The 72,089-nt window shown below is 46.1% G+C and overlaps 1 protein-coding gene across 1 annotated transcript; it reads left to right on the forward strand.

The window, feature by feature from the left end:
• The first annotated feature begins 2,731 nt into the window (after window positions 1-2,731).
• Window positions 2,732-40,778, forward strand: LOC139277042 (somatomedin-B and thrombospondin type-1 domain-containing protein). The gene is made up of 5 exons (XM_070895045.1): window positions 2,732-3,146; window positions 10,602-10,796; window positions 15,449-15,527; window positions 33,289-33,465; window positions 39,760-40,778. Exons 1-5 carry the CDS (start codon window positions 2,924-2,926, stop codon window positions 39,875-39,877), a joined length of 792 nt encoding a protein of 263 aa, XP_070751146.1. The 5' UTR covers window positions 2,732-2,923; the 3' UTR covers window positions 39,878-40,778.
• Window positions 40,779-72,089: the final 31,311 nt, after the last annotated feature.

Below are 72,089 nucleotides of genomic sequence, written 5' to 3' on the forward strand. Positions count from 1 at the left end.
GGGAGACTAGAACTAGGGAGCACAGCCTCAAAATACGGGGGAGCCAATTTAAAACCGAATTGAGAAGGAATTTCTTCTTCGAGGGTTGTGAATCTGTGGAATTCTCTGCCCAAGGAAGCAGTTGAGGCTAGCTCATTGAATGTATTCAAATCACAGATAGATAGATTTTTAACCAATAAGGGAATTAAGGGTTATGGGGAGCGGGCGGGTAAGTGGAGCTGAGTCCACGGCCAGATCAGCCATGATCTTGTTGAATGGCGGAGCAGGCTGGAGGGGCTAGATGGCCTACTCCTGTTCCTAATTCTTATGTTCTTATGCTCTCATTAAATTTGCCTGGTCTCTCTCATCAAGGAGGACCCATGGCTTCTCATCCCCTGAAGTTCCACCTCTTCCTGACTGTGACATCATATCTGTGGAAAAGGGGTTGTGCAGAGACTAGAAATCACTTCCTACAGCATTTTACAATTCTTAACTAAAATTAACTTTTTAAAATTGATTTTATGGTGATAATGAGCACAGGCCAAGCCTCACTGAGGTATGGCATCTGTTCTTAGCTTTGTATAGTGTTGTGTGGTAGGTCTGCGGAGGAAGCCATTGGCTGTGCCGCAAATGAGGTCCCAGATTCGTCATTGGACTTTCTGCGCTGTCGTCAATTTGATTTTCCAGGTGATTGTGGAGTAATTGTAGCGTGAGATCAGAGAGTGCACCTCCCTGACATACTGCTTCCGTTGAATATTGCGGCGTCCCTGGAGGTGTGGTATAGGAAGTTCCAGTCCTGAGAAGAAAGGAAGAGTTGGATTTATATGGCGCCTTTCACGACCACCGGACATCTCAAAGCACTTTACAGCCAATGAAATACTTTTGGAGTGTAGTCACTGTGGCAGCCAATTTGTGTACAACAAACTCCTACAAACAGCAATGTGATAATGATCAGATAATCTGGGATTTTTTAATTATGTTGATTTGAGGGATAAATGTTGGCCAGGACTCCGGGGATAACTCCCCTGCTCCTCTTCGCAATAATGCCTTGGGATCTTTTATATCCACTTGAGAGAGCAGACGGGACTTCGGTTTAACATCTCATCTGAAAGATGGCACCTCCAACAGTGCAGCACTCCCTCAGCACTGCACGCCTATACTTCTTTTGTGCTTGACCTTCTGACTCAGAGGCGAGAGCTGACAGATAACAATGTATCGTCTGACTTATCCGGAGCCATTCACTTGTACAATTAAAACGAATGAAAGGCAAAAAGTTAGAAATTAAAACTGCAATCTTTGCCTTATGTAGTAAAAAAAGAGAAAATAATGAGCAAAGGTGAATAGTTACAATATTTAAAAAAGGTAGGAAAGCGATCTTGCCCCCCCCCCCAATTCTCCAATACTATTAAATAGTTCAGAAGTTTCCATAGCTGAATGCATTTCCCCAATTGAACAATTGGTAAAACTCTGAACGAAATTACTTCTATACGGAGTGTCTATATGCAGTCTGTAGTTTGTTAAAAAGACTTATTTGCATTTGTAGAATTGAAATGTTAATCCTTTATACTATTCTGCAATTCTTCGGTATTTTCAAGTTCTTGGCAGCAGTCGCTAAAGTAAAATTTGTCCTACTGTCTTGTGTTAACACAGTGTCCTGTGCAAACAAGAGTGAAGGTTTTGTGGGCAGGAACAATACCCGCACAAATGTCCTTGAGAAACGACAAAACAGTCGCTTCCAACTACGATCCAGCCAGGATTGGTACCTGCCTCAAACTGCTGGGCTCTGTACGGGTAATGCTGTGAAGCGACGGGAACCGGTCTGCAGGATCCACACAGAGCAAAAGGAAATCCCAGCGCACAGATTTCTTTTGGTTTTTAAACACCTGTTCCACTTGGGCGTATTATCACTGCATTTACTCTCAGAAATGCAACTTGTCAATCGTCCCGTCACTTCTTGTTGATGTTATACAATATCCTACAGTCCCTCTCCCGGAGTATTAGCACAGTCTCTGGCTGGTCGCCTTATGAAAAATGACTTAAAGCGGCGCGGTCGCTGTAGACCATTTTAACACTCAGTGTATAATCGGTTATTGGTCCGAGTGCCTGTAACATAGAGATATGTGCATTCGTGAACTTAAATACAGTAACTTTGGGAAGGTTAATTTGTTGAATTAAACCAATTGGATGTTAGGAAAGGACCTGAATGGACCTTAGTTAAAGCAACACGTTATTGGACGGATTAAGTAGAATTAAGTACCGGGGGCTCTGGTGCGCAAGTTAATTATTGTCATCAGACAAGTATTGCCCCAAATCGCTTCAGATTCCGGATAGATTGACAGCGGAATCTCCCACACCTCAGACTAATTAACAAAGATCTGATTTAAAAAACAGTCGACAAACGTTCCAAAGTCTTAAAGCCAAAGGTCAATGAAATGTTTTAAAAATGTCTATTTATGGTCTACAACATAAAACATCCCGCATGAAACTCGGGCATAATTTCATGAGATCAACGAAGAACCGTTTGAAAATGTTAAGCACTTTGTATTGTTTAAAAAAAATGACATTTCTTATCTGTTGCCTGAATCTAGCGTGGATTGTAATGGGAAATATTTCTTCCATTCACACACAATACATTTAATAATTATTCATCAAAAAACATTATTCGGAGTGTGTGGGTCTCAGTCTGAAACACACCAGATTGATGTGACCAAAGTTGAGGCTAAAGGTCACCGAGACTGAAACTGACGAGCTGGGAGCGGGCCGATCTGATTGGGAAATGGAAGCGGCCGTGGATTTGACACTGGTCTTGCTGCCGATTTATTGCTGAAGTTAGGAAAGCAGTCTGTGAGCGCTGGAAACTGGGACAATTGCGGGGCGAGCAGGGAGGAAACAATTACAATAAACACGGATTGGGAAGATCCACTGATGATTTGGACCGATTGAAATGGAGTTGAGAGCCGTGATTTCGGTCCTTGGGTTGGGGTTAATCTTATTCGGAGCCGGTGCTGATGGTGGCTGTGTGGATCTGGGAAGTTGCTGTCAGGGCAGAGAGTCCGAATGTCGCACCACTGGCTGGCGGCCCGATCGCTCCCACGGAACCTGTTACTGTGACCAGGCTTGTAGACATACCTTGGATTGTTGCCACGATTACCAACTCGCCTGCCCAGGTATTCTCTCTTTATTTAAAACAAAAAAACTTTTGCCCAACTTTTAATTTTTTTCCTCTGTAATGTTGCGAAATCCCCGCCCCCCAAAGCCGAATAATCGGATCGGTTGTCAGTCCCAGTCTAAATATTAAAGAGCTTTTCACAAATGACTGATGCAGTGAAGCGCGCCTGTGGATTGAACGTTGAGCAGCTTTAAGGAAAATAACCTTAACCGTGGCAGTGCCAGTGTTCCAACTGATGATGGAAATATATAGCTGATACCAAATACCGAGTGTTACCAAATAGATTATATCACCTGTTTTTAATAAAAATACTTAAAAGATTACCAGTTCAACTATTATAGTTGTGCACTTTAAACTGGGGGCATTTGTTTAAAGTGCACAACTATACTAGTTGAACTGATAATGTGTAGTGTGATTGTTAAACCTTTTCTTATAAACCAACTAGTTCTAAATGTGTTGCTATGAATTCTTAAACAAAGAACCCATGAATCATATACATTACAGGTTTGTGAAGGTTTCTCCTTGGTAACTGCGAGTCATGGTATTTATTTGAGAAAAATCAACAGATTTTTAAAAATTTAAGCCACTCCAAAAAGTGATGGATGATTTTTTGTACATACAGATGTGTGACACGCACGTTATGGACATTACACTCAAGATAGAATTTAAAAAAAATCATGGACTAAGTACAGCAATAATAATGAACCTAAACACAAAAACACCCCCAACATAGTACATGGGATTACCCAATCACTAAATTTAGTTGAGTCCTACAAGTTGAAATATAAGCCTCAAGAACTTTAGTCTCAACTATGTTCAGAAAGAAGGAAACAAAGAGGCACATATATTAACACCTAAGCACCCTCAGGATATTGCATAGAGATTCACAGCAAACAAACCAGTAGGAAAAACACTAAAGTATAAAAGATTTTCAGTTAAATATTACAACGTGTAAATGTGCCAGCATCTGGGTATGAGAGCGGCGCCCTATTAAAGGAGTCAAAAACTTCCTCCACTCGGGTAAACAGTCCGACCGAAAGCCCCTGACGAATTGTGCACAGACCAATGTTTGTTATCTCCCTCGAACTGGAAAGGGAGTGTCGTGCATGGAGAAAGAGTCAGACTGAACACTGTGAGCTTAAAGTAAAGTGTGACCTTAATCTTTTATTGCAGGTCTCCAGAGTGCCTCTCCAACCTGCGAAGCCTCCTTAAATACCTGTGCTCCCAAGGGATTATGGGATCCCTTGGGACTCTGGGAAATGAGCCCTCTGGTGGCTGTACAGAGTAAATACAACTCTACATATATAACAACATTGCCCCCCAAAGTCAATAGTGTAACTATTTACAATGTGAGTCGATCTGGGGCCCTTCTTGCTCTGGTTGATCGTCTCGGTGTGAAGGCTGGTGTTGTTGAATCATTTGTTGGGCCCATGCTGGGCTGCTGTGCAGCTGGCCTTGCTGGGCTGCCTGATGTGTTGGGCCCTGTAGGGCTGCTGTGGATGATGGGTTCTGCTTCGTGGTCAACCGTGGTGCCGGTTGCCACTGGTGTGTGTGTTGGGGGAACAAAAAAGGTAGGGTCCAAGATGGGTTGCTCAGGGTAGTCCGAGAATCTGAGTTTGATTTGGTCCAAGTGTTTCCGGTGAATGAGTCCATTTGAAAGTTTGACCCAAACCACCCTGCTCCCCTCTTTGGCCACGGCAGTGCTGGGAAGCCACTTGGGACCTTGTCCATAATTTAATACAAATACAGGATCATCGACTTCAATCTCGCGTGACACATTTGCGCTATTATGGTATGAACTTTGTTGAAGCCGCCTGCTCTCTACCTGTTCATGTAGATCAGGGTGGACTAACGAGAGCCTTGTCTTAAGTGCTCTTTTCATGAGCAGTTCAGCAGGTGGGATCCCAGTAAGTGAGTGGGGTCTCATGCGGTAGCTAAGCAGGACTTGGGATAGGTGAGTCTGCAGTGAGCCTTCAGTTACCCACTTCAAGCCTTGCTTGATGGTTTGCACTGCTCTCTCTGCCTGACCATTGGCCGCTGGTTTAAACGGGGCAGATGTGACATGTTTGATCCCGTTACGTGGTCATGAATTCTTTGAACTTAGCACTGGTAAAACATGGCCCGTTGTCGCTCACCAGGACATCGGGTAAGCCGTGAGTGGCAAACATGGCCCGCAGGCTTTCAGTGGTGGCAGCGGACGTGCTAGCCAACATTATCTCACATTCAATCCACTTGGAGTATGCGTTTACAACCACAAGGAACATTTTACCCAAGACCGGGCCTGCATAGTCGACGTGTACCCTAGACCACAGTTTGGAGGGCCAAGACCATAAACTTAGCGGCGTCTCCCTGGGTACATTGCTTAACTGCGAGCATGTATTACATCTGTGAACGCAGGACTCTAAGTCCACATCGATACCGGGATCTGGCTATCGCTTTCATCATTATGATGCCTGGGTGGGTACTGTGGGGATCATTGATGAAGATGTCCCTGCCCTTCTTGGGGACCACTATTAAATTGCCCCACTGAAGGTAGTCTGCCTGTATAGACATTTCATCTTTGCGCTGCTGGAACGGCTTTATCTCGTCCTGCATTTCCAATGGGACACTGGATCAGCTCCTGTGAAGCACACAGCTTTTGACTGGAGATAATAAGGGGTCCTGGCTTGTCCAGGTTTTGATCTGCCAGGCAGTGATGGGTGATTGCTCACTCTGAAATGCTTCCATAATCATGGCTAGATCTGCGGGTTGCATCAATTCTATCCCCGTGGTGGGCAATGGAGGCCTATTGAGAGCATCGGCGCAGTTTTCTGTGCCTGGTCTGTGGCGGATGGCGTAGTTGTATGTGGACAACGTGAGTGACCATCTCTGGATGAGGGCCGATGCGATGGTATTTATCCCTTTACTCTCGGAAAACAGGGATATAAGTGGCTTATGGTCCATTTCCAATTCGAATTTTAGCCCAAACAGGTATTGATGCATTTTCTTTACCCCATAGACACACGCTAACGCTTCTTTATCAATCATGCTGTAGGCTCTCTCGACCTTAGACAGACTCCTGGATGCATAAGCAACTGGTTGCAGTTTCCCGAAATCAGTAGCTTGTTGCAATACACAGCCGACGCCATATGACGATGCATCACTTGCTAGTACCAAACGCTTACATGGATCATACAACCCAAGCAATTTGTTTGAGCATAACAATTTTCTCGCTTTTACAAAGGCATTTTCTTGGCTTTTGCCCCAAACCCATTCACCTCTTTTTCGTAGTAAGACATGTAGTGGTTCTAGCAAGGTGCTGAGACCCGGTAAGAAGTTACCAAAGTAGTTCAAGAGTCCCAGAAACAACCGCAGCTCCGTCACGTTCTGTGGCCTCGGTGCGTTCTCGATTGCCTCTGTCTTCGCGTTGGTGGGCCTAATGCCATCCACCGCAATCCTCCTTCCCAGGAACTCCACTTCAGGTGCCAGGAAAACGCACTTCGAGCATTTTAACCTGAACCCCATGCAGTTGAATCGACTAAGAACCTCCTCCAGGTGCTCGACTGCGTTCCGACCTGTGACCAAGATGTCGTCCTGGAAGACCACGGTCTGCAGAACCAACTGAAGTAAACTTTCCATGTTTCTCTGGAATATCGACGCCACTGATCGGATTCCAAACGGGCATCTGCTAAAAACAAAAAGACCTTTGTGCGTGTTGATGCAGGTGAGGGCCTTCGATGATTCCTCCAGTTCCTGCATCATGTAGGCTGAAGTCAGATCCAGCTTCGTGAATGTCTTTCCTCCCGCCAGCGTTGCAAAGAGGTCGTTGGCTTTTGGTAGTTTGTATTAGTCCTGCAGGGAGAACCGATTGATAGTTACTTTGTAATCGCCACAGATTCTGACGGTATCGCCTCCCTTGAGGACTGGGACAATAGGACTGGCCCACTCGCTGAACTCGATCGGTGAAATGATCCCTCTCGTTGCAGCCAGTCTAGCTCGATCTCTACCCTTACTCTCATCATGTATGGTACTGCTCTCGCCTTGTGATGGATGGCTCGCGCCCCCGGAATTAGGTGGATCTGCACTTTTGCTCCTTGGAATTTCCCGATGCCTGGTTCGAACAGCGAAGGAAATTTGTTTAAGACCTGGGCACACGAAGTGTCGTCAGCGGGTGATAGCGCTCGGACGTCGTTCCAGTTCCAGCGTATCTTTCCCGGCCAGCTCCTGCCGAGCAGCGTGGGACCATCGCCCGTTACCACCCAGAGTGGTAGCTTGTGCACTGCTCCATCGTAGGAGACCTTTACGGTAGCACTGCCGATTATAGGAATCAGTTCTTTCGTATAAGTTCTTAGTTTCGTGCGAACTGGAGTTAAGACTGGCCTTGAGGCCTTGTTGCATCACAACCTTTCGAAAGTCTTTTTGCCAATGATGGACTGGCTCGCGCCCATGTCCAGCTCCATTGACACCGGGAGTCCATTTAGTTCAACATTATTGGGGGACAATTCGTGGTGAATGTGTGCACCCCATGTACCTCTGCCTCCTCTATCTGAGGCTGTGGTTCGTAGTGATCCTCCATGGATCTGTCCTCCTCTGCAACGTGGTGGTTTGCAGGTTTAATAGGCTTTGCAGCTCGCCTGCACACTCATTGGAGGGGTCCCATTATTCTACAGCCCTTGCAAACGTATCCTTTGAATCAGCCTGAATGGAAATGATGATCACTCCCACTGCGCCAACAAAGTGTTAATGGCCTTGCATTCATCACCCTTCATGGTGGACTCTGAGGCATCTGCGGAGGTGTAGCTGCAGGTATGTGTGACCTGTCCTATGTTACAATTCGAAAACAACATCATTTTGTTCACAGTACTTGTAGCAACACTTGTGTGCTGGGAGATTTGCTTCGTATTGTCACTGGTGGCAATGAACACCTGGGCTATCGCTATGGCCTTACTCAAGGTTGGGATCTCTACAGTCAAAAGCTTGCGAAGTATGGTTTCGTGGCCAATGCCAAGTACGAAAAAATCTCTGAGCATGTGCTCCAAATGTCCTTCAAATTCGCAATGTCCTGCAAGGCATCTCAGCTCGGCGACATAACTCGCCACTTCCTGGCTTTCAGACCTTTTGTAGGAGTAGAACCGGTACCTCGCCATCAGAACGCTTTCCTTCGGGTTCAAATGCTCTCGGACCAGTGTGCACAAATCGTCTTACGATTTCTCTGTGGGTTTCGTTGGAGTGAGCAGATTCTACATGAGGCCATACGTTGGTGCCCCACAGACGGTGAGGAGGATCGCTCTATGTTTGGCAGCGCTCTCTTCCCCATCTAGCTCATTGGCCACGAAGCATTGGTTGAGTCGCTCCACAAAAGTTTCCCAATCATCTCCCTCCGAAAATCTCTCCAGGATGCCCACTGTTCTCTGCATCTTTGGGTTTGCTATCTGTATCTCATCGCCAGTTGTCATGTGTGGAGAAAGAGTCAGACTGAACACTGTGAGCTCAAAGTAAAGTGTGACCATAGCTTTTTATTGCAGGTCTCCAGAGTGCCTCTCCAACCTGTGAAGCCTTCTTAAATACCTGTGCTCCCAAGGGATTATGGGATCCCTTGGGACTCTGGGGAATGAGCCCTCTGGTGGATGTACAAGTCCACATATATAACAGGGAGGAATGCATGTATTTTTTTTTGAAGTGACACCAGATAAACTACAAACTGACAATATATAACCTGATGGAATAAAATATAAAATATAAACATTGTCAGTCTAGTTATTATTTCAGGTGTTGTACGTTTGGACAGTACTTTTTACATGGACTAGTTGTCGAAAGGTTATAATGAGTGACTCTTGGACAGGTTTACTGTTGGATTGGGGGGATGATGCATTAGATATTTTGCAACTCACTAGGAATGGATGCCAAGTGACAACATAATGAGGAACCGCCCTGTTCATTACTCAGCCAAAAAAAATATTGCAAAGTCATTTAAACTCATTTGGTAAACAATGTTGGTAGGATAATGACTTGGGAGGGTGTGGTGTGAAAAGATCAGCCATGCTTTTGGTTGCTATCTGATAACTCTGTTGGAAATGCACATACAGTAATAATTTGCACTTGTTTGGTCCCTAAAGTCGTTTCAGAGGGAAAAATACAAAGGAATGGCTGTGAAGCTGAATAATGAAAGTACAGAGGAGATCTAAAAAAATAAAATGGTCAAAGAGAGAGTATGAGAATAGATTAGTGGCTGACGTAAAAGGCAACCCAGAAGTCTATCATCATCATCATCATCATCATCACAGGCAGTCCCTCGGAATCGAGGAAGACTTGCTTCCACTCTTAGCATGAGTTCTTAGATGGCTGTACAGTCCAATATGAGAACCACAGTTTCTGTCACAGGTGGGACAGATAGTCGTTGAAGGAAAGGGTGGGTGGGGAGTCTGGTTTGCCGTACGCTCCTTCCACTGCCTGCGCTTGATTTCTGTATGCTCGCGGCGACAAGACTCAGAGCTCAGCACCCTCCCGGATGCACTTCCTCCACTTAGGGCAGTCTTTGGCCAGGGACTCTCAGGTGTCAGTGGGGATGCCGCACTTTATCAGGGAGGCTTTGAGGGTATCCTTGTAACGTTTCCTCTGCTCACCTTTGGCTCGCTTGCCGTGGACAAGTTCAGAGTAGAGTGCTTGCTTTGGGAGTCTCGTGTCTGGCACGCGAATCCCCAGCGGAGCTGATCAAGTGTGGTCAGTGCTTCAATGCTGGGGATGTTGTCTCTTATAAACAGGTGAAAAGGTAGTCAAAGGAAGGGTGGAACCGATTAAGGACCAAAACAGAGATCTTGTGGAAGCAGAGGGCATGGCTGAGATACAGAATAAGTACTTTGCACCTGTCTTTACTAGGGAAGACGATGCTGCCAATGTAGCAGTAAAGAAGAATGAAGTTGCGGTATTGGATAAAATAGAAGAAGAGGATGTACTTATAAGGTTGGCAGTCTTGAAAGTAGAAAAGCCACCTGCTCCAGATGGGATACATCCTAGGTTACTGAGGAAGTAAGGGTGGAAATTGCCACAATCTTTCAATCCTCCTTGTTATATTTTCAGTAACTCACAGAAACACACACAGCCTTAAGATGGCAGAACATACCGAAACTCACCAGAGTCAGGTGACCTGTTCCCTTTATTATAAACAGCACTGGCTGCAATGCCACAGGAGTCCACAGGTGGAGCTATATATATTACACTCCTGGATATGGGGGTGGTGCCAGAGGGTTGGAGGATTGCAAATGTTACATTTCTGTTTAAAGAAGGGGAAGCATGGCTTACTTGGGCAATGTACGAGAATGTTCTTGCTGCCTGTGAATCTATGTCCGGATAGGAATCCATTTTTAAGATGAAAAGGGTTGGGAAAAATACACTTTTGGGTTATTTTAAAAGCAGTTTCTGTTTCTCTTTACGTGTCATACCAATTACAGTATTTATCTTTCTATTGCTTTATTAGCTATTTCTTGCAAAGTGACTGAATGGAGTTTCTGGAGCGGCTGTGCAGAACAATGCAAGAATACTTATCGCGTTCGTCAGCGGTACATCACACAAGAGCCACAGAATAGTGGTGAGCCGTGTCCTCCCTTAGAGGAAAGAGCAGGCTGCGTGGAATATCACAGTGAGCAGGACAGAGTGTGCAGGCAGTCCTTTGGTATGTTGTGCAGTTTCATTTATCGGTAGGATCTATTTATACTATTATTTATTAGTGAAGAATATAAATGCTTAACTTTTATCAATAGCTGAAATCTATTTAACTAAAGCCCTTCTGTGCTGAAGAGAATTGAGTTTGACTGGGTGAATCCTGGATGATTTTGTGATATGATATTGAATTTATCCAAAAATAGTAGCAGTATGAGGAGGTTCTGTAAAATGACTATTTGATATGTAGATTTGTAAAAATAACTTGTACAGTAAACATCTTTTAAGGCACAACTTGTGGATCAGAATGATGTTGAGAGGTGAACAGACAATTATTTTGGTAACTTTAGGATTCTAAATTTTGTCCTTTGGAGAAAATTATCATATCATATTTTGCCATATATAAAAGTACAGTCTGTGGGTGTTGTAGAGTATGATGGTAAGACACTGGCTTTACAATGGACAGATCACAACTTCATATCACAGTGTAACCTGACATAACTCTATCAAAATAATTTGTGGTGAGTTCCGTTAGTTTTGCTACAGGCTGATGGATGGCCAAGATTATAATAATGAACAGATCTCAACCTGACATGGGCAAATTCAATTGGAGGAAGTTTAAGCTCAATTTAATTATTGTTGGAGATTCAATTTTTTTAAAACATTTTCTTTCTGTCTCTTATCATTGTCTCACTTAATCCCTTCGTTTTTCCCCTCTGTTTTTCATTCTGTACATGAGTTGACATTGAATTAGCTATTTTAACTTACACTTCCTGGTTCAAATTCCGCAACCCCAATAGTTACTGGGACGGGATTTCGGAGTGAGGGAGGAGTTACTGTAGGGCAATCCGGAAGTCTGGTTTCCCCGAATGGTGGCGTGCGTGTTTTCTTTAAAATCGATTTCCTCACCTGGAAGCCAGCCTGATTGACAGGGAGCGCTCCAAAAAAGGCTGCAGGTAAGTTTTGTGGGGGAGTGGGTGGGGGTAGAGCATGTTTGGGGGTTCGGGTGATGAGAGGAGTGGGGGGGGGGAGGAAGAGGAGGGGGGTGGGAGGGAGAGGAGTGGGGGTGGGAGGGAGAGGGGGGGGCAGGTCGGTGATCGGGGAGAGATAGGGGGTGGAGTGGGAGGGGCCAGTAATCACTGGGTGGGAGATGGGGGTGGGGGGAGATTGTGGAGGTGGGGGATGTTTACAGGCTGGCTTGTTGGGCTGGGAGGAAACACCCCACCTGGCCATCAAGCAGTGCTGTAAAGCCACTTGCCTAATGGATCCAGCTCTTCTCTCCTCCTTTTACTTGCCAGGTTTCCCGAGGCCTGGGAAACCCAGCCGACTGTGGTTAAAAATAGAAACAGTGTAAAAGTGGCAGCACTCAGCCTCCTTAAAAGGTTTCACTGATTGACCCGCCTCCTGAGTGCGAATTGGTCACCCGTCATTAAAAATGTAAATGGGTGGGTTCGAGGCAGGTTGATTTCCTATTTCAGATTTTAAACCTTTTTTAACTTCCTATCCGGCCAAACACACCTGTTTTTGGAGGTTTTAAAATTACCCCCTGCATGTCTCAGTAAGGATTCTTCAATCTGATTGGTCAAGGAGATGCACAGCTGCCTTCCCTTTCACATAGTTCCCAGATCCTGTAGAAGGTGACTCGCTGTTTTGAATTTCTAATTACCGCTCGTTCCAGTGCAGTAGCCCACAGAAAGTCTGTAGGCAACTGTAAGTGTAATGAATGGCTAGTATCATTGGATCGCTGCTGACCCACAAATTCCAGGTCATGGTCTTTACATGATATAATTCTTCCTCATACACTTCAGACATTTTTCCAACACTTTTGTCTTGTATTCACAGCAAAAAGGCAGGTTCCTGCGCCTCCTATGAACTGAAACCTAGGCCCTTAAATGGTTTGTGAAGTAGATCCACCTAGAGCCGACTTCTCTCATTGGCCACAGTCCAATTGTGTAGCGAGTTATGTGGACTGGTCAATGAACTTTGCCCAGAGACACAGCTGACTGAAGCTAATTTTAAGTCACATTTTCCCTGATTAGCAAAAGTCATATAATGTATAATACAGAAATCTCCATTTTGTCAGATTCTCGTCTGTAATGTATTTGCTTCATGGGTTCTTTGCTTAAGAATTCATAGCAACACATTGCTATTATGAACTAGTTGGTTTATTAGCAAAGGTTTAATAATCACACTACACATTACCAGTTCATCTACCAGGCTCACAACTAACTGCCTCATCGTGGAACCCTGAAACCAACCGGCTGGGGTTTTATTGAGTATTGTGAACATCACATGACTGGCTAAGCCACTCCCAACTCGACAACGCTGCACTATTTTAGGTGGAACTATAATTCAAGTGCCTCCTTATTATGATGCACTCCAGTCCCTCTGGCGCCCACCTCTTGTGGAAGGCTACGAGCGTACCAGTGGACATCGCGTGCTCCATCTCCAGGGACACCCTGCCTCGAATGTAACCGCGGAAGAGAGGCAGGCAGTCAGGCTGTATGGTCCCCTCGACCGCCTGCTGCCTGGACTGCTTAATGGCCACCTTGGCCATGCCCAGGAGCAGGCCCATGAGGAGGCATTCCAGCCTGCCCGCTCCCCTCCGCACAGGATGTCCAAAGATCAGGAGTGTGGGACTGAAGTGCAGCCAGAGTTTGAGGAGCAGCCCCTTCAAATATTGGAACAGGGGCTGCCACCTGACACACTTCACATAAACATGGAACACTGACTCTTCCAGACCGCAGAAATTACAGACGGCCTGTGAGTCCGTGAACCGACTTAAAAACCTATTGCACGGGACTGTCCCGTGCAACACTCTCCAGGCCAAGTCCCCAATAAATAAAGGGAGGACTCCCGCGTAGAGAGCACTCCATTGGACCCCCGCCTCCTCCGGACGGCAAGATGGTGTGCCATGGCATGTCCGGACGGCAGACGACGATGGCAAAGTGGAGAGTGTGCAAGAGGAGCCTGTACAGGAATCCCCTCCGCGCAGAACTGAAAGGCATGGAGGGAATGTCCCAGACAAGGCTCATGCTGTGAGGCGCCGCCTCCCGAGGGTGGTTTTGGGGCTTGGCGCCGATGAGGAATTCTCAACAGCTCTACAACTATTTTAGTTGAACATACAAGTACCCACTTATTAAAGGGGCATTAAACTGACAAATAAACAAATTAAACTTTAGGCGTTAAATAAATCAAATTAAAATTTGGTTGCCGGAGGTGATGATGCACTCCAGTCCCTCCAGCGCCCACCTCTCGCGGAAGGCCGCGAGCGTACCGGTGGACACTGCGTGCTCCATCTCCAGGGACACCCTGGCTTGGATGTAACCGTGGAAGAGAGGCAGGCAGTCGGGCTGAACGACCCCCTCGACCACCCGCTGCCTGGACCGGCTGATGGCACCCTTGGCCGTGCCCAGGAGCAGTCCTACGAGGAGGCCCTCGGACCTACCCGCTCCCCTCCGCACAGGGTGCCCAAAGATCAGGAGTGTGGGACTGAAGTGCAGCCAGAATTTGAGGAGCAGCCCCTTTAAATAATGGAATAGAGGCTGCAACCTCGCACACTCCATAAAAACATGGAACACGGACTCCTCCAGACCGCAGAAACTGCAGGCGACCTGGGAGCCCGTGAACCGGCTTAAAAATTTATTGCCAGGGACTGTCCCATGCAACACCCTCCAGGCCAAGTCCCCAATAAATAAAGGGAGGACTCCTGCATAGAGAGCACTCCATTGGGGACCCCCGCCTGCTCCGGACGGCAAGGGGTATGCGCCATGGCATATCTGGACGGCAGATGACGATGGCAAGGTGGAGAGTGTGCATGAGCAGCCCGCTCAGGAAACCCCACTGTGCAGAACTGAAAGGCACGGAGAAGATTTCCCCGAGGAGGCTCATGCTGTGAGGCGCCGCCTCCCGAGGGAGGTTTCGGGGCTTGGTGCTGATGAGGAATTCTCGATAGCTCTACAAATCTGTGAGCATACTCACAAGTACATACATTACACCATCCTTATAAAATAGTGTATCCTTCAAGTTACTTTGTGCAACTGCATGAGATTTTCTATATTATAAAAATATTTAAAAATAGATCTATTTGCATGTTAAGTCAATTATACAGGTTGAATGTCCAAAATCCCGAAACCTCGGGACCGAGGCCGTTCCAGGTTCCGGGTATTTCCGGATTTTGGAACGTCTTTGCCTAGGCCGAGGTAGATGAGGTCGGGCAGCCGAGGTAAGGAGGAGGTGAGGGGGGCCGAGGTAAGGGGGAGGGAGGTGGTGAGGGGGGCCGAGGTAAGGGGGAGGGAGGGGATGAGGGGGGCCGAGGTAAGGGGGAGGGAGGGAAGATTTCAATACATTTACAAATAGCAGTCATGAATCTGAGCTAAGCAATGGTTTAAAATACCATCTAGTTTAAACAATCACATGAAAAATTTACATCCTTTATGGGATCAGCTGCATTGTTTTGACCTTGTGAAGTAAATAGAACATTTATCAGTAGTGATACACTTTTGATAGCATTCATTCAATACGTTTCATTTTCCATTCGTGGAAATCTTTTTGTGTGTTGCTAGGAAGTACAAACCTGTATTGTTTATTTTGTTTGCAACCTTGTTGGACATCTGCCTAGTGTTGTCACTCATGATCTACATCTTTGTGTTTTAATATGTACAGTCCCTGCGTTAATTACCACAGGCGGATATGGAAAAGCTCGAAGAAAGCGAGATGTATTCATTGAATCTGAGGCGCCAGGGTAAGTAAAAGGTCACAAATATGTCTGCCACAGTATGCTGAAGCTCATTAAGCTATGCCTAATTGCACCTTCAATCCGAACCAAGAAATTGTTTGGAGAACATGTTAGGAGCAACATTTTTTCAGTCAAATCTAGTTAGATTACCATTATTTTAAATGAGCATTCGTTCATGCTGCTGAGTGTTCAAAATGAAATAAGTTTGAAAGTTTTAGTCCAAGGAAGAATCTCTGTCCAGCGGCGAATCCCTGTTCTGCTGGGCCTGCTGCGAATGCTTGGTGTAGTCACTGAATGTAAAAATGGGAAAATGCTCCATTATCCATTGTAGCTGCCCAGCACCTCAACCAACACTTGCATAACTAAAGAAAATTATCCTTTGTGCAGACATTTTTCTTGTGAATTTCAGACGTGTGAATCTTCTACTGTGTAATATTTACAGCAAATGCATTCATTATATATATAAGTTGGGGAAAAATGATCAATTTATCAATGATTAAGACTATATGAAGTATTAAAGCGACAAGGTAAATTCAGTGACCCTGCTCTTCCAGTGAGGAGCCATACTCGAAGAAATGTGGGTTGCAGAATCATTGCTAGTCTTTTAGTTCTATCTTTGACCTAAGCCCCCATGTGTGGCCCCTAATGGGAACATAGTAGAACTGAAATTATGAGAGATGAGCATGTAATTAGACTTAATGACATGATAGCAAAGTGCGCAACAAATCAGAACAAAAATAAAAATGCACAATTTAAACCTTTGCATTGCTGTAGATGTAGCATCAGTTAGATTGAGGATGTTCCTTTGTGGCTAAATAGAGTGGACCCAGAAAGAATGTTTCCACTTGTGGGGAAGAGCATAACTAGAGGCCATCAATATGAAATAGTCACCAAGAAATCCAATCGGGAATTCAGAAGAAACTTCTTTACCCGAAGAGTGGTGAGAATGTGGAACTCGCTACCACAGGGAGTGGTTGAAGCGAATAGTACAGATGCATTTAAGGGGAGGCTAGACAAGTACATGAGAGAGAAGGGAATGGAAGGTTGTGCTGATAGATTTAGATGAGGAAAGACGGGAGGAGGCTCGAGTGGAGCATAGACGTCACCATGGACTGGTTGGGCCGAATGGCCTGTTTCTGTGTTGTATATCCTATGCAACCCTATTGTAGCTTTCTCAGCAGTTGTTCTCAAATTACCTAAAAGCACAGCAATGAAGAACAGGTGCTTTTTTCCCAGAAGTTGCTATGGAGATCTTAAATGTCAATTCTCTGATACGGATTTAGTGATGTTCTGTAGGATTTATGTAACGTGCCTTAGCCAAGTTGTCAGCCAATCAATAACCACAGTATTCTTTATATTTACTTCTAAATGCGATTCTACTGATGCTCCAAACAGCACCATGTATATCAGAGCAGGATGAGGGCATTATAAAAGGAGCGGTTCTACGAAGGAAATCAGAGTTGTGTGAGACAGGTGACTAAATATTGAAACTGGTTTCACATTGCAAAATCATTGTTGAAGCAATCAGAATGCTATGGTATGCTGACAGATCCACAGAGTGTAAGTGCAAGTAAAGGACACCCTCTAAATATTAAAGTTTGGAATATAGAATAAATTGATTGATTCTTCTCATCAAGCAGGGAGCTGCACTCAAAGGGAGCATGGGAGAGATATGGCTACAACACTTCAGCCTGATTCTCAGACCTGAAATCCCTTTGAATGAAACTAACAATTGAATTTACCCTTACTCTAGGCGGTCAGCTTCCATATGTTTGCTGAAGATAAACCCAGCTCTTCCTTTCTGCCACTTAACTCAATTTCATGCCCATTTTTGTACTGTCCAACATCAAGTCATGAATAAATTGCAACTTCCTTCAGCTGACCGTCAGAAAGAACTGCAACCATAATTCATAGCTCTCATTACAAACTCCATTCCCTTGCCCTTGACTCTGTCTCCATTCTTGGCCACTCCATTATGCTGAAATATCTTTGCGTTCTGTTTGACAGGCTAAGTGAGTGGGCAAAAAATTGGCAGATATAGTATAATGTGGGAAAATGTGAGGTTAACCGCTTTGGCAGAAAAAAATAGAAAAGCAAATTATAATTTAAATGGAGAAAAATTGCAAAGTACTGTAGTACAGAGGGACCTGGGGGTCCTTGTGCTTAAAACAAAAAAGTGAGTCCCTGCTGTACCTGCATAATCAGGAAGACAAATGGAATCTTGGCCTTTATTGCAAGGGGGAGAGTGTATAAAAGCAGAGACGTCCTACTACAACTGTACAGGATATTGGTGAGGCCACACCTAGAGTACTGTGTACAGTTTTGGTCTCCGTATTTAAGGAAGGATATACGTGCATTGGAGGCTGTTCAGATAAGGTTCACTAGGTTGATTCCGGAGATGAGGGGGTTGACTTATGAGGATAGCTTGAGTAGGTTGGGCCTATACACGTTGGAGTGCAGAAGAATGAGAGGTGATTTTATCAAAACATATAAGATAATGAGTGGCCTCGACAAGGAGGATTGGGAGAGGATATTTCCATTCATAGGGGAAACTAAAACTAGGGGACATAATCTCAGAATAAGGGGCTTCCTATTTAAAACTGAGATGAGGAGAAATTTCTTCTCTGATGGTTGTAAATCTCTGCTCCAGAGAGCTGTGGAGGCTGGGTCATTGAATATATTTAAGGCGGAGATAGACAGATTTTTGAGCAATAAGGGAATAAAGGGTTATGGAGAGCGGGCAGGAAAGTTGAGCTGAGTCCATGATCAGATCAGCTATAATCTTATTAAAAAGCGAAGCAGGCTCGAGGGGCCAAATGGCCTACTCCTGCTCCTATTTCTTATGTTCGTATGTTCTTATGAGGTGAGCTTCACCCTGCTTTGTATTACATTTCAATCCCCATGTCCTCTCCATCAAGACTTCCAAATTCACAACATTGCCTGTCTCCATCCTATCTCAATTCTTCCAACACTGAAAACCTTAACTATGCTTTTGTCACATCCAGATTTGATTATTCTAATGCTCTCCTCACTCATCATCATAGGCAGTCCCTCAGAATCGAGGAAGACTTGCTTCCACTCTTAGCATGAGTTCTTATGCTGTACAGTCCAATATGAAAACCACAGTCTCTGTCACAGGTGGGACAGATAGTCATTGAGGGAAAGGGTGGGCGGGGAGCCTGGTTTGCCGCACGCTCCTTCCGCTGCCTGCGCTTAATTTCTGCATGCTCTCGCCGACGATACTCGAGGAGCTCAGCGCCCTCCCGAATGCACTTCCTCCACTTAGGGCGGTCTATAGCCAAGGACTCCCAGGTTTCAGTGGGGATGTCGCACTTTATCAGGAAGGCTTTGAGGGTGTCCTTGTAACGTTTCCTCTGCCTGCCTTTGGCTCGTTTGCCGTGGACAAGTTCCGAGTAAAGCGCTTGCTTTGGGAGTCTCGTGTCTGGCATGCGAACTATGTGGCCTGCCCAGCGGAGCTGATCAAGTGTGGTCAGTGCTTCAGTGCTGGGGATGTTGGCCTGGACGAGGATGCTAATGTTTGTGCGTCTGTCCTCCCAGGGGATTTGCAGGATCTTGTGGAGACATCGCTGGTGGTATTTCTCCAGCGATTTGAGGTGTCTACTGTACATGGTCCATGTCTCTCCCTGTGGCCGAGGAGCTTCTCCCGGAGTCGCAGTGCAGATTTTGGCCCCTCCGGGGCACAACGGATATGATCTTTGCAGCGCGACAGCTGCAGGAAAAATGCAGGGAACAGTGCCAGCCCTTATACATGGCCTTGTTCAACCTTACAAAGTCCTTTGACACTGTAAACCGCGAGGGTCTATGGAGCGTCTCCTCCGTTTCGGATGTCCCCAAAAGTACGTCACCATACTCTGCCTGCTCCCCGACGACATGCAAGCCGTGATCCTCACCAACGGATCCATCACAGACCCAATTCATATCCGGACCAGGGTCAAGCAGGGCTGTGTCATCGCCCTAACCCTCTTCTCAATCTTCCTCGCTGCCATGCTCCACCTCATAGTTGATAAGCTCCCCGCTGGAGTGGAGCTAAACTACAGAACCAGTGGGAAGCTGTTCAACCTTCGCCGTCTCCAGGCCAGGTCCAAGACCACTCCAACCTCTGTCGTCGAGCTACAGTACGCGGACGACAGAGCCTTACGCTAAACATTAGTAAGACAATGGTCCTCCACCAGCCTGTCCTCGCTGCACAGCACTGCCCCCCCAAACATCAAGATTCACAGCATAGCCCTGGACAACATGGACCACTTCCCCTATCTCGGGAGCCTCCCATCAACAAGAGCAGGCATTGATGATGAGATCCAACACCGACTCCAGTGCGCCAGTGCAGCCTTCGGCCGCCTGAGGAAAAGAATGTTTGAAGATCAGTCCCTCAAAACTGTCACCAAGTTCATGGTCTACAAGGCTGTAGTAATACCCGCCCTCCTGTATGGCTCTCCTCACTGGCCTTCCTTGACCACCCTCTACAAATTCAAACTTGTCGAAAACAATTACCCATATCTTGTCCTATGACTATCTCCAGTGCATTAAAATGAATACTTCATCCTCATCTTCAAATCCCTCAAGGCTTGCTGCACACTATCTCTACAACCTTCTCCAGACTTGCTTCCCCTCCTGTACCTTTAAGTCTTCTAACACTCGCTCCTGCCCCTCCTGCCACCCTCTCTCAACCCCTCCACCTCTCTCTATTTCTCTCTTGCCCTTTAAAAAAACTTCTCAAAACACATCTTTTCATCCAAACATTTAGGCATCCTCCCTGAACACTTTATACTAGCTCGGTGTCCCATACACCTCACTATTACTGTAAACTGGCCATACTCTAAATGTATGGTGTTGCTGCTGTTTCTTCAGTTCAGGTCACTATAATCTAGAAGCACTACATGGATTTTGGAAGAGTATATGGTTTTTGCAATAATTGAGCTGAGAAGATTAGCAAACTCAATTTATTCTATGAATTGGTTGGGGGGAGTATAATTCATGCATTTAAAATGACACAGGTACACAGGGAGAAATTCTTTGCACACTTGTAGTAGAGAAATCATGAGAGGTCGAGAGAAAGTAGATAGAGAGAAACTGTTCCCATTGGCGGAAGAGTTGAGAACCAGTGGGCACAGACTTAAGGTGCTTGGCAGAAGAAGTTTTTTACGCAGCAAGTGGTTAGGATCTGGAATGCACTGCCTGAGAGGGTGGTAGATGCAGATTGAATCATGTCTTTCAAAAGGGAATTGGATAAGTACCTGAAGGAAAAAAAATGCAGGGCTACGGGGAAAAAGCGGGGGAGTGGGATTAGCTGAATTGCTCTTGCAGAGACTCGGCAAGGGCCGGACGGACCGAATGGCCTCCTGTGCTGCAACCATTCTATGATTCTATGTGTCTAGAAAAACCTTTTGGATGCGATTATAGCTTAGAAAAGCATTAACTAAATTAAGGTGCAATATTCTGAGGAAGGGTCATCGACCCGAAAAGTTAACTCTGCTCCCTCTCCACAGATGCTGCCCGACCCGCTGAGATTTCCAACATTTTCTGTTTTTATTCCAGATTCCAGCATCCGCAGTTTTTTGCTTTTGTAAGGTGCAATATGCTGAACAGCAAACTGCCGCTGACAGCATTGAATATAGTTTCTAGTCAAACATTCAAAAGGAAAATGAATTTTTAAAGTGATTTATAAACATAAGATTGAAATTTGAATAGATTTCTAATTTAAGTATTTTACAAGTATTTTTCAATATTTATAATACTAATTGATTCCTTTTCTATAGTAATTACCAATGTCTGTTTTTAAGTTCATAGCTCCCTGTTCTCTGCTCTTCAGGTGCTCTCTACCACATAATCTATCAATTGATCGGTTAGTTAGCATCCTCTCCCTGGGCTTTTCAGTGCCTCTCCATAACCACTATGCCTGAGAGCAGCTTGTCATTTTTCTCTCCCACCGAGCTTCTGTTGGTGTCTCACCTTGCAGCCCAATTCCAGCATGATTTCAGAGGGCCGATTTTTGTCCGGCAACCATTTTTTGGTGTGAATGGGGAGGTAGCGGGGGCAAAATGGCAGAAAAAAAATTGCCAAGTTTTTGCCAGAGGCCTGCCTGTTGAGAATTTCAGAAGGCCTCAATTTAGGTGGCTGGCACTGTTGCTGAAAACAGGCCGGAGCCTAATAAATAGATTTAAATGAGAGTCCTATAATGTGATTAAGATGTGGAAGCTATTTTTATTGGACCACCTCCCTAAACCCTCTCTCAAATCATGAGCAGTACAGGGCTGGAAATGATCAGATCCAGTGGTATTTAAAGGTATTTACGTAAATGTTTGCCTGGGATCTTGCTGATATTTCTTAGTGATTTTTGAGTCAGATTTTCTGGTGTTTTTTGTTTATATTGTTTGGACAACCTTCAGGAAGATTTAGGAGTACTGGCTCTTTTTCTGTAATTGGGAATCCTTTTGGCCATTCCATCCTGGCTAGAGGAAGAGGAGCAGCAACAACAGACGAAATGACTGCATGGAGCTATAGCTGCTGAGAGACCACAAAGGAAGGGGGTGGAGAACTCAAAGACATCTTAACCCTCCCAATAGGGTTACGGATAAAAAGCGGGGGCGTGGAACTAAGCATGACTGCTCTTTCAAAGAGCCAGCACAGGCATGATGGGCCAAATGGCCACCTTCTGTTCTGTAGGTTTCTATGATTATGATATGTCTTACCTTCTGTGACCCACTGCCATAGCTGGCACTGCATTGTTGTAGTCTAGGCTACCACGGCCCTCAACTTCTTCCTCTCTGACTTCTTCCCAGCTGCAACAGGGGATATCGCCAACATCAGTCAGTCTGCAGTTCATGTTTGCATTAAGCAAGTGACTGATGCCATAGTTGGTAAAGTGAACTATTGCACCACTTTCCCCATGGACAACCGGAAACAGCAAGATACAGCTCTAGGATTCATGCAGATTGCAGGCTTTCCCCAGGGTGTCATTGACTGCACACACATGGCCACGCAGGCTCTTGCAGACAAGCCCACTTTCTTCATGAATTGCAAGGGCTTCCATTCCATTGACATATACCTGTTATATGATAGAAACACAGAAACATGGAAAATAGGAGCAGTAGTAGGCTTTTCGGCCCTTTGAGTCTGCACCACCATTCAGTATGATCATGGCTGGTTATCTCAACACCATATTCCCACTTTTTCCCTACACCCCTTGTGATCACCAGAGAAATCGTGCAGGTCTGTGCTTGCTTTCCTGGTAGCTGCGATAACCCTTCTATCTTGTGTCAATCCTCCATTTCTCCTATTCTTTGTCCTGGCAAACTTTCTATATTATCCTTATGTCCTGAACTGTCTCGCACTGTCTCTTGTGTTACCACTGGAGAGTACGATCCAGAAACCCCTCCTCCTTTCTGTGGAGTGCGTCCAATTGCTGCTTGAGCACAGAGATTCTCTGCTGCAAACACTCCATTTTATGGCACTTACTGTGACTGTGCTACCCCTGGATATACTGAAGATCCATGATAGGCCACATATAACAAGGATTCTCTGCACTGCCATTCCTCTCGCCAACTTAATAATTCTAGATAGTATTAGCCTGAAGTCCCAGTAGCACCAAGCTATTGTAAGAATCAAACTCAGTATTCATTAATTCATAGAAAAAATAATGTTCAACTGCACTTCAATACTGAAGCCCAAGGCTGAACTGCTGAAGCTAAACTCCACACTTTTCTGGCCTCTCACAGTAAGTTTGTACTCTGAAGTTCAAATTTAGGCTATAATTTCCACTTTGCCGCCCGTTTACCACCCAAAAATGACCAATATGGAAATTACCACCCGAATATCGCCAGCGGTAATTTCGGCATTGAATTACCGCTGGTGTTGCTGGAAATCGCCCGCCCACTTCTACCGCCCAGAAAATGCACAAACTTCACCCTCAGTGCGAAATTTACCGAATTGCTGGAGAAACGTACCGCCCATTTTTTACATACATAACTGGAATTATCCCAACGTTATGACTCCATCTTTGAAAATCTTTGAAAATCATCTTTTTTTGAAAAAAAGGCTGTGTCAAGTTGCCAGCAGCCTGAAATTGATTTTTGAGTGATTTCTGGAGTGGTTTGTAAGGGATTTTCACTATATTTAGGATAATAATAGCATTGACTTCAATTCAAACAAATTTTGTGGACATCTGAACATTTTTGAGTACAGGTGAGCGTCGAGAATCCGGAACCCTCGGGACCGAGGCCGTTCTGGATTCCAAGCTTTTCTGGACTTTCGATCGTCTTTCTTACGTCACGAATCTGGAAACACCCGAGCCCAGGTTCAGGTATTTCTGGATTTTGGAAATGTTCGAAACGGGGGCTGGGAGGAGATCGCCGCTGAGGAGCTGTTCGGGTCTCCGGCCCCGGCGATGAGGTCGTTGGGCGGGGCCCCACCGCGGAGGAGCTGTTCGGGCGGACCCCGCCGCGGTGGAGCTGTTCGGGCGGGCCCCACTGCGGAGGAGCTGTTTGGGCGGACCCCGCCGTGGAGGAGCTGTTCGGGCGGGCCCACTGTGGAGGAGCTGTTCGGATGGGCCGGTGAGGAGGTCTGAGGTCAGGGCAGTGGCAGCGAGCGGGGCGAGGCGAAGGGCGGTGAGGCGAGGCCTGAGGTTGGGCAAGGGGTGGGACCTCGAGGTTGGCAGGGTCAGCGGGTCCGGTTTCTGGAACTGTTGTGTATGGAGAAAGAGTCAAACTGAACACTGTGAGCTCAAAGTAAAATGTGACCTTCGTCTTTTATTGCAGGTCTCCAGAGTGCCTCTACAACCTGTAAAGCCTCCTTAAATACCTGTGCTCCCAAGGGATTATGCGATCCTTGGGACTCCAGGGGATGAGCCCTCTGGTGGCTGTACAGAGTAAATACAAGCCCGCATATATAACAACACTCCCCTCCCCCCCCCCCCCAAAGTCAATAGTGTAACTATTTACAATGTGAGTCGATCTGGGGCCCTTCTTGCCCTGGTTGATTGTCTTGGTGTGAAAGTTGGTGTTGTTGAATCATTTGTTGGGGCCTCGTTGGGCTGCCTGGTGTGTTGAGCCCTGCTGGGCTACTGTGGATGATGGGTTCTGCTTCGTGGTCAACTATGGTGCCGGTTGCCACTGGTGTGTATGTTGGGGGAATCAAAGAAGGTAGGGTCCAAGGTGGGTTGCTCAGGATAATCCGTGAATCTGAGTTTGATTTGGTCCAAGGGTTTCCGGTGAATGACTCCATTTGAAAGTTTGACCTGAAACACCCTGCTCCCCTCTTTGGCCATGACAGTGCCAGGAAGCCACTTGGGACCTTGTCCATAATTTAATACAAATACAGGATAATTGATTTCAATCTCGCGTGACACATTTGCGCTATCATGGTATGCACTTTGTTGAAGCTGCCTGCTCTCTACATGTTCATGTGGATCAGGGTGAACTAACGAAAGCCTTTTCTTAAGTGCTCTTTTCATGAGCAGTTCAGCAGGTGGGTTCCCAGTGAGTGAGTGGGGTCTCGTGTGGTAGCTAAGCAGGATTCGGGATAGGCGAGTCTGCAGTGAGCCTTCAGTTACCCTCTTCAAGCCGTGCTTGATGGTTTGCACTGCTCTCTCTGCCTGACCATTGGATGCTGGTTTAAACGGGGCAGATGTGACAAGTTTGATCCCATTACGTGTGTGGCAAACATGGTCCGCAGGCTTTCAGTGGTGGCAGCAGACGTGCTAGCCGACATTATCTCGCATTCAATCCACATGGAGTACGCGTCTACAACCACAAGGAACATTTTACCCAGGAACTGGCCTGCATAGTCGACGTGTACCCTAGACCACGGTTTGGAGGGTCAAGACCATAAATTTAGCGGCACCTCCCTGGGTTCATTGCTTAACTGCGAGCATGTATTACATCTGTGAACTCTAAGTCCGCATCGATACCGGGCCACCACACGTGGGATCTGGCTATCGCTTTCTTCATTACCATGCCTGGGTGGGTACTGTGGAGGTCATTGATGAAGGTTTCTCTGCTCTTCTTGGGGACCACTACTCGATTGCTTCACAGAAGTCAATCTGCCTGTATAGACATTTCATCTTTGCGACGCTGGAACGGCTTTATCTCTTCCTGCATTTCCACTGGGACACTGGACCAGCTCCCGTGAAGCACACAGCTTTTGACTGGAGATAATAACGGGTCCTGGCTTGTCCAGATTTTGATCTGCCGGGTGGTTGATTGCTCACTCTCAAATGCTTCCATAACCATGGCTAGATCTGTGGGCTGCGCCATTTCCACCCCCGTGGTAGGCAATGGCAGCCTACTGAGAGCATCGGCGCAGTTTTCTGTGCCTGGCCTGTGGCAGATAGCGTAGTTGTATGCGGACAACGTGATCGCCCATCTCTGGATGCGGGCCGATGCGATGGTATTTATCCCTTTACTCTCGGAGAATAGGGATATAAGTGGCTTATGTTCAGTTTCCAATTCGAATTTTAGCCCAAATAGGTATTGATGCATTTTCTTTACCCCATAGACAGACGCTAACGCTTCTTTCCCAATCATGCTGTAGGCTCTCTCTGCCTCAGACAGACTCCTGGATGCATAAGCAACTGGTTGCAGTTTCCCGAAATCATTGGCTTGTTGCAATACACACCGGTGCCATACGACGATGCATCACTTGCTAGTACCAAACGCTTACATGGATCATACAACACACGCAATTTGTTTGAACATAACAATTTTCTCGCTTTTACAAAGGTATTTTCTTGGCTTTTGCCCCCAAACCCATTCGTTCCCTTTTCGTAGTAAGACAGGCAGTGGTTCTTACAGTGTGCTGAGACCCGGTAAGAAGTTACCAAAGTAGTTCAGGAGTCCCGGAAACGACCGCAGCTCCGTCATATTCTGTGGCCTCGGTGCGTTCTCGATTGCTTCCGTCTTCGTGTTGGTGCCTGATGCTGTCTGCAGCAATCCTCCTTCCCCGGAACTCCACTTCAGGCGCCAGGAAAACACACGTCGAGCATTTTAACCTGAGCTGCACGTTGTTGAGTCGACTAAGAACCTCCTCCAGGTTCTGCAGATGCTCGACTATGTTCCGACCTGTGACCAAGATGTCGTCCTGGAAGACCACGGTTGCGGGACCGACTTCAGTAAGCTTTCTATGTTTCTCTGGAATATCGCCGCCGCTGATCGGATTCCAAATGGGCATCTGTTATAAACAATAAGACCTTTGAGCGTGTTGATGCAGATGAGGGCCTTCGATGATTCCTCCAGTTCCTGCGTCATGTAGGCTGAAGTCAGATCCAGCTTCGTGAATGTCTTTTCTCCTGCTAGCGTTGCAAAGAGGTCATCAGCCTTTGGTAGTGGGTATTGGTCCTGCAGGGAGAAATGATTGATAATTACTTTGTAATCGCCACAGATTCTGACGGTGCCGTCTCCCTTGAGGTTTGGGATGATCGGACTGGCCCACTCGTTGAACTCGATCGGGGACATGGTGCCCTCTCTTTGCAGCCGGACTAGCTCAATCTCTACCCTTTCATCATGTACGATATTACTCTCACCTTGTGATGGATGGGTCGCGCTCCCGGAATTAGGTGGATCTGTACTTTTGCTCCATGGAATTTTCCGATGCCTGGTTTGAACAGCGAAGGAAATTTGTTTAAGACCTGGGCACACGAAGTGTCGTCAGTGGGTTATAGCGCTCAGACGTCGTTCCAGTTCCAGCGTATCTTTCCCAGCCAGCTCCTACCGAGCAGCGTAGGACCATCGCCCGTTACCACCCAGAGTGGTAGCTTGTGCACTGCTCTATCGTAGGAGACCTTTACGGTAGCACTGCCGATTATAGGAATCAGTTCTTTCGTATAAGTTCTTAGTTTCGTGCGAACTGGAGTTAAGACTGGCCTTGAGGCCTTGTTGCATCACAACCTTTCGAAAGTCTTTTTGCCCATGATGGACTGGCTCGCGCCCATGTCCAGCTCCATTAACACCGGGAGTCCATTTAGTTCAACATTCAGCATTATCGGGATCACTTCGTGGTGAATGTGTGTACCCCATGTATCCCTGCCTCCTTGATCTGAGGCTGTGGTTCGTAGTGATCCTCCGTGGATCTGTCCTCCTCTTAAACATGGTGGTTTGCAGGTTTAATAGGCTTTGCAGCTCGCCTGCACACTCGTTGGAGGTGTCCCATTGTTCCACAGCCCTTGCAAACGTACTCTTTGAATCGGCATGAATGGAAACAATGGTCACCCCCGCAGCGCCAACATGGTGTTAATAGCCTTGCATTCATCACCCTTGCTGGTGGACTCTGAGACATCTGCCGATGTGTAGCTGCAGGTATGTGTGACCTGCTCTGTACGATACGATTCGAAAACAACATCACTTTGTTCACAGTATTTGTAGCAGCACTTGTGTACTGAGAGATTTGCTTTGTATTGTCACTGGTGGCAATGAACACCTGGGCTATTGCTATGGCCTTACTCAAGGTTGGGGTCTCTACTGTCAAAAGTTTGTGAAGTATGGTTTCGTGACCAATGCCAAGTACGAAAAAGTCCCTGAACATGTGCTCCAAATGTCTTTCAAATTTGCAATGTCCTGCAAGGCGTCTTAGCTCGGCAACATAACTCGGCACTTCCTGGCCTTCAGACCTTTTGTAGATGTAGAACCCGTACCTCGCCATCAGAATGCTTTCCTTCGGGTTCAAATGCTGTTGGACCAGTGTGCATAAATCGTCGTACGATTTCTCCGTGGGTTTCGCTGGAGTGAGCAGATTCTTCATGAGGCCATACGTTGGTGCCCCACAGACGGTGAAGAGGATCGCCCTTTGTTTGTCAGCGATCTCTTCCCCATCTAGTTTGTTGGCCACGAAGTATTGGTCAAGTCGCTTCACAAACGTTTCCCAATCATCTCCCTCTGAGAATTTCTCCAGGATGCCCACTGTTCTCTGCATCTTTGAGTTCGCTATCTGTATTTCATCGCGAGTTGTTGTATATGGAGAAAGAGTCAGACTGAACACTGTGAGCTCAAAGTAAAGTGTGACCGTAGTCTTTTATTGCAGGTCTCCAGAGTGCCTCTCCAACCTGTGAAGCCTCCTTAAATACCTATGCTCTCAAGAGATTATGGGATCCCTTGGAACTCCAGGGGATGAACCCTCTGATAGCTGTACAGAGTAAATATAAGTATACATATATAACAGGAACATTTTAGGATTCTAGACGACCCTGCCACCGATTGGTCCGGATTCCGGAACATTACAGATTCCAGAACTCCGAATTTTCAACTCTGCACCTGTATTTTAAAAGAAATGGGGCCTGCACCCCTTTCACTGCCAATATTGCTAACTACTGACATGATTCAGAATAGAGCTGGAAGAAGGTTTGTTGAAGAACACTATGTGCCCAATCAAAGAGGACGCAGACTCTTGAGGAGGAGGAGACCTTATCCTTAACGAAATTACAGGGAGCACCGCTCGTACCTGCACCTGACCGATACACAGTGCGTTAGAAGGCTGCATTTCCAAAAAGAGGTCATCACTGAGATATGTCAGCTTATTAAGGCAGATGTGTAACCTACCAGCACCATCAGCACTGCACTGCCTGTTGAGGTGAAGGTGACTGCTGCACTTTCTTTCTATGCAACCGGCTCATTTCAGGCATCAGCTGGTAACATATGCGCAATCGCTCAGTACGCCACACATCGCTGCATTCGCCAGGTAACTGATGCGCTTTATGCACACAGGATGGATTTTTATTAACTTTCTAATGACCAGGGAGGCACAGAGTGAGAGGGCTTTGGGTTTTTTGAGAATAGCCAACTTTCCCAAGGTCCAGGTGCAATAGACTGTACGCACATCGCCCTGCGAGCACCTTTAGAGGAAGTGACAGTGTACTGATCCCGAAAGGGATTCTACTCCCTGATCGTGCAGCTTGTTGTTGGCCACAAGCAAATAATCTTGGTAGTAAATCCAAAATTTCCAGGGAGCATCCATGACGCATACATCTTGCCTGAGAGCACAGTATCTGACCTGTTTAAGAGTCAGCCACAACATCACTGCTGGATGCTGGGGGACAAAGGATATAGCCTTACCAGTTGGCTCATGACCCCACTGCGGAAGACTCAGACAGAAGCCGAAAAGTGCTATAACGTAGGCCATATAGCCACATGCAATATCCTGGTAAAGAAAATTGGGGACAGACTTTCCATTATGATTGCTATTGCCCAAAAATGGGCGATATTTCTGGCCTTAGTACTTTTTTTATTTTTCAGCATCGCTGGAATATCACATATTTAAAAAAACGCTAGTTTCGCCTTTTTAATTTGGGCAATAGCCTTAGCGATGTGAAATGGGTGATAGTGATGTATTCAGTCATGCAAGGCTGGCATCCATAGCAACGGCCGTTCTGCGCATGCATGTTTTTTTTCAGACAAAGAACTTTTCCCGCGATTCAAGAGGTCAGGGGTCATCTGCGCATGCTCAAAAGGCAAATGGAGGGAGAGAGAGAAGGAAGGTTTTTGAGGAGGCACTTTTGAAGGAGTTGTGAAGAATATAAGATGGAGATGTACCACGAGGAGTCAGGAGAGAGTGTGGAGGAGGTGGGCAGGGAGAAGGTGGGCGAAAGCCTTCTCGGAAGATGCAAATGAGTCCTTAGTATGCAAAGTCGAGATTCGGTGGGGCTAATTAGCCTGTGGTGGGCATGGGAATCCCCACTCCCCACCCACCCCCCTCAGATTTACCAGTGAATATGGACGGATATCGCTGCTGTTGTCTCATCTGTAGCCCACGATAGGCGAGAGGCAGACCAGTGCCGCAAGCGCTGGAACAGTCTTATTTCTTCAGCAAGTGTAAGTATTAAACTATTATATTTATGTGTAATGATGCACTGACTCATTAATTAGAATCTAAATCTGCCAGATTGTAATTAAACTGGGTAATCTTGGGTAGCTTCCCTGTTAAGATTTGGACTGGGGTTGGAACCTGCGTCCATTAATTCTAATTTTGCTGAGGTACCTTAAACTTAATCGACAGTATTAATTATTATTTAAAGGCTTTGATCGAAAATTGGGGTCAAAGGAATGACTGGAAACAGACAGAGATCGCAAGCAACTCTTTAACTTGGGTATGTGAGTAGTCATCAATACATCAATACTGTTTGAGAAATTACAGGCCCCATCACTATAAATCAGTATAAATGCCCTAATCTGCATTCTTAGATTGTCCTCAACAAATACAATGTGATTAGATGATTGGCAAGATTCAAAAACGCTCTTAAAATCACTCATGAATGACTTCTCCTCCCAACCACTTCAAGCAGCCTTTTATTAAAGATCCTCCGAGTTACAAAAGGGCATCCATAGTGCTGAGTTAAGGTTAGGTGATTGCAGCTTATCTTGAGTGTCTTTTTGGGTGAGTGATCATTTGGGTGAATTATGGGCGAAATGCTGAAAGTAGCGCTTGGCGATAATCGGTCGCTAGTTTCCATTATAAACAGTATTCTTGGCCTTGTACGAGGATGACGTCATTTTTTTAAAAAAATAAGCCAGGCGATGCAGCTCATTCAGCAGTGCCAAAAGTTGCACCGGCGATAAATGGGCTATAATTGGGTGCTAGTTTCCATTTTTCATCAAATATGGGCGATAGCCTGAATCTCAGCGCTTATATGGGTGCTAAATGGGCAATGATGTGCTGAAAGTTTAGCCCTTGGAGTGCTGAAGCAACACTTCCGATGTCCAGACCACACCAGAGGCAGCCTGCAGTATCATCCTGAGCAGGTCGCTGAGTTCGTTGTGTGTTGCATGTTGCACAACTTAACCGTCAAAAGGGGACAGGAATTGCCAGATGGGACTGCCGGACCACCTCAGGAGAGAAGGGTGGAGGAAGAGGATGATGACGAAAACAGGGACATCGAGGAGGATGAGGTCGAGGAGCCTGGCGATGAACCTGTGCCACCACTCCCCTGCCCCCCCGACACCTCAGGGGAAGCCTCGTGGTGCTTTAGCGACTGCAAAACTGATACGTCAGCAGCTCATAAGTGAACGCTTTGCTTGAACGTTGAGAGTTATGTTTCACCCTTGTATGGCCATGTATGTAACTCTTACAATGATTGTTACTCCTCATTTTCCAAAAGTCAGTGAAACACTGTACAAGAATAGTTCAGTTGAATAACTTTTTAAAAATGTTGTTAAATTTTGAATTTCAAATTATAAGTTTAAATAAAATGATAATTGTTTTTCAATTAAGTTTTTACAAACCAAAACATTATGTCGACAACAACAGCAACAATCAGTAAAAACAACACCTCCCTCTACCTCCCACCTTCCGCGGATTCTACCTGCGGCCACCTTTCCCAATGCCTTCCCTCCCCAACCCTCCCTCCTCCTCCTGCTGTTAATACCCCTGGCCCTGCCCATGTCGGGACCAGGACGTCGTGCAGCAGAGCACTTCGAGTGCAGCTGTTGTGTGGGGGGGGGGGGTGGGGCGGCGACAATGGCAGTGCTTTGTGTGGGGTCTGGAGAAGCTGGGGGTGTTGAGGACCCGTCTTCAAAGTGGGAAGAAAGTACTTCCTCCTGACGATCAGGTGCTGTCGCCATTGGTGGTATGGCACCTTGGGATGCAATGCCATATCCCAGGATCATCAATTGCTGCATGGCATTGGCATTGACGGACTCGGTGCTCTTCCTCACCGCCGCAATCAGCTCTGCTATGTCCTCCGATTGATGTGCTGTTAAAATGGCGATGTTGGCACACAACCCACCAATGGTCTGGAGGAGTTCTCGACTTACTTCGGTGCTCGTCCTAGACAGTCCCACCATGTCCAGGTTCACATCTGCCTGTCTTGTAGCATTTTAAAATTAAAATAATACATCAAATTATCACATTGATAAATTATAATAATTGTGTATATGAAACTTTTTTTAGACTGGGACCAATATATAAAAGTCTTCCATCTAGCCTGGATGTGTTGCATTTATTTACAGATAGAAAATAATATTAAGAAAAAAAAATATTTTTTATTAATGTTAGATTCTTCTGACCTGGAACCAGAAATGTACAAGTCGGTACAATTTTCTGGTCTTGCCTAATTAGATCACTTTCCCACGGTGAGTTCTTGCTATGTGGCATTAAAGGGGCAGGCACAGCTCTATCCTAGCAGCTAGACATCGTAACCAGGCTTCACACCACAGACAACCCAAGAACAATGCCACAGAGATTAGCTTGTATTGTTATTGATCATTGTAGCAGTTGTTTCAGAGGTTAGTTAGCATTTCATAGAATTCTAGAAATTACAGCACAGAAGGTGGCCATTCAGCCCCATGAGCCTGTGCAGGTGCTAGTTCTTCAAGTGTAACTGTCTAATCTAATCCCATTTACCTGTCCTTTCCCTGTATCCTTTTATATTCTGTTCAGATATTTAACCAATTCGCTTTTTAATTGTTATAGTCTGTGCCTCAGTAGCCACATGCTAAAGCAAGCCATATACCAATAACCCTCTGTGCAAAAAGAATTCTAACCTCCACCTTCATTGAGTTTTTTTCCATTTTTACGTTGAACTTTATATTTACTGGTGTGCTTACCCAAATATTGTTTTTTCCTTTTCTCTTCCTTACAGATTATTTGGTCATGATCACATTGTTGTTTGTGGGAGCTTGCTTGTGCGTAAATTGGCTGCCGCATTTCCTGCATTACAACAGTGACTACACTCCAAAAGTACTTAATTGGCTGTAAAGCGCTTTGAGACGTCCGATGTCATGAAAGACGCTATATAAATCCAAGTCTTTCTTTTCTTTTTACTTCCAAGGTATTGTGCAGAATTCCAAGTGAAGTCATTGACTCGGAATTGCTTGACAGAAAACCGTCCTCACACCAGGTGGATGCAGTACCTTCGAGAAGGCTTCACTGTGTGCGTAGAATGCCAGCCTCCTGCTCTAAACTCCGGGTTCCAGAGATGTTATGGTGATGGAGCAGAAGCTGAAAGGCAAGCCATTATATTTTTGATCTTTTTTAAAAATAAAATTTGTTTTCTTGCTTGGTGAGAATTGTGTGTTATAGATAATATAATTTATTATTCCCAAAGGTGGTTGGGTATGTTTTTGTAATAGGACTGAAATGTAAATATTTTCGAGATAGTGCAGTCTATAATTATTCATTCATAGCCAGAAACATCACAGGGAGCCCAACATAAATGAAGATTTACCTCATGGAGATAATTTTGACTATGGGCGATATTGATTGGGCTGTCCAGGAGAGATGCATCAAGGCCAGTCTTTTCTTGCTCTTACTGGTCCTCTTCAGTTAATTACAGTACTCATTGCGTACAAAGTCTCCTAGTGTGTAACTCTGGTCTGTATCAACTTGTGTCGGCAGTCTGTAGCTTGTACTACAAAGCTAATTGGGCAAAATTCTGAGGGAGTTCTCCCTCTCGCTGATTACCCGCTGTCATGTTTGTAACCTTCATATAACTGTAACCAATATGTAACAACACTGTACACTGTATACAACTGTGAAATACACACCTTGACCACAGGGGGTGAACTTGTGGGAGACACTCCTTACCTGGTCAGCCAGGTACTTAAAGGGAGGTTCCACGCAGGCTCAGCACTCCTTGGTCCAGGGAATAAAGGTGCAGGTCATGAGTGACCTTGTCTGCAGTATATGCCTCGTGTGAATATGTTCTAGAATTGAGAACTCTACATCTGGCGACGAGAAACGGGAATCACTGAACCACAAGGATGGCCACCGGTAGCACAGAGGAACGTTACTGTGTGGGTGAGGACTGGGACGATTTTGTGGAGCGACTCCAGCAGACCTTTGTCACAAAGGACTGGCTGGGAGTGGAAGCGGCTGACAAGCGGAGGGCGCATCTACTGACAAGCTGCGGGACAAAAACTTACGCGCTGATGAAAGACCTGCTTGCACCTCTCAAGCCGGCCGACAAGTCCTTCGAAGAGCTCAGCCAGCTTATCAGCGAACATCTGAAACGGCGAGCAGCGTACACATGGCCCGGCACCGGTTCTACACACATCGGCGTTGGGAAGGGCAAAACATCTCGGACTTCATTGCAGACCTGAAGCGCTTGGCCAGCTTCTGTAAGTTCACAGACGCCTGCAGGGGGGGAATGTTAAGGGATTTTTTCATTGAGGGCATTAATCATGCCGGTATTTTTAGGAAGCTTATTGAGGACAAGGACTTGACTTTGGAAAGGGCAGCTTTGATAGCTCAGACCTTCTTGGCGGGGGAAGAGGAGACCAAGATAATTTACGCAAGCAGCCCTGGTTTTAACGTTGCGATGAACCAGGAAGTTAATGCTGTAAAAGTGATACAGAACCTCGCAGGCAGACAAGGGCAATTCGACACCGCCCAGGCAGCAACAGGCTCTCGGGTGGGACAGCAACAGAGACAATGGCAGGAGGATCGGCAGTTCACGCCATCAAGAGGAACAATATGTCCCGTGATGGGACAATTGACACCCACCACCAGAGTGCTTGGAAACAACCAAGGGGACAATCAGAGAGGAATGCCTGGTAACAGCCCCTTTGTGAACAACAATCTCAGCCAATGCTGGACATACTGCTAAAAGCTGCAAGTTCCAGCAGTTCACCTGCAGGAATTGTAATGCCAGAGGACATTTGGCTAGAATGCGCAAAAAGGCTGCAGCGAGGCTAACCTATGAAACAGAGGAATCAGATGAGGGGTCTGCAATGCAGGATGATGCCTGGGGCCAAGCCATGGATGCTGAGGTTCAGAGGGTTCATGTGGCTGACATCCGCAGCTGATACACTAAAACGCCACCCATGATGATGAAAGTTTTATTGAATGGCATCCCGATGCGCATGGAGCTGGATACGGGAGCCAGCCAATCCCTTATGAGCTCCCAACAATTTGAGAGACTATGGCCACACAAAGCTAGCTGGCCCAAACTGGAACGCAGCTATGCACGTACACCAAAGAAATCATCCCAGTGCTGGGCAGTGCAAACCTGGTGGAACACACAATGGATCACAGAACCGCCTGCCACTCTGGATTGTTCCGGGAAATGGCCCCGTGCTTTTGGGAAGGAGCTGGTTAGCCGAGATGAACTGGAAATGGGGAGATGTGCACGCCATTTTGTCTGTGGAGCGAAGTTCATGCACGCAGGTCCTACAAAAATTCGGGTCACTGTTTCAACCCGGTGTCGGAACGTTCAAGGGCACCAAAGTAGTGATACGCATCACCCCGGATGCCAGACCAGTGCACCACAAAGCCAGAGCGGTGCCATATGTGATGCGTGAGAAAATTGAGAGTGAACTGGACAGGCTGCTCAGAGAGGGCATAATCTCGGCCGTTGAATTCAGTGACTGGGCAAGTCCCATCGTTCCCGTCCTTAAAGCAGATGGCTCGGTCAGGATCTGCGGCGACTACAAAGCCACCATCAACCGAGTGTCGCTGCAGGACCAATACCCGCTCCTGAGAGCAGAGGACCTTTTTGCCACATTGGCAGGTGGCAAGCTGTTCACTAAGTTGGACTTCACTTTGGCCTACATGACTCGGGAACTGGCTGAAGAATCCAAGCTTCTGACCACCATCACAACGCACAAGGGACTATTCATCTACAACAGGTGTCCGTTTGGCATTCGTTCAGCGGCCGCAATCTTCCAGAGGAACATGGAAAGCTTGCTCAAATCCATTTCCGGCACAATCGTATTCCAAGACGACATCCTAATAATAGGTCGAGACACCGAGGAACACCTCCACAACCTGGAGGAGGTGCTACGCCGACTGGACTGAGTAGGCTTGCGACTAAAGAAGCCCAAGTGTGTGTTTCTGGCCCCAGAGGTCGAGTTTTTGGGCACGAGGGTTGCCGCAGACGGGATCCGGCCTACCGAATCCAAAACGGAGGCGATCCGTCGTGCGCCCCGGCCCGGCAACACATCGGAGTTGCGATCATTCCTGGGACTTTTGAACTATTTCGGGAGCTTCCTGCCTAACTTAAGCACATTGTTGGAGCTGTTACATGTGCTCCTGCATAAGGGTTGTGACTGGTTCTGGGGGGACTGTCAGAAACGGGCTTTCAACAAGGCGCGGAACCTGCTTTGTTCTAACAAACTGTTGACTTTGTATGACCACTGTAAAAAACTAGTTTTAACATGCGATGCATCATCATACGGGGTTGGGTGTGTGTTGCAGCAGGGAAATGACAATGGCCGACTACAACCGGTGGCTTATGCCTCCAGGTTGTTCTCCCAGGCAGAGTGTGGGCACGGCATGGTCGAAAAAGATGCACCAGTATCTTTTCGGCAGACTGTTCGAGTTAGAAACGGATCACAAGCCGTTAACATCCCTGTTGTCTGACAACAAGGCTGTCAATGCCAATGCGTCAGCTCGCATACAGCGATGGGCTCTCACGCTGGCTGCGTATGACTACACCATACGGCACCGGCCAGGCACTGAAAATTGCGCTGATGCGCTCAGCAGGCTTCCGCTGGCCACCACCGAAGGGGCAGCAGAGCAAAGCGCTGAGATGGTCATGGCCGTTGAGGCTTTTGACACCGCAGGCTCCCCCATCACAGCCCACCAGATCAAACTCTGGACCAACAGGGACCCCCTCCTATCCATGATAAAGAAATGTGTTCTGACTGGGGATTGGGCGCCCGCACACAGGGCGTGCCCCGAGGAGATCAGACCATTTCAGAGATGGATGGATGAGCTCTCCATCCAAGCCGACTGCCTGTTATGGGGCAGCCGGGTAGTCATGCCCCAGAAAGGAAGGGAAGCATTCATCAGGGAACTCCACAGCGAGCAGCCTGGCATTGTGCTAATGAAGGCCATTGCTTGGTCACATGTATGGTGGCTGGGGATTGACTCAGACCTGGAACACTGGGTTCGCAAGTGCACGATATGTGCCCAGCTGGGCAATGCCCCCAGCAAGGCCCCGCTCAGCCCGTGGTCCTGGCCCACCAGGCCATGGTCACGCATCCACGTGGACTATGCGGGGCCGTTCATGGGAAAAATGTTCTTGATTGTAGTCGATGCATACTCAAAATGGATCGAGTGCATTATATTAAACTCGTGCACGACATCCATCACCGTGGAGAGTTTGCGCACGGTTTTCGCAACCCACGGCTTGCCGGACATTCTGGTTAGCAACAATGACCCGTGTTTCACCAGCCATGAATTCCAGGAGTTTATGTCGGGTAATGACATTAAACACGTCCGGACATCACCGTTCAAGCCGGCTTCCAATGGCCAGGCAGAACGTGCGGTCCAAGTCATAAAAGAAGGCATGCTCCGTATCCAGGGACCCTCTCTTCAGTACTGCCTATCGCGCCTCCTGCTGGCCTATAGGTCCAGCCCGCACTCGCTCACGGGAGTCCCACCAGCGGAACTCCTCATGAAACACACGCTCAAAACGAGGCTGTCCCTCATTCACCCAAGCCTGGCAGACATTGTTGAGGGCAAGCGGCAGTCCCAAACCGAGTGCCATGATCGAAACTCAAGGGGGAGGTGTATAGAAATGGATGACTCGGTACTTGTTCTTAACCATGCACTAGGACCCAAGTGGCTTGAGGGCACCGTAATTGGTAAAGAGGGAAATAGGGTCATAGTGGTCAGACTCAACAATGGGCAGATATGCCGCAAACATCTGGACCAGGTAAAGAAAAGGTTCAGCATGGACACTGAGGAATCTGAAATAGACCATGGGATGTCAACCACACCACTGCCAGTGAACGAGCAACAAGGACAGTCAACAGCATGCACAGTCCCTGCGGCCAGCCCGGACAGGCCGGAACCAACTCAGGCGACAGAGACGCATGTCACGGCTCAACCACCAGAGCCACAACTGCGGCGCTCCACGAGAGAGCGTCGACCGCCTGAAAGACTCAATCTTTGACCCAAAGACATTGGGGGGGAGGTGATGTCATGTTTGTAACCTTCACATAACTGTAACCAATATGTAACAACACTGCACACTGTATATAACTGTGAAATACACACCTTGACCACAGGGGGTGAACTTGTGGGAGACACTCCTTACCTGGTCAGCCAGGTACTTAAAGGGAGGTTCCACGCAGGCTCAGCACTTCTTGGTCCGGGGAATAAAGGTGCAGGTCATGAGTGACCTTGTCTACTGTATATGCCTCTTGTGAATGAATATGTTCTAGAGTTGAGAACTCTACATCCGCACTATCGGTATTACCGCTCTCTGACACCTGCATGTGTTAATGTAAATCCAATAGTTATTCCAGGTTTATATAATATTTCCACTGAGTGACGTTCCTATATTGCACAAAATTCCTCCAAAATTATCAAGTAAAGCATTACCATGCTGCAAAGAGTAAGGGATAGAAATTGCCCCCCTACCCAAAATGGGGCGCTCCCACCCCGTTTCGATGGTTTTTACTGCAGCTGTGGTTCAGGTCACCACTTTCGCGAAATTTCGTCTTGTTTTTGTTTTTTTTTGATCCGGAAGTCGGTGTAAATGGGGGCGGTGACTACACCTGAGGGGCAAAGACGTGGCGGTGACAGCAACTGAGGGGTGGAAGTTGGGGGCGGTGCGGAGTGACCGCTGTGATGATGTCATCACGGCGCCATGTCACCACGGCTCTCGCCTTCACTTAAAGGGGAGAGCCTTTGCGATTTTTAAACTTCGACCCACTGGGCCACCAGGGAGGGTTTCGTCGGGTCAGCAGCCTGGCACCCAAGAGGGGGTGCCAGGCTGCCTGTTGGCAGCCCGGTCGAACTCGGCGGCATAATTGTCGGGGCGATATGGCAGTCCCCTTTTATGGGAAGCCGTACCGCTGTTGCAGAAGGCCACAGCCTCACTGGACCACTGGTAAAAAAAACAGGTTTTGGCACCGGCAGGCGGGCCGAAGATTTTCCGAGGGGAATGTCACCGTGGGGTTTAGATCGGCGATGTGCACGGTGGTGACCTGCTTAACACCGATCGGCAGCAGCGGAGCGATATGAGGGGGATCGGGGCACCACGGGAAAACTCGGGAAGGCAATTGGGCTATCAGCGGCCATTCCACCAAAAGTCGGCGGCCATTCCATTCCGCAGCGTAGCCGGCGATTTGCGCTAGTAACAGGCCTTAAGGAAAGGGGCAATTTCGGCCCCTAAATCTCTTTAAATTAACTTTCTGTGAAGAGACTGAAAATGCCGAGAGAATGAGACTGATAACTCTATGGAGGATAGCTCATTTGGAGGAGATTTATGAAACGAATTCTGAAGTGCAGAGTATGGTCATGGTTATTCACATGGAATTGTTATAGTGTGTATGTGTTTCTCTAGCAGGAATCAGATTCTACAGTGGCATGCAATTGGTAACCCCCGCTGCAGAGGAACATGGAAGTGGATTCGACAGATGGAATCATGTTCTTGTCCTTCAGTCCACAGTTTCTTATTCATTTGAAGTTAACTCATCCGATCCAAGGAGCCCATCCATCTCATTAACACCTGCTAAGCACTTGTACTACAGACACCAGTCATCTGGAATCTAATTCAAACTATGTTAAGACTAAATATGAGAAATATTCTGAAGTTTGTGGACTATGGTGTGCCTACAAACACATTGTAGTAAGGATATGAGGAAGTGTCTGAAATGTTGTTACTTTCTGAAAATGATTTTATTTTCTAGTATTTTCAATAAATCATATATTTCTTCACAGTGGGAGAGAAAAAGTCATTAACCTTTTGTGAAAAATAATAGATCAAGCCGAAGAGGCAGCTTTTAAACTGAATTTTTCTCAGACCATTTTAGGCATTTAAAAGTCCAAATCTCAAGCCATGAGTTAACGAGTTCAGTGATTCGTTATAGCCTTGCTTGTCAGAAAGCTTTGGTTACTGATGAATGATCGTTTCACCCCTTTAACTCCCTGCACAGTCTGTGACATTCGTTATTCATAGATGTTTCATTGGCAAATCTAGTGGACTGTACCGTGTTTCTCTCTGAAGGAACATGGAGCATTCCTTTCCCTGATTATTGGTAAAACAAATCTACTGGAAAGCACCATAGTGTGTTTAGGTAATAGATGATTTGATAACTGATCATTACTGCACAGCTTTGTGTCACTTTGGAACAATTTATATTTCTCGTTACTGCTTTTTCAAGGTTAATGATGCAGCAAATTTGTAACATTGGAATCTTGAGAAGAATGATAAGAAATGGAAGATTTGAGGGGAACATTGCATGCATAAGGTCAATTATAAATCCCACTTATTGCTTTTGCCTGTGGCATGAAATGAGAATCTGTAGGTGAAATAAGGCTGTCTGCCATTTTTAGAATAAACTGGTTAGCACCTTTGTTAAAAGAGTGACAAGTGTTTTCTTACCTTCAAACTCATGTTCAGTCCATTATCAAGTCCATCTACTTCTATCTCTGAAATATTGTCTGCCTTCATTCCTACCTCATCCAGTTTTGCTGAAACTCTCATTCATGCCTGTCACCTTCAAACGCAACTTCTCCTTCTGACTTGCACCCTACATAAACTTCAATTTATTGAATATTTTGCCAACGATATCATATCTTGTTCACCTATCACTGCCATACTTGCTGACCTCCATTAGCTACCTGCAATGGCTTCAAAATTCTCAACCTTGCCTATAAATATCTCCATGGCCCTTTACCTCTGACAGTTACAAACTCTTGGAGGCATACATTTCTGTTTTCATCTTGTGTTCACCCAACTGTGGTCTAACGTGTATTTTTCCACTCTACACTTACTATCTGTAGCATAGCCTTCAGCCATCTTGTTTCATTTCTCCTCACCACCATCAAAAGTCTTAATCAGCATCTTCGACTATGCCTTTGGCCACCTCCCTAACTTCTGCACGGACCTGGCCCCAAACTGTGAAGCATTGTGGGATGCTTTGCAACTTTAAAGGTGTTATGATGATTTGAAACATTTATCTTTGAAACCTTTCAAAAACTTTGCTGCTGTGAAAATTACAAAGGATTTCAATAACTGTTGCTACTTTGGACAACTTCAAATCAGCCCTGGATTTACAAGCAGGAATGTCTTCTTTTCCAGCTTTTTAATGAAAAGCTGTTGGGTCAAGCTCAATAATATTTACCTCTGCGGAAATGAGTGCTTCCTTCCAGCGTGTTTATAGAACAGCATGGGATGGAGCTATGGAGGAGAATATTGTTCCTTATCCCTTCTCCCTTAAGAATGAAGGTGAATGACTCAACTGTTGAATGGTTTAAAACAGTCTAAATTCTGATTGATAGCTTGAAATTAAAATATCTGCAATTCAAACCTTCATTCCCACACTGTCAGCTTAACCTGGTCAGTTCAGTCAAACTCACAATTGAGCTACTGTTACAAATGTTTTTAATAACATTATCTGCCATTATGTCCAGAATAGAGAAACTGGACCAAATTGACAATTTTAGATTTTTATTTAAATCTTAAAACCCATATTTGGGAGGAAATCTTTGGATTTGGATTTATAGTGTGTTGCGGGAGAAAAGAAGTGTTTGCCACAAAACAAGAAATTGAGCTTCTTGAAACATGTTTAGTAATGGAGGTGATGAGGGAAGTTCCAGAGGAGACGGTGAAGCCAAGAATTCCAATCAATGAAGAACTCATGGTGCAGCTATCAAAGGTAAGGCATGAGAGCTTTTCGTTATCTACGGTTTTTATTCTGGAAATGTGATTCTCCCCTTTTCCTCAATCCCTATTGAGGTCCTCCAAAATGAATGGCTATGTGCTTTTGATGCACTTTTTGATTTTAAAATCACATGCATTGGAGTAATGGCCCAAACTAGTATTCTTTGGTATGTGTATATGGACCTATCTCCAGAGTACCACTTCCTGATTTTGCTATTGATGCTCTGTACCTGGCTATTAGAAACTCTCTGTGGACAATACTAGCCTAAATTCAGCCAAGTCCTTTGCTCAAGACCAGAAACTCATAAACTTGAGTCTTGCCTCTCTGAAGCACAGATGATTAGCAGCTAACTCACTGGGGAAGCTACACATGAACTTTGCTGCTTAAAATCTCACACATATTTCAAGTGACATTATTCCTTGTGAATGTATGAGAGTCTCATGTCGTTCAGTGCCACTATGGTGCACTTACCCTGAACCAACGATCACTGGTATTTAATTCCTGTGCTACATTCAAAATAAAAGCATAGATACATAAATACATATATCATCAGTAAGTGTGTATTCATGAAATACATCAGCTGATAAGCATAGTCTGTCAAACTAATGTTTAAATCAATATAACAATTTTATATGAGTGATTGTGCTTGGAATCAAAAGTCAATATCTTAGCTCCAAGCATGTCTCAATGGAGTAATAGAAGATAAATGATATATGGTGCTGCAGGGATACACAGATTAAAGGTTTGTATATTAAAGTGAAAACAAGTGCAGGTATATATACTAAACTTTTATTCCTGTTGGCCCCAGGGATGAGAGGTTATAGATATGGTGAGAGACTTGAAAACCTTGGACTACAGGAGCAGAAAATGCTAAGGGGGATCTAACAGAAGTGCTCAAAATTAGGAAGGGGTTTGAGAAGATAAATAGTGAAAGATTATTTCCATTCGTTTATTGTTTTTTTTATTAATTCATTTACAGAATCTGGCCGTCACTGGCAAGGCGAGCATTTATTCTCCATCCCTAATTGCCCTTGAGAAGGTAATGGTGAGCCACCTTCTTTAAATGCTGCAGTTTGTGTGGTGAAGGTATGCCCACAGTGCTGTTAGGTAGGAGGTTCCAGGATTTTGACCCAGCGACGATGAAGGAACAGTGATATATTTCCAAGTCAGGATGGTGCGTAACTTGGAGGGGAAATTGGAGGTGGTGGTGTTCCCATGCTGCCCTTGTTGTTCTAGGTGTAGAGGTGGCGGGTTTGGGTGGTGCTGTTTAAGAGGCCTTGGTGACTTGATACAGTACATCTTGTAGATGTACACACTGCAGCTACATTGAGCCGATGATGGAGAGAGTGAATATGTAGGGTGCCAATCAAGCAAACTGCTTTGTCCTGGATGATGTTGAGCTTCTTGATTATTGTTGGAGCTGCAGTCACCCAAGTAAGTGGAGAGTATTCTATCATGCTCTTGACTTGTGCCTTGAGAAATTCCTGCAGCGATCTCCTGAGGCTGAGAGGATTGACCTCCAACAACCACAACCATCTTCCTTGTTGCTAGGTATGACTCCAACCAGTGGAGAGTTTTTCCCCTGATCTGCTTTAACTTCAATTTTATGAGGGCTTCTTGATTCCACACTCGGTCAAAAGTGGCCTGATGTCAAGGGCAGTCACTCTCACCTCACCTCCAGACCTCATGGCTTTTTTGTCCATGTTTGAACCATGGCTGTAATGAGGTCTGGAGCCGAGTGTCCTGCCAGAACCCAAACTGAGCATCGGTGAGTAGGTTATTGGTGAGTAAGTGCTGCTTGATAGCACTAGTGACAACACCTTCCATCACTTTGCTGATGATTGAGAGTAGACTGGTGGGGCGGTAATTGGTCAGATTGGATTTGTCCTGCTTTTTGTGAACAGGACATAACTGGGCAATTTTCCACATGATTAGATGAAAAAAACAGGGAAGGTAGAAGAATTTGTTCATGCAAAAGGTCATTGGAGTATGGAATGCATTATTGCAAGTTGCTATTGGAACTGACTTAATTACAAAATTTGAAAGAGAATTAGATGAACAGTTACAGAACAGTATCAGAGTATGGGGAAAGAGCAGGAAAATGGGATTAGAGTAGATCATGCTGAGGCATGATGGGCCAAATGGCCTTCGATTGCAAAAGTTTTAATTCTATTCTTTTAGAACTCAAATCCGAATAGCAGATTTGAACATATTTTGTATGTGTTAATGCATTGCTCTGATAGTTTTTTTTAATGCAGTAATATTTCATATATAAACATGATAGTTACAATTCAATTAAAAAAAAATCTAAAATATTTGAGTAAAGCAGATAGCATTCAAAACAACCAGAACATAATGTCACATGATCACAATTACCAGGTGAGGAGTTGTGCCTTTAAGCAACCAGCCAAAGTTACAAAAGGCCAATATTCCTGTTGTGTATCTGTAAAGCATGCACTCCCATGTTCCGCCACCAGGGAGTGCATCCCCTGAAGTCCCAAGGGATCCCAGCATTCCTTGGGAGCACTGTTAATAAGCTGGCTCCTAAGGCCTGTTACTCACTCTGAAGTGTCTTAATAAAGACTGAGGTCACTGTTACTTTAACCTCCCTGTCTGCAGTCTCATCTGTGTTGGGAACACAACAATTCCTTTTCTGCTTTGTTCCGATAGGCTGTCCTCTCGGATTGTCTGAGGTGTACGACTGAACATGAATGTTAACTAACTTGCAGGGAATTCTGGTTGCTAATGGAGCTTGGAAAACTTATGAATATAAATACAAAAAGTAGAGAACAAATAGTACTTTAGATCTCTGAAGGTGGAAACATATTCCTTTGTTTACCAACACACATTTTTGAAGTAGAAGCCTCTTTTGATATCTTTCCTTATTTGTGGCAATGACATCTAAATACATGGAAACCAAGGCTGCCAGAATATAAACATCTTACTTAAATTGCAACTTTTATAAATGTCAAATCTTAAAAGATATTAATTGTTGAAGTACATTTCCTGATTTGTTCCATTTTGACGTGGCCAGCATCTGAATAAAAAGATGGATTACTTCAAAATTACATTTGTGCTTTACTGGGAAACTGGGAATATTATTGGTTTGAGGGTGATGCTAGAACCTCTAGAGAATTTTTCAGCAACAACAATAAATATTCTGCAATCAAACTCCAAACATAGTTGCACCACATTCCCACAGGAAGTCATCATCATCATAGGCAGTCCCTCGAAATTGAGGAAGACTTGCTTCCACTCTAAAAGTGAGTTCTCAGGTAACTGTACAGGCCAATACGGGAATTACAGTCTCTGTCACAGGTGGGGCAGACAGTTGTTGAGGGAAAGGGTGGGTGGGGAGTCTGGTTTTCCGCACGCTCCTTCCGCTGCCTGTGCTTGTTTTCTGCATGCACTCGGCGACGAGACTCGAAGTGCTCAGCGCCCTCCCAGATGTTCTTCCTCCACTTAGGGCGGTCTTTGGCCAGGGGTTCCCAGGTGTCGGTGGGGATGTTGCACTTTATCAAGGCCCCAATCAAGACTTACCTTCAAAATCGAGCTCCCTGCTGCCAAGTCCCTCCAACTGGATTCTCGCTTCTCGCTCCCCACTGGCCGACTCAGCTGCTCCAACCGATCCCCGGCAATCTCAACGGCGGTGAGCCTCTGACCAGCTCCAACCACAGGTTTGGGCCCTACCTTCAGCCCTTAGCCTCATGCACGAGCCTTCTCCCCTTTGAACCTCCATCCCTCCGGCGACATTCGGGCCAACATCCCTCCGGCGACATCCGGGCCTTCACTCTGCCGACCACGCTCGAGCCTTCACTCCACTGATGACCTGGCCTCCCCCCGGCCGCTGGCCCCACTCAATGGCAGAGTCTCTGTCGAGCACGTGATGTGCGCAGGGAATACTTAAGTCGTGACATTGAGGAAACTGGACTTATTATCAGCTAAACATTACAATAGTTCAACAGCACTCAGACTATCCATAAGCAACAGCCTGGGAGATTAGTTAATTGTCACAAATACTGTAGTGTCATCAGAGATCTGATCTGACGTCTGCTTTGCTGAGCCAGTAGTGGGGCTAAACTGTGCTGTAGGCCGCGAACTTGATGGAAGTTAAGTTCCGCCCAAGTGCCGCCCAAGGACCGCTGAGATACCTATACTTTGGGCAGGAGATTCGTGGAAAAGTATGGGAAAGACCGCCCGACGGCAAAAAAACAACTTACGCCATGAATCTGGGCGGCACCAGGTGGGACCTTCCAATATCAACGGCAAATACAATCCTCGGCAAAGTACCATCAAGGATTGAGTCGGGCCCAAGAAGGGGGGAACATATAAAATTTAAAATTTTCAAAAAAAACCCCACTGCAAAACCTTCAGGGGACCCCATCCACCCGAAGTGCTGCAAACAAAAATAAAGAAAAGAAGTTTACTAACCCTTTTTTCAGGTCTTCTTACTTACCATTGCAATTAGACCTGTCTCCACGCGGCGGTCCTTCCCCTGCTGCAGCGAACCCCTGCCCGGACGAAACTAGCAGCTCGGCGAGTGGGCGGGAGGACAATTACATGAGTTGCGTGCCAGCGGGTGGTCCCCAGAGGTCTTCCCTCCCCATCGGCGGGAGGCCTTCTCCAAACTCGCTCGGCGGGGAGACCGCCCAGAAAACTTGGCGGCAGTCGGCGGCAGCGGGCGGTGAGTCCACCAAGTTCGGCCCCCTTGTATCTACATTGAATCACTGTAACTGATTCATTTTGGGTTGTAGATATTGTACTACCTCTGGTAGTCTGATGTAAATGCAATGACTGGTGTCAAATGTTCAACAGATTACATTCTGAACTACACATCAATCCCATTTGCACTGTTAGAGTCAAATGACGGTTAATGTGAAATGAACATAGGAATGGGACAAATCATCCAGTTTGCTCTTGCCAAACATTTGCCTAGAAATTCGGGCATGCCTGTTTCAGGCATGGGCCCTGGACACTTAGTTTGTGTCCTTTCCCAACATGGCGGCCAGTGCGTTTCTGGACGGAATTGTGCATTTTCTGCTTGCCAGCAAATATTAGTGGACTTAGTAGGCCAGTTAGTGCCTGAAAAATGGGGGTTGCATGGCCAAATTTATAGGCCATCTTGTCTCATCCCTTCCTTCCAAACACTCACCTAGAATTGTTTGCAGGGGTTGTTTACTCCTGTTTTTTGGGGTTTCTGGTGATTTTCTGATGGATGATTGGGAGAACCCGCATGGAAATTCTACTCCATTGTATATATAATCTCCTCGACCCATTTCTTCATCCGAGCAAAGACTTTGTAAAGTCGGCTGTAATTTCTGTGGGGGTTCTCTATCGGGTGATTAGTAAAATCCCCAGAAAAATGGTTCCCAGTGTTAATCACGGACCCATTACTCAGTGCGAAGAAAGAAGCCATCCAATTTCTGGTATTGTAGATGACCGCACATCTGCTCTACTGAAGTTTAATTCTGATAAATATTGCTTTGCCCTCAATCTGTGAATTGGAAGTGGAAGATCAGTGAGAACCACAGAAAAATAATACAAATAAGAACATAAGAATTAGGAGCAAGAGTAGGCCATTCGGCCCCTTGAGCCTGCTCCATCTGGCTGACCATCGATCTCAACTCCACTTTCCTTAACTATCTCCATATCCCTTGATTCCCTTAATATCCAAAAATCTATCGATCTCTGTCTTGAATACAAGAACATAAGAAATAGGAGCAGGAGTAGGTCATTTGGCCCCTCGAGCCTGCTCCGCCACTCAATAAGATCATGGTTGATCTGATCATGGACTCAGCTCCACTTCCCTGCCTGCTCCCCATAACCCTTTATTCCCTTATCACTAAAAAATCTGTCTATCTCCGCCTTAAATATATTCAATGACCCAACCTCCACAGCTCTCTGGGGCAGAGAATTCTATAATTTTACAACCCTCTGAGAGAAGAAATTTCTCCTCACTTCAATTTTAAATGGGCGGCCCCTTATTCGAAGGCTATGGCTTAGAACCTCCACTTTTTTTGCCTGCTCAACGTCCACTTAACACTCATTTTACTGCTGAAATGACTTATAATGCCCAGATAGCGCCCATTTTGGCACAAAATGGAAACTGGCGGGCATTTTCCGGAAACATTATCGCCGAGCGTTACTTTCCCCATGTGCTTAACGCCGAAAAAAAAATATTACCGCCTGCCAAGTTTTTTGGGCGGAATCAGCAGAATGGACGAATTCAGCACCCATAATATCGCCCAGCGTTACTTTCTGCATGGAATTAACGCCGAGATTCAAAATTAATGCCCGCCCACTGTTTTTTGTCATAAAGAGCATATTTACTCAAACTAGTGGCCATGGAGATCGCTCATTGTCAATTTCACCACCTCGCACACATGTCGCCTGTTTTGAATGGAGAAAGTATTCAGACTGAACACTGTGAGCTCAAAGTAACGCGTGACCTTAGTCTTTTATTGCAGGTCTCCAGAGTGCCTCTCCAACCTGTGAGGCCTCCTTAAATACCTGTGCTGCCAAGGGATTATGGGATCCCTTGGGACGCCAGGGGATGAGCCCTCTGGTGGTTGTACAGAGTAAATACAAGTTTACATATATAACATCGCCCACAATATTGCTAGCTCAAAAACCGCCCACAAAAAGTGGAACTAACCGGAACGAATCACAGCGTTATGGACGCCATGTTGTAGATCACATGTCGCATCCTTTAAAAGGCTGCTGTGCTTCAACCTCGGCGGAGTTCGGATGTACTCTGCAGGTTGTTGGAGTTGAAGTGAACATCTCTAAAAACATCTTGACCACACTGTGACCGATTGGAATTGAAGAGGTGTGTTCGTCGGGACATTCCTTGTTTGTGAGCAATCAGTGGAAAACAGAGCGCTACTGCAATGGGGCCTATCCTTTCTCACCCTCTCTTGGTGACCAAATACATGCAACAGACTCGACATCGCTGAAGAAAAGCTACACTGCATTATGTGCCCAATGTACGAAGTGACAGACAGATGAGGAGAACCAGACATTACACCCCCCACAAGTACAAGGGGAAGCATTCTTACCTCGACTTGTCTGATTCCACCCACCTTCGGAGACTGCGCTTCCACAAAGAGGTTATCACTGAGGTATGCCAGCTGATAAGGGCAGATCTGCAGCCTGCCAGCACCATCAGAACTGCACTGTCTGTCGAGGTCAAAGTCACTGCAGCACTGTCATTCTACGCCTTGAGTACTTTTCAGGCCACAGCTGGTGACATTTGCGGACTTTCTCAGCATGCCACACATCACTGCATTAGACAGGTCACTGAAACCCTGTACGCATGCAGGAGGAACTTGATCAGCTTCCCTATGACCAGGGAGGCACAGAGTGAGAGGGCTCTAGGATTCTCCAGAATTGCAAACTTCCCCACGGTGCAGGGAGAAATACACTGCACACACATCGCGATGCGGGCATCTTCTCAGGATGCTGAGGTTTTCAGGAACCGCAAGAGATTTCACTCCCTGAATGTCCAGCTGGTTGTCGACCACCAGCAAATTATACTGGCAGTGAATGCTCAATTTCCGGGCAGCATTCATCATGCTCACATCCTGCGTGAGAGCACTGTATCTGACTTGTTTAACAATGAGCCACAAGGTCAATGCAGAATGCTTGGGGACAAAGGATATGGCCTTGCCACCTGGCTGATGACCCCCTGCTTGACACCCACACCGAAGCCGAGAGGCGATACAACGAGAGCCACAGAGCAACTCGCAATATCATGGAGAAAACCATTGGAGTGTTGAAGGAGCGCTTTAGATGCCGAGACCTCTCAGGAGACGAGCTCCAATACCACCCTGAGCAGGTAGCTCAATTCGTGGTGGTTTGCTCCATGCTACACAACTTGGCTATCAGGAGGGAACAAGAATTGCCTGATGAGTCCACCTCACCAGAGAGAGGAAGAGGAGGACAAGGAGGTGGACACTGACATCGGGCCAGACAATCAGGCTGATGCTGAAGCCATGTCCCCCCCCCATAGACTGCATGAAAGGGCCCATGGTGGCATGAAAGCTGCAAGTGCCTTACATCAGGAGCTCATCAATGATCACTTTGCCTGAAAGAACGTTGGTGTTATTTACAAGGCTGACACATTGCTGGGTGTGCAGGTCATACATCAATGGTGGGCATCATCTTGGTGACAGTTAAAGTTTAAGTTGGTTGAAGTTAAGTGTGATTATACCCTTTGATCTTAAGGAATCACCAGCGTGTAATAGTGCAGCTATCTGAGCCAATGTACTACAAGGTTTTGTTAAATAAAAAACATTTAAACCGAACATTAGTCTCAAATCATCAGTATTTCTGTACAAATCAACCCTTTCCCCGCTCCCTCCCCCCCTCCCGCTGGGAACGTGCTCCGAGCCAGAAGCAAGATGTTGCTGCTGGCTCTCATGTGGTTGGCAATGGTGGTGCGTCACCTTGGGGTGCAGTGTGGTGCTCTGGGACTACTGGGAGCCCTCTGCCACCAGTGTTTCTGGCTGCCAGCTCCAGGGCCTCCTCCATCCCTTCCATGTTATTTCTTATTTGTTGGACAGAAACTCAGTGCCAACTATGTTCTTGGTGCTTAGTAGGCTTTTTGCTGCAGGTGAATCTCCGTCGTTCCTCCCACAACAGCCAAACAAGCACACACCACAGCCACACATGCTTTCAGTGCCTCTGAGCTCCTTCTCTCTCTGTCTCCTCTTCTGCGCATGTCATGATGGCCCTTGACCTCCTGAATTGCGAGAATCAAGCATTGCCATACCATTGCTAAGGATGGCCACATTTTACGGCAGAAGGTCAGAACAATTTAATGCAACCGCTCATTTGATATCGCTCGCGGTAATGCCCATTTTCAAAAATGTAAACTAGGTGTTTTGAGAATGGGTGAGAAGCCGACGATCTGAAAACCCTTTTTTTAACGCCCACGCCGGAAATAACGCCCATTTTTGGGCGATAAGCCCAAAAGTGGAGGTTTTGGCCTAGATCTCCTCGTTTTAGTCTCCCCGATTAATGGAAATATCCTCTCTGCATCCACCCTGTCGAGCCCCCTCATTATCATAAGTTTCAATAAGATCTTTCATTCTTCTGAACTCCAATGTGTATAGACCCAACCTACTCAACCTATCCTCATAAGTCAACCCCCTCATCTCCAGAATCAACCTAGTCAACCACTCTGTTTAACTCCACTCCATTTAAGATCACTCTGTGCTCTGAAAAACTGTTGACTTTAATACCCTTAGGAGCTACACCCAATTTACAAGTGTTGACTCAGCACACTTTTTGTCTATGATTAACATTTATTCAAGACAAACAATTTCAGCTGACTGGCAGTTAACTGCCCCTGGCAGGCAACCTCTGTTACCTACAGTTTTAAAATCAAAATGTTAAACTAGATTTCACTACATACAGCTTCAACTTACCCAATACTTACCAGAAATTCCCACTCTTTCCAAATTCCCGAATCAACCACTCTGTTTAACTCCACTCCGTTTAAGACCTCTCTGTGCAGATCACTCTATACTCAGAGACTGAGTCTCCACAGCCCTCTGGGGTCGAGCATTCCAAAGATTCACCATCCTATGAGTGAAGTAGTTTCTCCTCATCTCAGTCCGAAATGGCTGACCCCTTATTCTGAGACAGTGACCTCTGGTTCTAGACTCCTCAGCCAGAGGTAACATCCTCCCTGCATCTACCCTGTCAAGCCCTGTAAGAATTGTGTATGTTTCAATGAGATCGCCTCTCATTCTTCTAAACTCTAGAGAATATAGGCCTAGTCCACTCAATCTCTCCTCATAGGACAATCCACCCATCCCAGGAATCAGTCTAGTGAATCTTTATTGCACTCTCTCAATGGCAAGTATATCCTTCCTTAGGTAAGGAGACCAAAACTGTGCACAATACTCCAGGTGTCTATAATTGCACCAGAGTCCTATATAATTGCAGTAAGATGTTTTTACTCTTATACTCAAAGTCTGATACTCGAAGTCTCTTTGCATCTTCCCCACAACTTACATTCTCACTTAGCTTTGCATCATCAGCAAACTAGGATCTATTGCATTTGGTCCCTTCATCCAAATCATTGATATGGATTGTGAATAGCTGGGGCACCAGCATCGATCCCTGTGGTACCCCACTAGTTACAACCTGACAACCCGAAAATGACCCATTTATTCCTATTCTCTGTTTTCTGTCCGTTAACCAATCCTCAATCCATGCTAGTATATTACCCCCAATCCCATGAGCCCTAGTTTTGTTCAATAACCTCTTGTGTGGCACCTTATCGAATGCCTTCTGAAAATTCAAATACACCACATCCACTGGTTCCCCCTTATCTATTCTGCTAGTTACAACCGCAAAAAACTCCGAGGGCTAGAATTTCCATTTTGACTGTCCGTTTACTGCCTGTTTACCGCACAAATATGCTAGAAATGGAAATTACAGCCCGTTTAAGAACTGAATATCACCAGCGGTAATTTCGGAATGCAATTAGCGCCGGCGTTGCTGCAGATCGCCTGCCCACTTTGTCCATCTCAAAAATGCAGAAATTTCCCCTCCAGTGTGAAAATTGTTGATTCACCCGTTTTTTACCACCCGCTGTCACTGAGAAGACGGACTGCCCATTTTTTGGGTATTTAGCATGCCTTATCCCAGCGTTATGCCTACATCTTTGGAAAAAAAAATTTGTGGGGGAAAAGGCTACGTTAAGTTGCCAGCAGCCTGGAATTTATTTTTGAGTGATTTTGAGTGATTTCTGGAGTAGTTAATAAGGGATTTTGATTATATTGTGGATAATAATAGCATTGACTTAAATTATTTTGTGGACATCTGAACATTGTTGAAAACTTTAAAAGAAATGGGGCCTGCACTTTCATTGTCAATATTGCTGACTACTTACATGATGCAGAATAGAGCTGGAAGAAGGTTCATTGAAGAGCGCGATGTGTCCAATTAAAGAGGATGCAGACCCTTGAGGAGGAGGAGACCTTACCCTCAACGAAATTACAGGGAGCACTGTTCGTACCTGCACGTGACCGATACGCAGTGCGTTAGAAGGCTGCGCTTCCAAAAAGAGGTCATCACTGAGATATGCCAGCTCATTAAGGCAGATGTGCAACCTACCAGCACCATCAGCACCGCACTGTCTGTCGAGGTGAAGGTGACCGCAAGGTTCTGTGCTGGGGCCCCAGCTGTTTACACTGTACATTAATGATTTAGATGAGGGGATTAAATGTAGTATCTCCAAATTTGCGGATGACACTAAGTTGGGTGGCAGTGTGAGCTGCGAGGAGGATGCTGTGAGGCTGCAGAGCGACTTGGATAGGTTAGGTGAGTGGGCAAATGCATGGCAGATGAAGTATAATGTGGATAAATGTGAGTTTATCCACTTTGGTGCTAAAAACAGAGAGACAGACTATTATCTGAATGGTGACAGATTAGGAAAAGGGGAGGTGCAAAGAGACCTGGGTGTCATGGTACATCAGTCATTGAAGGTTGGCATGCAGGTGCAGCAGGCGGTTAAGAAAGCAAATGGCATGTTGGCCTTCATAGCAAGGGGATTTGAGTATAGGGGCAGGGAGGTGTTGCTACAGTTGTACAGGGCATTGGTGAGGCCACACCTGGAGTATTGTGTACAGTTTTGGTCTCCTAACCTGAGGAAGGACATTCTTGCTATTGAGGGAGTGCAGCGAAGGTTCACCAGACTGATTCCCGGGATGGCGGGACTGACCTATCAAGAAAGACTGGATCAACTGGGCTTGTATTCACTGGAGTTCAGAAGAATGAGAGGGGACCTCATAGAAACATTTAAAATTCTGACGGGGTTAGACAGGTTAGATGCAGGAAGAATGTTCCCAATGTTGGGGAAGTCCAGAACCAGAGGTCACAGTCTAAGGATAAGGGGTAAGCCATTTAGGACCGAGATGCGGAGGAACTTCTTCACCCAGAGAGTGGTGAACCTGTGGAATTCTCTACCACAGAAAGTTGTTGAGGCCAATTCACTAAATATATTCAAAAAGGAGTTAGATGAGGTCCTTACTACTAGGGGGATCAAGGGGTATGGCGAGAAAGCAGGAATGGGGTACTGAAGTTGAATGTTCAGCCATGAACTCATTGAATGGCGGTGCAGGCTAGAAGGGCCGAATGGCCTACTCCTGCACCTATTTTCTATGTTTCTATGTTTCTATGACTGCTGCACTTTCTTTCTATGCATCCAGCTCTTTTCAGGCATCAGCTGGTGACATATGTGGAATCTCTCAGTACGCCACACATCGCTGCATTCGCCAGGTAACTGATGGCTTTACGCACACAGGATGGATTTTATTAACTTTCTAATGGCCAGGGAGGCACAGAGTGAGAGGGCTTTGGGTTTTTATGAGGATAGCAAACTTTCCCAAGGTCCACGGTGCAATAGACTGCACACATATTGCCCTGCGAGCATCTTTAAAGGAAGTGACGGTGTACCGAAACCAAAAGGGATTCTACTCCCTGAACATGCAGCTCGTTGTCGACCACAAGTAAACAATCATGGCAGTAAATGCAAAATTTCCAGGGAGCATCCATAATGCATACATCTTGTGTGAAAGCACTGTCTCCGACCTGTTTAAGAGACGTCACTGCTGGATGCAGGGGGATAAAGGGTATCGTCTTGCCAGCTTGCTCATGACCCCCCTGCGAAAGGCTCAGACAGAAGTCGAGAAGCGTTACAACAAAGGTCATACAGCCACATGCAATATAGTTCGAAAAGACAATTGGAGTGCTGAAGCAATGCCTCTGATGTCTAGATCACTCCGGAGGCAACCTGCAATACCATCCTGAGCAGGTCACTGAGTTCATTGAGGTGTGTTGCATGTTGCACAACTTAGCTGTCAAGAGGGGACAGGAATTGCCAGATGGGACTGCCAGATAACCTCAGGAGAGAGGGATGGAGAAAGAGGAGGAGGAGGAAGACAGGGACATTGAGGAGGACGAGGTCGAAGAGCCTGGCAATAAACCCCTGCCACCACCACCCCTACCCACCGCGCGACACCACAGGGAAAGTCTCGTGGTGCTTTAGCGACTGCAAAACTGATACGTCAGCAGTTCATAAATGAACGCTTTGCTTGAACGTTGAGAGTTACGTTTCACCCTTGTATGGCCATGTATGTAGCCCTTACAATGATCGTTGCTCCTCATTTTCGAGAAGTGAGTGAGATGGTTTAGTTGAATAAATTTTTTTAATAAATGTTGTCATTTGACATTAACTTCAACGAGTTTAAATTAAATAAATAAAATAATAGCTAATTGTTTTCAATGAAAATTTTATAAAACAAAACATTATAACCAACATCAACAATAACAGTAAAAACAGCACTTCTCCCCCCCACCTCCCCCCACCTTCCTAGGATTCTACCTGCGGTCACCTTTCCCAATCCCCCCTGACCCTTGGCCCTGCCCTCCTCCTGCCGGTATTAATAACCTTGGCCCTGCCCACGTTGGGTCCAGTTCGTCTTGCAGCAGAGCATCTCGAAAGCAGCTGCTGGGGTGGGCCGGCGACAATGGCAGTGCTATGTGCAGGGTCTGGAAAAGCTGGGGGTGTTGAGGACCCGTCTTCAAAGTTGGAAGAAAGTACTTTCTCCTGATGATCAGGTGCTGTCGCCATTGGTGGTATGGCACCTTGGGGTGCAGTGCCATATCCCAGGATCATCAATTGCCGCATAGCATTGTCATTGACGAACTGATTATTCTCTCTCACCACTGCAATCAGCTCCGCCATGTCCTCTGATTGATGTGCTGCTAAAGCGGCGATGTTGGTGGACAACCCAGCAATGGCCTGGAGGAGCTCTCGACTTACATCAATGCTCATCCTAGACAGTCCCACCACGTCCAGGTTTGCATCTACCTTTCTTGTAGCGTTCCCACCTTGCCGGATCAGCCGCCGCGGATTCAGCATGGAGGTCGGTGTGTGCCGCTGCATGCTGCTTGGTCCCGCTTCCTTGGATTCCTTGAAAGTTGGATTCCTATAAGGAACCGGTGGCCGCAGGTAGAAAGGGCTCTTGGTGAGGCGAGAGTCCGGGGTCGGAGGCCTATAAAAAAGCTGCGAGAGGCGTCGGGAGTTCGTTGGTGAGGCGAGAGTCCGGGGTCGGAGGCCGATAAAAAAGCCGCGAGAGGTGTCGGGAGTTCGTTGGTGAGGCGAGAGTCCGGGGTCGGAAGCCTATAAAAAGGCCGCGAGAGGCGTCGGGAGTTCGTTGGTGAGGCGAGAGTCTTGGTCGGAAGCCTATAAAAAGGCCGCGAGAGGCGTCGGGAGTTCGTTGGTGAGGCGAGAGTCCGGGGTCGGAAGCCTATAAAAAGGCCGCGAGAGGCGTCGGGAGTTCATTGGTGAGGCGAGAGTCCGGGGTCGGAAGCCTATAAAAAGGCCGCGAGAGGCGTCGGGAGTTCGTTGGTGAGGCGTGGCTTGTACAGCACCAGGGAGAAGGCAAAAAAGAAGTAGAAAGAAAGAGAAAGGTGACGTCACAGCCAAGGGGGTAAGTGATTGGCTGGTGATTGGTGAGTAGTTTTTCTTTTTTCTCTTCTATAATAGTGAGTAAACTTTAGCATTGTTGTTGCCAATTTAAGTGTATCTAAGGGTTAAACCATGGCAGGAGAGCTCGGTCACGTGATATGCTGCTCCTGTACCATGTGGGAACTCAGGGACACTTCTGGTGTCCCCTACGACTACGTGTGCGGGAACTGTATCCGCCTACAGCTCCTGACGGTCCGCATTGCGGAATTGGAGCTGAGGGTGGATTCACTCTGGAGCCTCCACGATGCTGAGAATGACGTGAGTAGCACGTGTAGCGAGTTGGTCCTACCGCAGGTGAAGGGTCCACAGCCAGCTAGGGAATGGAAGACCAGCAGGAAAAGCAGTGCAAGGAAGGTAGTGGAGGGGTCCCCTGCGGTCATCCCCCTACAAAACAGATACACCGTTTTGAGCACTGTTGAGGGGGATGACTCATCAGGGGAGTGCAGCAGCAGCCAAGTTCATGGCACCGTGGCTAGCTCTGCTGCACAGGAGGGCAGGAAAAAGAGTGGGAGAGCGATAGTGATAGGGGATTCGATTGTAAGGGGAATAGATAGGTGTTTCTGCGGCCGCAACCGAGACTCCAGGATGGTATGTTGCCTCCCTGGTGCAAGGGTCAAGGATGTCTCAGAGCGGGTGCAGGACATTCTGAAAAGGGAGGGTGAACAGCCAGTTGTCGTGGTACACATTGGTACCAACAACATAGGTAAAAAAAGGGATGAGGTCCTACGAGACGAATTTAAGGAGCTAGAAGCTAAATTAAAATGTAGGACCTCAAAAGTAGTAATCTCAGGATTGCTACCAGTGCCACGTGCTAGTCAGAGTAGGAATCGCAGGATAGCTCAGATGAATACATGGCTTGAGCAGTGGTGCAGTAGGGAGGGATTCAAATTCCTGAGGCATTGGAACTAGTTCTGGGGGAGGTGGGACCAGTACAAACCGGACGGTCTGCACCTAGGCAGGACCGGAACCAATGTCTTAGGGGGAGTGTTTGCTAATGCTGTTGGGGAGGAGTTAAACTAATATGGCAGGGGGATGGGAACCAATGCAGGGAGACAGAGGGAAACAAAAAGGAGACAAAAGCAAAAGACAGAAAGGAGATGAGTAAATGTGGAGGGCAGAGAAACCCAAGGCAAAAAACAAAAAGGGCCACTGAATATAAAGGGGCTGCAGGAGGGGTCAAAACTAAAAATTATGGTTTAAAAACTAGGATTAAAATACTCTACCTAAATGCATGCAGCATTTGAAATAAAGTAAATGAGTTGACGGCACAAATCATTACAAATGGGTATGATTTGGTGGCCATTACAGAAACGTGGTTGCAGGGTGGCCAAGACTGGGAATTAAAAATACAGGGGTATCTGATGATTCGGAAAGATAGACAAGAAGGGAAAGGAGGTGGGGTAGCTCTGTTAATAAAGGATGATATCAGGGCAGTTGTGAGAGACGATATTGGCTCTAATAAACAAAATGTTGAATCATTGTGGGTGGAGATTAGAGATAGTAAGGGGAAAAAGTCACTGGTGGGCGTAGTTTATAGGCCCCCAAATAATAACTTCATGGTGGGGCGGGCAATAATCAAGGGAATAATGGAGGCATGTGAAAAAGGAACGGCAGTAGTCATGGGGGATTGCAACCTACATATCGATTGGTCAAATCAAATTGCACGGGGTAGCCTGGAGGAGGAACTCATAGAATGCATACGGGATTGTTTCTTAGAACAGTATGTTACAGAACCTACAAGGGAGCAAGCTATCTTAGATCTGGTCCTGTGTAATGAGACAGGAAAAATAAACGATCTCCTAGTAAAAGATCCTCTCGGAATGAGTGATCACAGTATGGTTGAATTTGTAATACAGATTGAGGGTGAGGAAGTAGTGTCTCAAACGAGCGTACTATGCTTAAACAAAGGGGACTACAGTGGGATGAGGGCAGAGTTGGCTAAAGTAGACTGGAAACACAGACTAAATGGTGACACAATTGAGGAACAGTGGAGGACTTTTAAGGAGCTCTTTCATAGTGCTCAACAAAAATATATTCCATTGAAAAAGAAGGGCGGTAAGAGAAGGGATAACCAGCCGTGGATAACCAAGGAAATAAAGGAGAGTATCAAATTAAAGACCAATGCGTATAAGGTGGCCAAGGTTAGTGGGAAACTAGAAGATTGGTAAAATTTTAAACAATAGCAAAGAATGACTAAGAAAGCAATAAAGAAAGGAAAGATAGATTACGAAGGTAAACTTGCGCAAAACATAAAAACAGATAGTAAAAGCTTTTACAGATATATAAAACGGAAAAGAGTGACTAAAGTAAATGTTGGTCCCTTAGAAGATGAGAAGGGAGATTTAATAATGGGAAATGTGGAAATGGCTGAGACCTTAAACAATTATTTTGCTTTGGTCTTCACAGTGGAAGACACAAAAACCATGCCAAAAATTGTTGATCACAGGAATGTGGGAAGGGAGTACCTTGAGACAATCACTATCACTAGGGGGGTAGTGCTGGACAGGCTCATGGGACTCAAGGTAGACAAGTTCCCTGGTCCTGATGAAATGCATCCCAGGGTATTAAAAGAGATGGCGGAAGTTATAGCAGATGCATTCGTTATAATCTACCAAAATTCTCTGGACTCTGGGGAGGTACCAGCGGATTGGAAAGCAGCTAATGTAACGCCTCTGTTTAAAAAAGGGGGCAGACAAAAGGCAGGTAACTATAGGCCGGTTAGTTTAACATCTGTAGTGGGGAAAATGCTTGAAGCTATCATTAAGGAAGAAATAGCGGGACACCTAGATAGGAATAGTGCAATCAAGCAGACGCAGCATGGATTCATGAAGGGGAAATCATGTTTAACTAATTTACTGGAATTCTTTGAGGATACAATGAGCATGGTGGATAGAGGTGTCCCGATGGATGTGGTGTATTTAGATTTCCAAAAGGCATTCGATAAGGTGCCACACAAAAGGTTATTGCAGAAGCTAGAGGTACGCGGAGTCAGAGGAAATGTATTAGCATGGATCGAGAATTGGCTGGCTAACAGAAAGCAGAGAGTCGGGATAAATGGGTCCTTTTCGGGTTGGAAATCGGTGGTTAGTGGTGTGCCACAGGGATCGGTGCTGGGACCACAACTGTTTACAATATACATAGATGACCTGGAAGAGGGAACAGAGTGTAGTGTAACAAAATTTGTAGATGACACAAAGATTAGTGGGAAAACGGGTTGTGTAGAGGACACAGAGAGGCTGCAAAGAGATTTGGATAGGTTAAGCGAATGGGCTAAGGTTTGGCAGATGGAATACAATGTTGGAAAGTGTGAGGTCATCCACCTTGGGGAAAAAAAACAGTAAAAGGGAATATTATTTGAATGGGGAGAAATTACAACATGCTGTGGTGCAGAGGGACCTGGGAGTCCTTGTGCATGAATCCCAAAAAGTCAGTTTGCAGTTGCAGCAGGTAATCAGGAAGGCGAATGGAATGTTGGCCTTCATTGCGAGAGGGATGGAGTACAAAAGCAGGGAGGTCCGGCTGCAACTGGAGTACTGCGTAGGGTATTGGTGAGGCCGCACCTGGAGTACTGCGTGCAGTTTTGGTCACCTTACTTAAGGAAGGATATACTCGCTTTGGAGGGGGTACAGAGACGATTCACTAGGCTGATTCCGGAGATGAGTGGGTTACCTTATGATGATAGATTGAGTAGACTGGGTCTTTACTCGTTGGAGTTCAGAAGGATGAGGGGGTAATCTTAGAAACATTTAAAATAATGAAAGGGATAGACAAGATAGAGGCAGAGAGGTTGTTTCCACTGGTCGGGAAGACTAGAACTAGGGGGCACAGCCTCAAAATACGGGGGAGCCAATTTAAAACCAAGTTGAGAAGGAATTTCTTCTCCCAGAGGGTTGTGAATCTGTGGAATTCTCTGCCTAAGGAAGTAGTTGAGGCTAGCTCATTGAATGTAATCAAGTCACAGATAGATAGATTTTTAACAAATAAGGAAATTAAGGGTTATGGAGAGCGGGCAGGTAAATGGAGCTGAGTCCACGGCCAGATCAGCCATGATCTTGTTGAATGGCGGAGCAGGCTCGAGGGGCTAGATGGCCTACTCCGGTTCCTAATTCTTATGTTCTTATGTTAAGTCCCACCACCCCTCCCTCCTCCACCACCACCGTCACAAAGTTTTGAGGAGTGTCCTCCTCTTGCACCGTCTCTTCCATCACCTTGTCTGCCATCGTCACTTCTTCCAATAACTTCTCTCTGGGAGGGACAGGCGGCTCCTCCTGTGCAACTGTAAAAACATAACTTTAATAGTTGGCGACAGGGGAGGGAAGGGGTCAGAGGTGACATCAGTACACTTCATGTTGCGCAGGTTTATGTAGAGGAGCAACTCCACTGCATCATATATTACCGAGAATCATTACATGAAACTATCATAAGCACAGTAGACAGAAACTGCATGACATAACAAAACTTGAGTCCCAAACAATATTGTTATCTATGAATAAAGAGTCTGACCGGATACTGTGAACTCAAAGTAAAGTGTGACCTTAGTCTTTTGTTGCAGGTCTCCAGAGTGCCTCTCCAGCCTGTGAGGCCTTCTTAAGTACCTGTGCTCCCAAGGGATTATGGGATCCCTTGAGACTCCAGGGGATGAGCCCTCTGATGGCTGTACAAAGTATATACAAGTTTACATATATAACAACACTTCCCCCCCAAAGTCAACAGTGTAACTATTTACAAGGTGAGACGATCTGGAGCCCTTCTTTCCCTGGTTGATCGTCTCGTTGCAGGTGCTGGTATTGGTGAACTGCCTGTTGGGCCTTCGCTGGGCTGCTGTGCAGCTGGCCTTGCTGGGCTGCCTGGTGTGGTGAGTCCTGCTGGGCTGCTGTGGATGATGGGTTCTGTTTCGTGGCCAACCGCATTGTTGGTTGCCACTGGTGTGTATGTTGGGGGGTCAAAGAAGGTAGGGTCCAAAGTGGGTTTCTCAGTATAGTCCGTAAATCTGTGTTTGATTTTGTCCAAGTATTTACGGTGAATGAGTCCATTTGAAAGTTTGACCCGAAACACCCTGCTCCCCTCTTTGGCCACAACAGTGCCAGGAAGCCACTTGGGACCTTGTCCATAATTCAATACAAATACAGGATCATTGATTTCAATTTTGCGTGACACATTTGCGCTATCATGTACTTTGTTGAAGCCGCCTGCTCTCTGCCTGTTCATATAGATCAGGGTGAAATAACGAGAGCCTTGTCTTAATTGCCCTTTTCATGAGCAGTTCAGCAGGTGGAATCCCAGTAAGCGAGTGGGATCTTGTACGGTAACTGAGCAGGACTCGGGATAGGCGCGTCTGTAGTGAGCCTTCAGTTACTCTCTTCAAGCCCTGCTTGATAGTTTGCACTGCTCTTTCTGCCTAACCAATGGGCGCTGGTTTGAACGGGGAAGATGTGACATGTTTGATCCCATTGCGGGTCATGAATTCGTTGAACTCGGCACTGGTAAAACATGTCCCGTTGTCACTCACAAGGACATCAGGTAGTCCGTGCGTGGCAAACGTGGCCCACAGGCTTTCAGTGGTGGCAGCGGACATGCTTGCCGACATTTATCTCTTATTCATTCCATTTGGAGTACGCATCTACAACCACAAGGAACATTTTACCCAAGAACGGGCCTGCATAGTCGACATGGACCCTAGACCACGGTTTATAGGGCGAAGACCATAAACTTAGTGGTGCCTCGCTGGGTGCATTACTTAACTACGAGCATATATTACATCTGTGCACGCAGGACTCTAAGTCCGCATCGATACCGGGCCACCACACGTGGGATCTGACTATCGCTTTCATCATTACGATGCCTGGGTGGGTACTGTGGCAGTCACTTCATCTGCCTGTATAGACATTTCATCTTTGCGCTGCTGGAACGGCTTTCTTTTTTTGTGCATTTCCATTGGGACACTGGACCAGCTCCCGTGAAGCACACAGTTTTTAACTAGGGATAGTAACGGATCCTGGCTCGTCCAAATTCTAATCTGTCGGGCTGTGACGGGTGATTGCTCACTCTCAAATGCTTCCATAACCATGACTAAATCTGCGGTCTGTGCCATTTCCACCTCCGTGGTGGGCAATGGCAGCCTACTGAGAGCATCGGCACAGTTTTCTGTGCCTGGCCTGTGACGGATGGCGTAGTTGTATGCGGACAACGTGAATGCCTACCTCTGGATGCGGGCCGATGCATTTGTATTTATCCCCTTACTCTCAGAAAACAGGGATATCAGTGGCTTATTGTCAGTTTCCAATTCAAATTTTAGCCCAAACAGATATTGATGCATTTTCTTTACCCCGTAGACACACGCTAACGCTTCTTTTTCAATCATGCTGTAGGCTCTGTCAGCCTTAGACAGACTCCTGGATGCAAGTGTTGCATGATGAATACATCAAAATACAGAAGACTAACACAATGAGATTGATTAAAAAATGTCACCAAGCTTTACAACGTAACAAAACGTGGCACTGCAGTGAGAATAATTAGTCAGTGCATGATAAAAGTTATTACTTACTCTCGCCGACCCAAATATGTAATTCCAACGTTTGCGGCACTGGTTTAGCCCCGGCAACACGGGCGTGACAGACGACACCACCTCTGTGACCTCTTGCCATATCCTTTGGTACACGCTTGGTTTGGGTTTTCCGCGTCCACCCCGGGTCAATTGCTCCCAGCGACCCTCCACCTCGTGTACCAACGATTCCTGCGCCTCCTCCGAAAACCGCACGGCCCTCCTCCTCCCACCTACTCGGTAGCCCATGTCCTAACTCACATGAAGTCAAGATCACCCATCACCCCTGTGCTTTCTGACCTACATTGGCTTCCAGTTAAACAATTGCCTCGATTTCAAAATTCTCATCCTTATTTACAAATCACTCTATGGACTTGCCCCTACCTATCTCTGCAATCTCTTTTAGCCTCACAATCCCAAAAACGTCTGCAGTCCTCAAATTCTGGCCTATTGAACATCCCTCATTATAACTACTCAACCATCGGTGGACGTACCTTCAGTTGCCTGGGCACTAAGCTCTGGAACTCCCTCCCTAAACCTCTCCACCTCTTTTTCCTCCTTTAAGACGTTCGTTAAAACCTACCTCTTTAAACAAGCTTTTGATCATCTGCCTTAATTTCTTCTGTGGTTCGCTGTCAAATTGATCTGTCTGTCTGTAACACTGTTGTGAAGTGCCTTGGGGCATTTTACTACATTAAAGGTGCTATATAAATAAAAGTTATTATTATTATTACCTCCCTCTCCACTTCCATATCTTCTCTTTGCATATTGAACTGTATTAATTATTTATATTTATATTTATTAATTGATCTATATTATTATTTATTATTTATTATTATTTATTATTAATATTATTTATTTATTATGTACTATTATGTATTATATGTATTATTATTATGCTTCATCTACAATTCAGAAATTCTTTTCAAAATGCCTTTCTCCTAACTGCTCTCCTAACTGCACACAATGATCCTCTCTCTTCTCCTCATCACTAGCAACAAGCCTCTCTCTCGCGCAGGGTCAACTCTGACCCCGAAATCGCAGGAGAATGACTGCGCATGCGCAGAGAAGAGAGAAAGGCTCATTGCTAGGGGCGTGCTTGCTTCACAAAGGCAAGCAGATCGCCGATGCCGAGGGGCCGATGCCGAGGGATCAATGCCACCGCCCGCTCTGGCCCGCTACCGCTCAGTACTGCCACCGCCGACACCCAACATATAAAAATTGCGGGAGTGCACCTTAGCGGTATTCCGACGGTTCTACAGACACAACTGCTGGAATACCGCTAAGATTCGGGTGGTGGCAATGAGGAAGGAAATTCTAGCCCTAAGTGCCCAAAATTCATCGACATACCGCCCATTACCGCCTGCTTACCACCCAAAAATACAAGTTTGGACAAAAAATACGTACATAGCGCTGACATACCGCTTGGCGGAAGATTCATCATTGACATACCGCTGAGTGGTAAGCACACCATCCGCCACGCAGAAACACCTGCATACTGCCCAAAAAGTGCAAGTTTCATGACATTCCGCCAACATGCCACTGGAGCTACATACCATCCTGAAAAAGACAGTTTTACTCGATCTTAAGTGGGTGGGAATGGGTGGTAGGGCTCGGAGCCGCCATTTTGAAATCGGGAACAGTCACCAAAAGCAGCACTTCAGTATTTCTGAGATGAACAGTGACTTTACAGTGCGATTTACAGTGGGAAAAGTATTTTTATTGGTACTGAGTACATTATTATGATAGGAGGCATTTGAATTATATTTTTTTCATTGAAAAATCATTTGAGTTTATCTCAGGATATTTGAGGAGATTCTGGAGATTTAAAAAGAATGGGCTGTACTATCTCAGCCTGTATTACTGACTAGCTGTCTAATGCAGAATCCAGATGGGAGAAGGTTTATTGAGCAGAGTTATCAGGGTAAGGGAGGAGGTCACAGACTGATGATGAGGAGGAGGCCTTACCCCCAAAGGGTTTTCAGGGAGAAGCGCTCATACTTGGACCTGACCGATCGACAGTGCGTTCGAAGGCTGCTCTTCCAAAAAGAGGTGATCAATGAGATTTGCCCGCTCATTAAGGCAGACCTGCAGCCCAGTACCACCAATATTACTGCACTCTCTGTCGAGATGAAGGTGACTGCGGCACTTTCCTTTTACGCATGCGGCTCTTTTCAGGCATCAGCTGGGGACATATGTTGTATTTCTCAGCATGCTACACATCGCCACATTCGACAGGTAACCGAAGCATTGTATGCACGCCGGATAGAATTTATAAACTTCCCAATGACCAGGGAGGCACAGAGTGAGAAGACTTTGGGATTTGCACGCATTGCCGGCTTCCCCAAGGTGCAGGGTGCTGTTGACTGTACCCATATTGCCCTGCGAGCACCATGACCGCAAGGCGGAGGTGTACCGAAGCAGTCGTGCAGCTCGTTTGCGACCATACACAGCGCATAATGGCAGCGAATGCCAACTTTCCAGGGAGCATCCATGATGCGCACATCTTGTTTGAGTGCACTGTGTCTAACCTATTGAAGTCTGAGCCACTAGGTAAATGCTGAATGCTGGGCGACAAAGGGTATGACCTCGCCACCTGGCTCTTGACCCTCTTGCGGAACCCTCAGACAGAAGCCGAGCAACTATATAATAAGAGCGCACGTAATATTATCGAAAAGACAATTTCAGTGCTGAAGCAGCGCTTTCGATGCTTGGACTACTCGGGAGGCAGGCTGCAATACCACCCTGAGCAGTTGCTCAGTTCACAGTGGGGTGCTGCATGTTGCATCATTTAGCCAATATGTAGGGACAGGAAATGCCACAGGGGTCTGCTGGACCACCTGAGGAGAGATTGCAAGAGACAGAGGAGGACGAAGAGGAAAACGAGGGGGAGGAGGACGAGGAGGAACTTCCAGATGAACCTATGGCACCAACCACCTACCCCCCCGCCCCGCCCCCTCCCAACACCACAGCAGAGGCTAGGTGGAGAGTATGCCACTGAAAAATTGTTACGTCAGCAGCCCATAAATAAACGTTTTGCTTGAATGTGGAAAGCTTCATTTTGGGACCCTGATGACTGTTAGCTCAAAAATTTGACACTGTACAAGAGTGCTTAAATTCAATTGAAACGTTTATGTAAAATGTAAAAAATATACAATTGTAAAACTTTGTAAAACTTATAACTATAACTGTAACAACTTTAACAACTGCAAATGAACTTTTAAAAATCAAACTTCAATTATTTTAAATGAATAATGAACACTTAACTACAACAAAGCACCCTTTACTATCCTTGACCTTGACCTCGACCGCGTACTCCACCACCCTTCGGACTCCGCCCCCCTCCCCACCCCTTTCTTACTCCCGCCCTTCTATTTCCCACTGCCCCTGAGCCCGGACCTCCCCGTGGTGGTATCAAGCCGGCGTGTAGTTGTGCACCCCGAGTGCTGTTGCTGTCGTTAGGGGTGAGACATTGCAGGCTCAATGAATGGGGCCTCAGGAGAAGCTTGTGATCCAGGAGGCACAGCTTCATGGCTGGAAGCTGCTGGCAGCTCCCCACCTTCAGGCACTGTCGACCCGACTACTATGGCACGGGAGGATTCCGCGCCATGTCCCGATCCTGTCGATTGCCGCATGGCATCGACAGAGTCGGCGATTTGCCCCATCGCGGTGATCAAACGTGACATATCCTCTGACTGTTGTTCTGATAGAGCCGCGATGTTTCCGGCTATCGTAGCCATGGCCTTGAGCAGCTCTCGACCTATGTCGACACTGGCCTGTAACAGACGTACCATGTCATGGTACGCGCCTATCTGTCTTGCAGCAACAGAACTTTGCTGCACCAACCTCCGTCGCTGTGGCAAAGGCGCTGCAACGCTGGGGCTGAGGGGAGGGTGGGGGGCACGAGCAGCCAACCTGTTGGGGGTCTGAGGGGGGAGGCTAGGAAGGTAATTGGGGGTCAGAAGGCAGTCGGATGCCTTGGAGGCCTCGGGGTTTGGGAGGTCGGGGGGTGGGAGGGAGGTCAGAGGCCTCGTGGCAGGAGATCAAATGTTTCCCGAAACCTGGAAACCCCGGCCAGCCAGAGTTAAATTTGAAATGGTGGATCACCATGAGATATTATAATATTTAAATACACCACCTGCCCCCTGGGAGCAGGTTGGCTGCTCGTACCTGCCCCCCCCCCTCCACCCCCGTCCCACCTCTGTTAAAACTGGAAGTGGGCGGGTTGGAGCCAGGTTCGGGTTGGGATTTAGTTTTTTAACCCTTTAACTCCCACCCACATGCCTTTTGGGGGTTAAAATTCCTCCCAAATTTAGTGCTGGGAAATGTGCTGCCCTCGTGATGTTATTGCCCCCTTTGTTGAATGCTCAGTCGTTGAGTTTATTCAAGACAGAGATCAATAGATTTTTGGATACTAAGGGAATCAAGGGATATGGGGATAATGCAGGAAGATGGAGTTGAGGTAAAAGATCAGCCATGATCTTATTGAATGGTGAAGCAGGCTCGAGGGGCCGAATGACCTACTCCTGCTTCTGTTTCTTATGTTCTTATGAATTGCTGCCATTGCAAACACGAACTAAGCTCATATGTAATAGCGGGCCCTCTTGACTAAAGGAGTGGCTAAGTTCCTCAAAATGGTGGACTGCTAACCATTGCAAGATGTGCAGAAGAAGTCTGAAGTTGATCAATTCCGTTACCTTTGTAGCTATCTGTATTGTAGCAGAAATGATGCAATGAGATTCCAACTCATTTCTACACCTTCCTGATATGAATCAGACTTTGTTTGCCAGACCTTGTCTACTGAGCCTAAATTGCCTTTCAGATAATTTTTGCACACCGTCTATGAATTCTGTTGGCAGGGTAATGTCTTCTCTACTTGAGTTCATTGTGCTCCTGTTTTTCTGCCGCTCATGCTGCTGTGCAGTGCTTTTACAGTAACTGCAATTGGTCTGTAATTGGAGCAATTCTGTAAGTAGATTTACAGAGCTCATTAAGAGCAGTTTGAACCTATCCTAATTAATGGGGGAATTCGTCATGGAAAATCATGGAAGCATCGTTTACATCATGTTGTCCTTCATCCTAATTGCTACTTTTTAATTCTTCACATTCACAAATTTTCTCCCCTTCATCCTCTCCTGAAGGGATTAACTCCTCAATGGGATACAGTTTCATTTGTGCCAGTTACCCTCTGATCCCTTATACAAGTGTCCATTATTCAGGTGTGAGCCTTGACAGTCAGTGTTGGCAGACCACCTGACTGTGTGTGGGTAGGAAGGGGAGGGTGGGGGTGGGGGGGAGGGCAGTGGGGGTGGGGGGTGGGGAGGGGGGTGCTTGGCAGTAGAAATCACAGTTGCCCTGATCTTGTCCTCACCTGATGTCAATGCATGCATACTTCCAGCAGGGCTCAGAGGCTGATGATGGGGAATGGGAAACCTGGCTGATTTCACCCTCCTTAACACAGGAGAGCAGATGACAACTAAAGACTGCGACCCTGGAGAAGATCAGCAAACTCAGTAAGGATCAGGGATGGAATCTAGGAAATTCCTAGTTTTTCCTAGTTCCACCCTAATTGGTACTTATGCACACTGCTGGTTTGTGGTTCTCCTGGCTTGTTGTGCATTGTAAACCATTGGAATATATGACACTGGCACAATAACTGGCAAATTTCAGAAGAAAGATCCATCTTGTCTCGTAATAAAGTCTCAATGAGAGAGGGAAGGAAAATGATTAGTTAGTAAGTCAGCCTCGGCGTGCATTTCCTGAACCAAAAGGAGGTATCAGCAGAGGGCAGAACATATACGTAAATCAGCTTTACAACACTTACAAATTCACGGAGTGTTGAATATTCAACAATTTCAGGTCATAACCTCTGCCCCCATTTTTTCGGATGGCAGCTGTCGCTGATGATTCTGCTATTCCCATTTACACCTCCTCTGGACCCATCTTTTATTTCTTTACTAGTCCCATGACCATCTCCTTTTGACTCACACCACCATCCCTTTTGTTATTTAATCTCTCCTGCCTTCCACCCTATCACAGACCTTCCCTTTTGTTCTTTCCTCTCCTCCCCCTGTCTCTGTACTTGCTTAAAATCTGTTACATCTCTAAACTTTTCCAGTTCTGACTTAAGGTCAGCGACCTGAAACATTAACTCTGTTTCTCTCTCTAGATGCTGCCTGACCTGTTGAACGTTTCCAACACTTTTTGTTTTTATTTCAGATTTCCAGCATCTGCAGTATTTTGCTTTTATATTGTATTAAAAAATATAAAGTGCTTATTTTTTCCTGAATAAATATCAGCCCTAATTTTAATGGTTTCCACCACAGTTTTAAATTCTAGTTCCTGTCCCACTGTCAGCTGGAAAGATATGCGTCAATCTGATTTAAATATCGTGGGCTGGCCTTATCCATAGCAGCCATTTTACATTTGGATGTGACTGCAGCAAGCACCAAATAAGAATTTCTCATTCTTTACAATCTTAAAATGCATTGGGATATAAATTCACGCATTAACGCAAAATGGACGATAGCAAATTGGCAGTCTGTTTTACACTGAAATCAGTGGTAACAAATATCGGGCGGAGTGTAAAACGGGCTGCCGATTCACAATCACCTGTTTTTCCTTACTGCCCAAGACGAATTTCAACCGCTTTATGTTTTAACCCGGCCACTCTAGGAACATACTGGTTCCACAATGTCTCGCAGCTTCTTAGTTGACTTGTTGAACAAAGCCAGATTTCTGATCTGAGGATTGACCTGGAACTGACCCCAGCATTCATTCCAAGAATCCAATATAATTCAACCTTATCCTGCTGACTGACATTAAGCAGTGGTGTGGTATATTCACCAGCGTGTGTGTATAGAGAGAGAGAGAGAGCAGATCTTCTGCGGCATTGCCACCGGTGAGTTAGAGGTTTTATAACAAACTGGTATAGTGCCAAGAATTACTACCAGCTATCAGCATTGAGAGTGATCCTGGAAAAGGGACAAGGGTCTGACATTATTGGTATGAGGGTCAATCTGTATGTTGGAGAGGGCTTTCAGGGTTTGAGAGCATTGGAGGAGAATACCAGGATTCCAAGAACAATGGCGAGGGAATTTCTAGTAACATTACATCAGGACCTGTGATCAAGGATACCTGGGAGAGGGATCCTAGAATCTGGGGTATTGCAGAGGGATGTCAGGATTTAAAAGCATTGGGGATATCCCGTGATCATCAAATAGTGGGAACACGGTGAGTACAATGAATACAGAGTTTCTGAGCACTGAGCGGGGGCCCTAGAATCTGGGAGGGGGAAGAAGTCTGGGACCTAACATAGCTACTAACACAGCCTGACTGTTTAAGGGCACTGTATGTTTAAATAGACCCTGAGGTCAATCAGAGCTTAATTGCTGTTTGATGGTAGACAAGGTAGACAAGTCCCCTGGTCCTGATGAAATGCATCCCAGGGTATTAAAAGAGATGGCGGAAGTTATAGCAGATGCATTCGTTATAATCTACCAAAATTTTCTGGACTCTGGGGAGGTACCAGCGGATTGGAAAGCAGCTAATGTAACGCCTCTGTTTAAAAAAGGGGGCAGACAAAAGGCAGGTAACTATAGGCCGGTTAGTTTAACATCTGTAGTGGGGAAAATGCTTGAAGCTATCATTAAGGAAGAAATAGCGGGACATCTAGATAGGAATAATGCAATCAAGCAGACGCAACATGGATTCATGAAGGGGAAATCATGTTTAACTAATTTACTGGAATTCTTTGAGGATATAACGAGCATGGTGGATAGAAGTGTACCGATGGATGTGGTGTATTTAGATTTCCAAAAGGCATTCGATAAGGTGCCACACAAAAGGTTACTGCAGAAGATAAAGGTACGCGGAGTCAGAGGAAATGTATTAGCATGGATAGAGAATTGGCTGGCTAACAGAAAGCAGAGAGTCGGGATAAATGGGTCCTTTTCGGGTTGGAAATCGGTGGTTAGTGATGTGTCACAGGGATCGGTGCTGGGACACAACTTTTTACAATATACATAGATGACCTGGAAAAGGGAACAGAGTGTAGTGTAACAAAATTTGCAGATGACACAAAGATTAGTGGGAAAGCGGGTTGTGTAGAGGACACAGAGAGGCTGCAAAGAGATTTAGATAGGTTAAGCGAATGGGCTAAGGTTTGGCAGATGGAATACAATGTCGGAAAATGTGAGGTCATCCACCTTGGAAAAAAAAACAGTAAAAGGGAATATTATTTGACTGGGGAGAAATTACAACATGCTGCAGTGCAGAGGGACCTAGGGGTCCTTATGCATGAATCCCAAAAAGTTTGTTTGCAGGTGCAGCAGGTAATCAGGAAGGCGAATGGAATGTTGGCCATCATTGCGAGAGGGATGGAGTACAAAAGCAGGGAGGTCCTGCTGCAAGTGTACAGGGTATTGGTGAGGCCGCACCTGGAGTACTGTATGCAGTATTGGTCACCTTTCTTAAGGAAGGATATACTAGTTTTGGAGGGGGTACAGAGACGATTCACTAGGCTGATTCCGGAGATGAAGGGGTTACCTTATGATGATAGATTGAGTAGACTGGGTCTTTACTCGTTGGAGTTCAGAAGGATGAGGGGTGATCTTATAGAAACATTTAAAATAATGAAAGGGTTAAACAAGATAGAGGCAGAGAGGTTGTTTCCCCTGGTCAGGGAGACAAGAACTAGGGGGCACAGCCTCAAAATACGGGGGAGCCAATTTAAAACCGAGTTGAGAAGGAATTTCTTCTCCCAGAGGGTAGTGAATCTGTGGAGTTCTCTGCCCAAGGAAGCAGTTGAGGCTAGCTCATTGAATGTATTCAAATCACAGATAGATAGATTTTTAACCAATAAGGGAATTAAGGGTTACGGGGAGCGGGCGGGTAAGTGGAGCTGAGTCCACGGCCAGATC

The sequence above is a fragment of the Pristiophorus japonicus genome, chromosome 12, assembly GCF_044704955.1.
Source record: "Pristiophorus japonicus isolate sPriJap1 chromosome 12, sPriJap1.hap1, whole genome shotgun sequence".
In the NCBI taxonomy this organism is placed as follows: Eukaryota; Metazoa; Chordata; class Chondrichthyes; family Pristiophoridae; genus Pristiophorus; species Pristiophorus japonicus.

Excerpts from the sequence above, each read along its gene's own strand:
- LOC139277042 (XM_070895045.1), top strand. The coding sequence starts at position 2,924 with ATGGAGTTGAGAGCCGTGATTTCGGTCCTTGGGTTGGGGTTAATCTTA. Across the intron at positions 3,147-10,601 it reads TTACCAACTCGCCTGCCCAG|CTATTTCTTGCAAAGTGACT; the intron begins GTATTCTCTCTT and ends TTGCTTTATTAG. Across the intron at positions 15,528-33,288 it reads ATTGAATCTGAGGCGCCAGG|GTATTGTGCAGAATTCCAAG; the intron begins GTAAGTAAAAGG and ends TTTACTTCCAAG.